Below are 72,089 nucleotides of genomic sequence, written 5' to 3'. Positions count from 1 at the left end.
GGAAAAAGGAATGTAGGGTTACAGAACCTTTATACACTTCAAAGAATTCACGTACGCGCAACTCATACCCTATAAAAGGCTGAATTGTCAATTTTAACCCTCTTTTATTGATTAACCATGGAAGACCTTTCCAATATCAATTAGATATGGAAAAATTCTAATCTTGCAAAACAGGCAAAGCTAAAAAGAAAAGAAAACAAAATTAAAACCATTTTTTTTCAAAAAGCCTGAGATGTGCAAAATCTTGTATCTTTTAATCAGGCACATGAGACAAGATGCACTAACCAATACAATTTAAGTTGTGCTGGGATGAAAAATAATATGTCCATCACATCTTTTTTGATCGGAATTCGTATAACCTTGTTTCTCATAGTTTTTAGACCATAAATTTCTTTCCAATGGTCTTATATTATCCTTGGAAATTAACTTCTTTGACGAAGATAAAATCTTACACACCTCTGCGGTCTTTTGAACAAGTTTAAGCTTGTTTGCTAATTGATTTGCTTTTCGTTGAAGTTTGTTGACATGTCTCGATTTGTGTTTTTATTTGTAACACTTTGATAGTTCATGACCCTTGAGTGAAAAATATGAGCATGTCAACCTGGAATAAGATTCACGTATCCAAGATGTGCAAGATGCTAGAAATACAGTAGAACCTGAAAAATTAGACAAAGAGTTTCCAACAGAAAGGTCAATTTTTTATTCTAGACTGGTTGAGTTCTCTTATGAAAGAATATCAAGATTGATGTATGCATTGCTACAATTATCAAAATAAATATTTTCACATAGAAGTGCAACACTTGATTTTCGTCTTCATTAGAATCATGGTTTTCAGACATTTCATCAAGAGTTGCAGCAAGACCTTTGTTACCAGTGTATTTCTTTCGATTTGGACACTCATTTGCAAAATGACCAGAACTTTTACACTTGAAGCATTGAGGCATATCCTCATCATCATCCTCATCACTATCCCTGTTCTTAGGAGGAACACGATTATGGGGCTTAACTTATGACATGGATTTATCTCTGGAGAACCGTTTACTTCTCTTCAAAATAAGATCCCTAAACTGTCTAGTGATCAACGAGACTAACTTGTCAAAATCTTTATTTAATGAATCATCCTCAGAAAGATCATCTTCAGAGATGCAAACACTTTTACTTTTATCAAGTAATTTAGTGTTCTTTTTTGCTTTGAAAGCAACATCCTTCCCAGATTTGGATGTATGCTCATGATCAAAGATCTTTAGCTTCCCAACCAGAGTATTTCTGGGAAGCGTTGCGAGATTATTTCCTTCAACGATGGCATGCTTCTTAGAATCGTATATAGATGGCAGGGTTCTGAGAATCTTCATCACAATGTCCTTTTCAGGAATAGTCTTACCCAATGCAAAAGATGCATTAACAATTTTAGAAACTTTGTGATTAAACTCATCAAATGAATCTTCATCAGCCATACGAAGGTTTTCCAAATCAGAATTTAGGTTTTGAAGCCTAACTTATTTTTCATAGGTATTCTCTTCAAGTACGGTTTCTAAGATATCCCAGGCTTCTTTAGACTTTGTGCGCGTAGTCACATGATGCTGAAGATCTGGGGTAATGGCATGTATGATAGCATTTAAGCCGTCAGAATTTTGCTTTGCAGCAAGGATTTATTTTGGACTATATCTACCAATATCCTTAGGTATAAATATATCACCTTCTGTATTAACCGGAGGATCATAACCATTAACAACACATACCCATGTTTGAAAATCACGATCTTGAAGAAAAACACGCATAACGATTTTCCACCATAAGTAGTTTGAGCCATCCAAGACTGGTGGTACGTTTATGGAGATAAAATTTCTGTCCATAAAGTCAGATCGCTACAAACACAGACTTATAAGGTCTTTAAACGTGTTAGCCTGCTCTGATACCAATTGAAAAAGTGGGGGTCTAACAACCTCACCCAATAATTCGCTTAGCAATTTGTATGGACTAACTCCAATATACTTTTAAGAGAATCAACTAGACAGTCAGACTCAATCTTAATAAAAAGTATATCAAGGAGTTATATCTCAATTTCTCAATTCAATACTTACTCAAGCAAATAGAAATCTGCGAGTCTAATTGAATACAAGAGAAATTAACTTGAAAGGTACCAAAGACCAATGTTCAAGTATCAATCATTTTCAATCAACAACCAAAGGTTGGATTTACCAATTGATCGATTCAACACACAACCTGTGATATTTCAATTATATAACAAAATATAATGGGGAAAAGAGATAACACAGACACCGGAAGTTTTGATAACGAGGAAACCGTAAATGCAGAAAAACCCTGGAACCTAGTCCACATTGAAAACACACTGTATTAAGCCGATACAGACACTAGCCTACTACAAACTAACTTCGGCCTGGACTGTAGTTGAACCCTAATCAATCTCACACTGATCCAAGGTACAATTGCGCTCCTTATGTTTCTGATCCCAACAGGATACTACGCACTTGATTCCCTTAGCTGATCTCACCCATAACTAAGAGTTGCTACGACCAAAAGTCGAAGACTTTAATAAACAAATATGTATCACACAGAAAAGTCTACAGGAATAGATAAATCTGTCTCCCACAGAAATACCTACGAGTTTTGTTCCATCTTTTGATAAATCAAGGTGAACAGGAACCAATTGACATACTAGACTTATATTCCCGAAGAAAAGCCTAGAAATAACAATCACCTCACAATAATCTTAATCGACTAGGGAAACAAGATATTACGGAATCACAAACGATGAGACAAAGATGTTTGTGACTACTTTTCTATCTTGCTCATCGGAAAAATTAATCTCGAGCCAATTTTACAATTATACTCAATACGATAGAAACAACAAGATCAGATCATGAAAAAGCGGGGGTCTAACAACACCACCCAATATTTCGCTTAGCAATCTGTATGGACTAAATCCGAAATACATTCTAGAGAATCAACTAGAGAGTCAGGCTCAATCTAGGTAAAAGTATCTCAAGGAGTTAATATCTCTCTCTTGTATTGATTTACTCAAGCTAATAGAAATCAACGAGTCTTTAATCAACCACAAAGAATAACTTGGATGGTACCAAAGACCAATATCCAAGGATCAATCAATGACAATCAACAACCAAAGGTTGGATTACTCTAATTGATGATCTAACGCACAACCTGTATTATTTCAATTATAAAGATAAAACAATATAATGCGGAAATTGAAATAACACAGACATCAGAAATTTTTCTACCGCAAATGCAGAAAAACCTCGGGACCTAGTCCAGATTGAACACACATTGTATTAAGATGCTACAGACACTAGACTACTCCAAGCTAACTTCAGACCGGACTGTAGTTGAACCCCAATCAGTCTCCCACTGATCCAAGGTACAGTTGTACTCCCTACGCCTCTGATCCCAGCAGGATACTGCGCACTTGATTCCTTAGCTGATCTCACCCACAACTAAGAGTTGCTACGACCCAAAATCGTAGGCTTTGATAATAAACAAATTTGTCTCCCACAGACAAGTCTATCAAAGGATCAATCTGTCTCCCACAGATAAACCCTAAAGGTTTTGTTCCGTATTTTGATAATAATCAAAGTGAACAGGAACCAATTGATAATCCGGTATTATATTCCCGAAGAACATCCTAGAGTTATCAATCACCTCACAACAAACTTAATCGTATGGTAGCGAAACAAGATGTTGCGGAATCACAAACAATGAGATGAAGATGTTTGTAATTACTTTTTATATCTTTCCTATCCGAGATATCAATCTCAATCCAATCAATCTGATTGTACTCGTACGATAGAAGATGCAAGATAAAATCACACAACTACGATAAAAGTAGTATCGGTATGGCTTCACAATCCCAATGAAGTCTTTAAGTCGTTAACCTGGTTTTAGAAGAAGAAAACCAAAGGTTAAAGGAGAATCGACTCTAGTATGCAAACTAGTATCACACGTGAGGTGTGGGGATTAGTTTTGCACAATACTAGATGTCTCCTTTATATAGTCTTTCAAATCAGGGTTTGCAATCAATGTTAGCTTAGTAACAAAGCATTTAATGTTCACCGTTAGATGAAAACCTGATTTATATTCAAGCAAATATTTCTCAACCGTTAGATCGAAAACTTAGCTTGTTATACACACTTGACAATGCACGCTTCTAGGTTTGTTAACCGTACCCAAACGTATGCACTTGTTGGTTCAACAACAATTAACCAAATGGTTATCCATATGAGCATTTTTCTTCTTTACCATAACTAGTTCAAATGACTTCAAATGAACTAGTTAGAGAGTTGTTCAACTGCAAGGAAATCTCATGTACTACACAAGACACAATTGAAGCAAAGATGATTTGATTCACTTGAATCGGTTCATGAACTTTTATAGCCACGGTTTGCAAACTGCATTCCTTAGTCTTTTTAAGTTTAAGTTCAGAAATTATCTTCAGATATATAACCTTCTCAAGTTCGCAGACTAGGTTCGCGGACTTAAGTTATCGGGCAGAGTTTACAAACTCCAGAAAAAATTCTCGGGTTTGAGAACTTTCCCGGTTCGCGGATTGGGTTCGTGTATTGAGTTCGCGGACTTAGCTTCACGCAAGTAGTTTGTCAACTCCAGCAAAAATTCTCGGGTTTGAGAACTTCGGCAGTTCGCGGACTTGGCTCACGCCATTCTTCCGGTTCTCTTGATCAACAAAGTTCGCAAACTTTGGTTCAAGGAATAGGCGTTATACATAAATGTGTTTCCACAACAATGCTTATGTCCACCATTGGTTATGTAATCTAAACTCTCATTTCAATCATTGAAACATTCTTAGAGGACGTTATATAGTTGTTACACCATTTCTCTTCAAAGCAATTTTCAAAGTGATTGAAACATATCATGACTTTAGTCACATGGTAAAGATAAACTTGATCGAAGCGAAAATCTTACCAACACATATTTCGAGATATGGATATGCAAGGTATACTCGGCTAGAAATACCAAATGTGTATAATCCAAGTCTATATATATAGCATACGACTTCTTGTCTCAAAAAGTAGGAGATAGAGTAGATATACTTTTGAGTGACAGATAAGTTCAAGTCTTCACATACCTTTTTGTCGAGAAGTTCCACCTGTTCCTTGAGTAGTTCTTCTTCTTGTATGATGAATCGCCACGAAGTCCTTGAGCTCAACTACACTTTCTATCCTAGTCTGAGACTTAGCTATAATAGACTATAATTCAAGACTTATAGTTTTGATCACTAACATTAACAAACATGCTTGAGATAGCAACGCATGAGAGTTCGACCGAGCAATTCTCTAACAGATCACGCAACTACAGAGAAAATAGTTGGGTCTGGATTCACAATCCCAATGAATTCTTCAAGTCGTTAACCTACAGGGTCTCAATAGAAACCTAAGGTTAAAGAAGAATCGACTCTATCTTATACAACTAGTATCATACATGAGGTGTGGGGATTAGGTTTCCCAGTTGCTACAGTTCTCCTTTATATAATCTTCAAATCAGGGTTTGCAATCAATGCTACCTTGGTAACAAAGCATTCAATATTCACCGTTAGATGAAAACCTGATTAGATTCAAGATAATATCTTTCAACCGTTAGATTGAATCTTAGCTTGTTATACACAAATGAAATGCACGTTCATTTAGGTTTGTGTAACTGTACCTAAACGTGTACACCTAGTTGGTTCAACAGTAGTTAACCAAATGGTTATCCATATGAGCACTTTCATATCAACCATATTTATCTTCACCACAACTAGTTCAAATGACTCAAAAGAAATAGTTATAGAGTTGTTCAATTGCTTAGATCTTATAGAAGTATACAAGACACAATCAAAGCAAAATCGGTTTTGATTCACTCGAATCGATTCATGAACATTATATCCACGGTTTTCAAATTGTATTCCTTATTATATAAATGTTTTAGTTTATGAACAAACCAATTTTAAAAAGTAACACACTTAAGTATGCGTACGGGTATGCGTACTTAAGTAACCCGATTTGAGTTTGTTTTGGTTTTCAAACTCAGCAGAAATTCATGGATGTGAACTTTCCGCTAGTATGCGTATGAGTACACATAATTTGATAACCGGATTGAGTTGGTTTTGAATTCCAAACTCAGCAGAAATTCACGGTCGTGAACTTCCGCCAGTATGCGTACGAGAACGCATACTTACCCAATCTCCATCAACCATTTAGTACACACACAAGTATGCATACATTTGGTTCCCGGTTTTGGACTTATAATGTGCGAATACACTATATGCTTATATCCAAAGGTGGTTACATATTCTAAACTCTCATTTTAATCATTGAAACATTCTTAGAGGATGTTATACAGAGGTTATTCACATTCCATTTTCCATCAAAGCGATTTTCAAGAGATTGAAACAATCAACATGACTTTCGTCACTTGTAAATATGAACTTGGCCAAAGCGAAAGCTTACCAACACATATTTCGAGAAATAGATAAGCGAGATAAACTCAGCTCGAAATAGCAAATGCGTATAATCGAAGTCTATATAGCAATACGACTTTTGTCTCAAGATAGGAGATAAAGAAGATAGACTTTTGAGTGATAGATAAGTTCAAGTCTCCACATACCTTTTAGTCGATGAAGTTCCACCAGTTCTTTGAGTAGTTCTTCGTCTTTGCATGATGAACGCCGTGGAGTCTAGATCTCAACTATACTTTCTATCCTAGTCCGAGATTTGGAGTAGAATAAAAATCAAGACTTATATTAGTTTTGGCAACTAAACTTGAGAAACAAGCTTGAAATAGCAACGCTTGCGAGTTCGACCGAGCAGTGCTCTAACATGAACTATCGCCTGAATCATGGTGATTATTATCGTCATGTGAGACAAACATGTTCAAACTATTCCGTGAAGTGTCACAAGTTATCTCGCCTGAAAGAATCTGAGAATTAATGTCATATGAGACAAAAATATCCGACCCATTCTGAGTACCTTTTGTATCATCTGACACTCTCTGTCTATCAACGTCTGATGAGACAAAACAATCACCCGACACATTCTTTGCACTCCCTGACACATTTCTGGTATTCTCTGCCACCGTCTGTCTATCACCTGTTACAGTCCTTGAATTCCCTGGCACATTCGTATTAACTTGTTGTGTACTCCCTAACACATTTTCAGTAGCATCAGGTGATGATTCTTTGTTGACTATGGTTCTCCCCTGCCTTCCATATTCGTAGTGGTCGTATCAGACGATAAAAATTCTGACTGTACTGCAGGGGTCGCTAGTCTTTCATTCAGTTCAGTTGGGCAGTCTTTATTACTGTTAACCAATGAAACAGCTGTGTAAGTAAAAAAAAAATTCAAAGAAAACAACATCCCAAGATACAAAAAATTGCTTTCTTTCCGAATCAAACAACCTCCAACCCTTTTTTCTATAAGGATAACCAACGAATATACAACCGTGACTTCGTGGATTAAACTTGTTACGATCACGAGGAACAATACTTGCATAGCACAAACATCCAAATACCCGAATAAGATTATAAATATGAGGCTTCCTATGTAACAATTCATATGGAGTTCTCCCATTGAGTAGGGGAGTAAGCGTGCGATTAATAATATAAGCAACACTTAAGATATATTCACCCCAAAACCGAAGAGGTAAATTGGCTTGAAATCGTAAAGTACGCACCACATTCAATATATTACGATGTTTGTGTTCAATTCGCCCATTTTATTGCGGTGTATCCACACATGAAGTTTGAAATTCTATACCCTGTTTAACAAAGAAAGGAAATAATGGAATAAATTCTACCATTATGAATGTGCACCTTCTTAACATGTCTATCAAATTGCGTCTTAGCCATAACACAAAAAATTCTGTAAATTTTGCACCACCTCAGTTTTATGTGCCATAAAATAAACCCAAACACAACGAGAATAATCGTCGACAATGGTAAGAAAATAATGTGCACCACAAGAAGATGGAGTACGATAAGGACCCCACACATCACAATGAACTAAATCGAAGAAGTCATCAGCTTTATTTTCACTAACAGAAAAACTAGTCCGATTTTGTTTATCTTTAAAGAAAATATCACATGGTTCATTCAGAAATTTCTAACAATTAACTTTATTCGTACCCGAAAGTAAGGAAACAACCTTATTAGACGCATGACCTAAACGTTTATGCCACAAACAATAATCTTCCCCAACAGATACTCAATTTTCCGTAATGAGCGTTCCACTTTGGAAGATATAGACCACGTCTCATTCCTCACCCACACCAATCACCGTCCTTGTAGTGTGATCCTATATCACACATAACTTATCAGTCAAAATGACAACACATCTCAAATATTTAATTAAACATGCTAAATAAATCAAATTGCAATGGAGATTAGGAACGAATAAAACACATAATAATTTCATAATGTTTCCAAACACCACAGTGCCTTCGCATGGAGCATGAGAGTATGTGCCGCTCGGAAGCTTTACGGAAGAAAAACTTATTTCATGAGTTTTAACTTCCTGTCATATGTCGTGAAGCCCCTGTATCAAGTATCCACTTACCAGAAATCTTCTCCTCCGAATCTCGAAGTTTTAAGCATTTGCACAATGGTTTCCCATTGGGTATCAGTAACAGTATTAGCAAGACCAAGTCGATCTTGTGACGATAGATATCCACCACCAGAATTAGTGGTTGTGATCGCTAAATTAGATACAACAGTCATGGTATTAATCTTCAACGCGAATTTCTGATCCTGGCTCAGATGCCATGAGACGACAATGTAGAAAAATCTGAAGATTTTCTTATTATGAAAAGCTTAGTTATATTAACCGGTTAGAATGAGACTAAATAGGTAGACAAACCCAAAAATATTTACACAAAATAATATCTTTCTTGACTAACATATTTCCTAATCTATATTATAAGGAAGAAGGTTGTCTGTCTATGGGTCAGTTAAGACCTTTCATTTCGGTCATCCTACGACAGCAATTGATTGTTGGTGATTGACTCAAAGTCAGGTGGCCATTGATTGTTGGCATTCAACTGTTTCATTGTTATTTTTGTACGATAGAGATTATGCCACGGACCGGACTAAAATAACCCTCGCCTGACCATTAAGCCGTAATACCGTGGGATAGCAACTTCTTAGCCGTTATATCTCGAGGTAATGCCATCTCTCACGAGAGTACAGCGGTAAAAACAGAATAATTTGTTCTTATAACCATTAGTTGCTACAATAATCGGGATTGTTAATATTATCATCATGATCTACTACACCAATAACCTTGTGAGATAAAATTGAAAGGAAATTAAAGCTTATTTAACGCTTACCGTTTTCTTTCTCTGCTTTCTTCCTCTCTTTTTTTTTTCTATTTCTTTTTTTGTTTTTTGAAAGAGCTTTCTTCCTCCCTTGGGTCTTCGAATCATAATTTTTACATGGGATAGGACATATATCTATTTTATGGAGATTAATTTTACAAGAAGGTAAATCTAGGAGATTACAGTAAAATAACAAGAAAAATGAAAAGAAAAGCAACATCACTAACTCACTACCACGGTTCCTGTCACTTTTGTTGTTAGTGTCGTTGGTATGAAAAAGAGAGATGAAAGATCAATAGAAATTTTGTTACCGTACCTTTAATCCTAAACAAAATCACGGAAAATGGGTCATTTGTTCAAATATTTTTAAATCACGGTTCAAATGGACGAGTAAAAATAGTTTGGGTGAAATGACCAAAAAAAAAAATAGTAAGGATGAAACTGGTTTCATCCTAACTTAAATTTAAAAAATAGCAAGGATGAAACTGGATACATCCTGTGTAAATTAAAAATAAGAAAAAATATTTGAAAATGGGCACGATGAAACTGGTTACATCCTGCCTATTTTTACATTTTTGTCCATTTAAACAGTATCAAAATCTAACTGTCCATTTCACCCAGAAATTGTTGATTTTGGTCTTTTTAATCAATTTTGTGACAAAATTAACCCAAAGGATTTTTATTAATTAAATATTCAAATTAGGGTCTTACTTAATGGAGCCACAAATATTATGACCCGGCTAGATAAACCTTTAAGCAGTCATGGCCCCAGCTATTGCGACCCGACCACTTGAACACTTGGGTCGTAGCAATGGCGGAGCTAGGTTTTACGATCGGGAGACTATTTTTTTTTTTTAATAAATTTGGGAAATCTTAAATTTTGCCATGAATGATTTATAAGATAAACATGTTTCACATTAAACCTTGCGTGAGCGCTAAACCTCAATTGCGTGAGCTTATTCGTTGCGTTGATTTCCTAAACGATAAAGTATATATAAGCAAATTGTATCACACCAGTTCTTTCCATTCGTGGGTACAATGTGGTTGGGTTGGCTGAAACTTTGGGCTTTCCTGTATTACCCACTCTCGAGAATGTATAGCTGAGAACATTTTTTCACGTAGTCGGAATGGCATGAGCACCATAAAGATTTGGGTTATTGTGTTGCACCCTATGTTGGGGCGTTCGAAAAGGAAAGAAAAGAAAAGAAGAGGAAACATCAACATCAGAGTGCTGGAAACCGAGTGAAGGCACACTGTATAGGAGTAACGCCCCACCCACCATCGTGGTTATTAAATGTGGTGGAGTCGCATCTGCATTTTTACAGCAACATAAGTTATGCAAAAAGAACAGGTGACCGAATGGTGGGTGATCGAAGAGAAGAGGTCATGTAATGTACATACTTTTCTTTGACAACATAAAGTCGTTGTTGGATTATGTGATTGTTTTTTTATAGGTCTTATTGGATCAGTGGGTAGTTGTTAAAATTCATGGTTTATACGCCGATTTCGTAGTGCATGTCCCATCGTTGAATCACTATATCGTCAGTATCGGGGTGGTCTAAAATATGTACATTATCAGATGTATGTTCTAGCCTATATGCCACCTTCTCCCGTAACACTCGAGGTTGGGGGATCCTTTATTGATCCACCACTGAATTACACTAATTATGTGTTCTCTGTGCTTGCTTAGAACCCCTATTAATTTTGGATGTTCGATTAGCTGTCTCTTGCATTTTAGGCCATTGCTAAGAAGTTGGCTGAGCTAACAGGGAAGGGAGTTATTACAGTCGTTGGAGGTGCTGGCTCGATGGCAGCTATGGGGAAAGTCGGCCAGGCAAAGAAGACGTGCCATGTGCCCACCATAGGAGCTGCCAGTAAGGAGCCTCTAGAAGGCAAAATTACTCTACGGAACTCTTGCTATAGATTATGTGCCTGCTTCGTTAATGGCAAATTTCACTAACGTATCTGACCATAGCATTCAACATTTTGAAGCCTTAGAGCATCCACAGTGGGCGAGTATAACTAAATTTATGGGATGAGATCGTAACACAGTGGGACGGAGTAAAGATCAAATTTGGATCAAAGATCAAATTCCAGACCAAATATGGTCGCGACCAAATCCCAAATTCTAATATAGTCGGGCGTAAATTTAAATTACGCTTGATGCTGGGCGTAAATTTAAAGTACGCTTGTTAACGGGCGTAAACCAAATTTATGTATGTTGGTGGGGCGGAATTTAAATTTACGTTTGTTGCGGGCGGAACAAAAATTTACGCCTGATGGGACGGACAGAAGAATTCCGCGCGTTGCCAGGCGGACACCAAATTTCCGCCTGTCTGGGGCGGACACCAAAATTCCGCCTCTCTGGGGCGGACACCAAAATTCCGCCCCTCTCAAACGGACTTTTTTTTTACGCCTGAGCAAAATTATGAAACATGAAATGAAATTTTCGAACGTTAGAATGATAAATTTTTCGAACGTTGGCGTTGGAGATTGCGTAGCAGATTTTTGACCGTTGGTAAGATATTTATATCTTTCGAACGTTTGAAATTGAATGTTAATAACGAGTTTATTTTATACCTATATATACCAGATGAATTCCTTTCACATTTTCATATCATTCGTTTGTATTCGGCAAGAAAAAAATAGTATCAGGAAGAAAAAATAGTTTTCCATATTTCAAATCATTTTGAAAATTTTCATCGAATCGTTTTTAATGTCAACACCACGAATAGCAAGAGGTCCAAATTTTACGACAATCGAAGATGTCACGATGTGTAAAATTCATTTATCAATATCTCAAGATCCCGGCGTTGGAGCCGATCAATCAGAGATTGCGTTGTGGACTCGTATCAAGGATGATATTGAAGCTCATTTACCGGATAAACCAGAGCGGTCTTGGAGTTCCTGGCAAAAACGATATCAGGGAATAAGTAAAGAAGTGGCGTTGTTTTCGGCAAAACAGGCGGAAGTGGAAGGTGAATATCATACGGGATGGGGTCCGGAAATGACCGTGAGTATTCTCTCTGTTTTGAAACAATTATTTTCTAATATTGAGATGCCCATGAACCTAATTGTTTTTAAAAACATTAACAGCTCGAAGAAGTAAACAAACGGTTTAAGGAATGCAATCATGGAAGAAAATTTAGGCACGAAGAGTGCTACCCAATTGTCATAGAAAATATAAAATATAATCGTCGATCGACTTTTGTTTTTGATACGACGCACGATTTGGATAGTAGCGTGAATACCGAGGAAGATGGCACTCAAGTCGAGTCCGGTAACGACACAGATAAAGGAGACATAGAGAATACATACCTTCGTCAGATGGGAAAAAAAGCAGCTAAACGACTGAAGAAAACCGGGCGAGAGAAATCCAACAGCCAAGAGGAATTGATGGGAATAATTATTACACAGCAAGAAAATTTCAATTCTCATTATCGGGAACAATCAAGATTCAAGATGGAACAAAAAAAGGCCGAGTTTGCACAAAAACAAGTTGAGCATGCGGCTAAAATAGCCAAGGAGGTCGCAGACGATGAATTTCGCATCATGATGATGGATCTTTCCAAATTGGATCATGTACAAAAGGAGTACTTCGAACTTCGAAAGGATTTAATAGTACGGGACAAAAGGAGCCAATTATAATCGTCAAAACGGGATAGTTCGAACCTTAAGTATTAAGTCTAATAATAAGTGATAATAGTTTTAGTAGTTTATTTACGTTTTAATATGTATTAATTTTGTCATTAGTCGTATTATTATGTAATATTTGGGATTTAATTTTATCTTCATTTAATTTAATCAACTTTAACTTATTTTGTAACATCTTACTTTAATTTACCAAGTGATGAGTATATGAAATAGAGTTAATACATTTCAATAAAATTATTCGTTAAAATAAAATCACATAATTTTTTCATATGGGAAACAACATTTAATTCCAATATGTTGTCCTCGTCTCCAACCTTTTAATTCCCATATTCTGCCCATATATGTTTGATTAAGTCATCGCGCAAGCGAATATGCCTATCTTTGCTGCGCATATGACGTCGGCGTTGCTCAGCTCTAATTTGGGAAAACTCCTCACTGTTGCCTCTTAATATATTAACCGGTGTCGGGTTGCTACGATGATCATAAACATGTGGCCATTCACCGGGTAGACGCTCATCCTCGACTATCATATTATGTAAGATAATACACGTTTTCATGATATAGGCAAGCACATCTGGATTCCACATTCTAGCAGGTTGTTTGATGATTCCAAACTGTTGTTGAAGTACACCAAATCCCCGCTCTACGTCTTTTCTTGCACCCTCTTGCATCGCTGAAAATATCTCTTTTTTCCTACCTAGCGGATGTTTAAACGCCATAATAATAGTAGCAATTTCTGGATATATTCCATCACCTAGATAATACGGCATGTCATAAGAATGACCGTTTACCACATAGTTCACCGGTGGTGCTTTTCCCGTGACCAGACTTCGAAAAACATATGAACGGTTCATCACATTAATATCGTTGTTAGAGCCTGGCATACCAAAAAATGCATGCCAAAACCATAGATCATACGACACCACCGCCTCCAACACGATACTTTCGCTCCCTTTATACGCGGTGTAAGCCCCTGATTCGGCAGATGGACATTTATCCCATTTCCAATGCATGCAATCTAGGCTACCTATCATCCCTGGAAATCCTCTATCTTTGTTTTGGTTGAGCAACAACTCAACATCACCAGCCGTAGGTTCACGCAAATATTCTTTCCCATACACATTGACAATCGACTTGCAGAACCTCCGAGTTGCTTCCAACACCGTGGTTTCGCCTATGCGTAAGTACTCGTCTATTGCATCTGCCGCACATCCATAAGCTAACATTCGCACCGCTGCAGTTACTTTTTGATGAGGGTTTAATCCTAAAACTCCACACGCATCGGGCCTTTGCACAAAATATCTGTCTTCGGCTGTAACACCTTCCACTATTCTGTTAAACAATTGTCGACGCATCCTGAATCTTCTGCGAAAAACATTAGGTGGTTGGTTTGGATACGGAGAAAAATAGTCGTTCCACAGAAGTTCAGCACCAGTCTCACGATCTCTTGGTATTTTGATACGAGTTTGAGGCCATTTAGAATTGGTAACAAGGACTCCCATACTAACGGCCATGTTATTTTGCATAATTGCTATTGAATCATCATCCGAGGAATAAAAACTACTATTAGAAGAAGAAGAAGAAGATGAAACAGAAGAACAATAGTGAGCGGTATTCTCATATGCTTCCATATTCTATCCGAATAGAATAAGTGTGTGATTGTAAAAAGAGGTGTGTTGGTATTTATAGAGTGAGTGAGTGACGGAGATCACATGCTTCCATTTTCCATCAGGATTAATAAATAAAATAACATAAAGTATTTGACAAATTTTGTAGTGAGGTGTTTGTCGTATTGAAATGACTAGTCGGTGAAATTTGATAAAGTATTCAAATAACTACTCGCTGAAATTTGATAGAAATTTGATAAAGTATTGAACTGACTACTCGCTGAAATTTGATTGCCTATTGAAATGACTACTCGCTGAAATTTGATTGCCTACTGAAATGACTACTCGCTGAAATTTGATAAAGGATTCAAATAACCACTCGCTGAAATTTGATAGAAATTTGATTGAGTATTGAAATGACTACTCGCTGACTACACATAACAAAGATAAATAACATAATAAATGTCTAGTATGACTACACATAACAAAGATAAATAACATAATAAATTCAAAGCTAAACCATATAAATAGTCATCACAGGCTAAACATTTCCCGTATCCGGAGGCGCCGATCGCGGTGGGATAAAAGCCGTTCTCGGAATGGGCCTGACCGAGGACGTTGAAGATGATCCTTGACTCATAGAACTCCACACTTGTGGTGGCAATGTGGGGGAAAAGGCGCCGAATCCAATGGAAGGTTGGATGGTGTGTGGCGTTCGGAAAAGAGACAGTTGATACTCCAATTCCGTGATCTTATTATTCTGGTTTCCTATAAGTTCATCTTTCGCTAATAGACACTCCATCCTATCTTTCGTTTCTCGTAATGTAAAATCTCGAAATTGTTTAGTAAAATCAGCATATTCTTGGAATAATGCATAACTATCGCCCTGTCATGAAAAAATGAGATAGATGAGATTTTTTTTTTTTTTGGAATTAGCAATATAAAGTTGAACGAACACTTACGGGCGATAATTGTTGTTGCGGTGGAATAAGAACATGTTCATCTGGTTTTCCAAGTTCGGTAGAATAGAAGTCACCGCTGTACCCAAATGTTTGGACCTCCCAATCAGGATGTGTCACATATTTTCTGAAATTAGTAACCTTTTTCCAATACTCTAAATATACTTCATACTGCACAACTTGCACCACCTCGGTTGCATCAACAAAACCGTCCGCTAGCAGGAGTTTTGCTTGGTCATCACCCAAATGCCCAATAATTACATGTAGTTTCATGGGAACAGCAAACGAGGGATGGTTTTGCCTCCAACATCTTTCTCCTAAATAAACATTATGCTGTATAACCAAAAAGGGAATATAATTGTAGTGAGTACGTTATTAATTAGATAAATAACGAAAAATAAAAAACTATGTTATTGACGATTAATATTAATGATATAATATAAAAAATCATGTCTAACTCACAACGCCATTCCAAGAAAATATCCATCTCGAGTCCGACAGCTTCCTAGCAGACTTTCCCATCTCAGAACTGAGGACGTCGGTGTATGATTCCCATGGGTGCCATGTCACTTGGTCAATCGTCAGCTGATTCAGTAAAATCCTACAACGAATAATATCATTCTGACACCTCCTTCCATTCCATCTGGAAATTACAGGCCATTTCTGTTCATTACCGGTCATTGAGATGTCTGGTCGACATATGCCTAGGTATTCATACCCCCAAAACTAGTCCATAAAATTAATGAATCAAATTAATATATCCAAGGAAATAAACTTAAATGAAAATATACTTTACGTTGAAAATTAAAATAAAATCGATTACCAAAATACCTCTAATATTTGGAAGGGCCCGCTTAGTGCCTTCTGTTGTTTCCTACAAGCTTGTCGGAGACCTGCATACAATCTCGAAAAGGCACTACCGCCCCAGTCAAGGTCTTGTATTTTATCAATTTCTTCGAAAGCAGCTAACCATCCAGCATCAATATAGTTCTTTGCATTAGGAAAGAAAAATTGACCCAAAACATACATAAAAAAGGCAATTGCTATTCTATGGGCGAGGAGAGAATCTTCATTAGCCGCCACCAACTTATCTTCTTTGAAGTATGAGCTTAAATATGTAATTGTAATTGAGTTTGATATCCACGACGCGCCTCTTGTTCCCTGTGTGATATCCGGAAAAATCTTCTCACGGACATAGTCAAATTGGTATAGGCTCGAATCATACGGAACTACATAACCATCACCGATACTCAGTCCAGTTAACATGACCCAATCTAATGGCGTGAACCCCATCTCACCAAATGGAAAATGGAACGTGTTGGTTGTATCCCAAAACCTCTCAACAATATAATCAACAACGGCATGTTGGGTAACGCTACACTCTATGTTCAACAATTTTTCCCACCCCGCTTTTTCAATCAAATATTTAACTCTAGGACAATGTATTGAAATAAATTTATAATAATGAATTACCGATGCCAGACATCCACGATGTTTAAACTTAAATGTTGGTGCGTCTGAAAATGTAATGTCTTCAGTAGCGTGCGGCTTATCATCTTCCACTATAGGAAACCTCCCTAACCCGGGGACGTCGACCTCCTCAATTTGACCGGTAGAGATTAAGTTGTAATCAGCTTCGGTAGATTTTTGTCTCTTGTTGGTCTTTTGGCGACCACTAAACCTCGATATAAACTTGTTCATTCTACGCACAAACATGTTAAATACAATTTCATAATTAAAAGACCAATCCACGAACCATAATAGACATAAATTTAACCGAACAAAATTTCAACATCATAAAATTCCATAAACATAAATTTAACCAAAAAAATAATTATCCAATTAACTATATTTATAACTATTTATAATTAACAAAAAATTCAATTAAAATACGAAACTAAATTAACAAAAAGATAAATTAAATTAAATCACGTAACTAAATTAACAAAAAATAATTATCCAATTAACTATATTATAACTATTTATAATTAAAAAAAAATAAATTAAATTACGAAATTAAATTAACAAAAAAATATATTAAATTAAATCACGTAACTAAATTAACAAAAAATAATTATCCATTATTAATATTTATAAAAAATAAAACAAAAAATTAAATTAAATTACGAAACAGTAACAAAAGTAATAACATTAACATTAACATACTATTGGATTAAGATGTGATTAACCCAATTTTAATAAGATTTGATTAACCCAATATGAATATCCAATTAGTAATAAAGTCTGATTCAATTTTCAACGTAAAAACCCTAAATAAATTCGAACAAAAAATACAATACATGATATTATTATTACACAAATTGAATAAAGAAAGTAGAAAATACATACCTTATAATGGAGTTTTTAGGGTTTTTGTGGAGTTTTTAGGGTATTTGTACGGTTGGTAGATGGGAATGGAGAAGAAGAATATGAACTGAAGAGGAGCGGTGAAGCAAAGAAGAATATGAACTGTGTAAGAATATGAACTGTGGAAGAATATGAAGTGAGAAGAAGAAGGCTCGTGTAGAAGAGATGGGTTGTGGTTGGGAAGGAGAGGCGGTATTGGTGGAAGGGGCGGTTCATTAAGATTACGCCCGATTTGATCAGACGGACAGGAAGAGTACGCCATAACCCTGAACCCTAATGAAAACAGTGGGACGGAAATTTTGGTTACGCCCGTCTCAGGCGTAATAATATTTTACGCCTGACAAATTCATCACGCGGACAGAAGATGTCCGTCCGTTCAATTCATCACGCGGACACCAGATGTTCGCCCGTCTGATCTCACACGTGCTGTGTGACCGTGTTTAACTCGGGCGGAATTTAGTTTTACGTTTCTTCGAGCGGTCATTTGGAATCCGTCTGATCAACGGGCGGAATTTAAGATTCCGCCCCTTACCAAACGTAATTTATATTTACGCTCGATAACAAACGTGATTTATATTTACGCCCGTTTGAAACGTAATTTATAATTCCGCGCAGAAATGAAACGTAACTAAGAAATCCGCCCGTCTTCATGCGTAAAATTGTTTTACGCGCGACCAAATTTGGTCTTCTCCCCATAACGTCACAATACAGATTAAACTCATATTTAGTCTTTTTTTTTGGTCTTTGATCTTTGAGTTTAGTCGTACCATTGCAGTCGCTCTTAACAACAATAACATAAAGTGTATCGTCATTCTGTCAAGGTGTCTTAAATAAAGGCATGGGGCTTAGGGAATAACTCAGATCGTGTTGTATAATATCTACCGAGATAATATTATATATTGACTTCAGATTTGTTTACTTTTATCTTTGTGAATGTTCTAGGCTTTGATGATATGCTTATTTACTTCGATTTATTTTAACGAAAAGTCTTTACAGACCGAGAGGAAAAACTACACCAAAAAACCGCCACACACAAACTACCTTCCTGCATGTCTCCCGAGGGGTTGGAGTTACAGGGATCCACAGATTAAAAAAAAAAACTGTGAGAGGCGGTTTTTATCTGGTTTTATTTCTCGGTCTATAGAAAAGCATTGTTATTTTAATATATTTTTACTCTTTAGACTTCGGTCTTCATTTTCCTTATATATCTTTGTTATGTCCTAAATTGGATGATCGTACAAACCCGATGAAGGAGTGATGTGTCATTTACGTGTACGTGCACCTTTGCATTCGGCTGACCTGCTGTGAGGTGGTGATTTCATGTATATGGAGGAAGCACAAGAGACAGGTACATTACCATTGATTGCCCTTCTTACATTGGTACATTATACTATTAATTTACAAATTAATAGTAAAGGTTGAGTCCCTGCTGTAGGCCGGGTGATACCTAGTCATATATAAAATATATACAAAGGTATATGTATATCCTAATACCCGGATTTGGATAATACATAAAACACATTCCCAATCCACCTGAAAGTAATTCGCAATAGAATTAAACTAAAACCCTAATTTTCAATTAAACAAATTCAATAAACTCATAAGAAAAACCCCATAAGAAAAATCAAAAGTTGGATCAGTCGATCGTGACAGTTCTTCTTCATCGTCATTATAATCCCAATTTGATCCACCACTACCAAAACTCCATCCTCTTCGGCACAACCACCACCACTGTCGTATTTTACAAATTTAATTTATTCAGAAACTCAAGAACACCCAAAATTGCAGAGACGAAAAACTGTTGCTATAATGGTAGTTGTTGCTTTATTATTTAGTTTATTCCTCTCATTTGTTCTTGAAAAACTAGAACTAATGAGAACAAATATTAACCAAAGAAAGGGTTGTGTCGGCAGTGAATTGATTAGATTAGGAAGATGATCGCTGGACATGGGGAACGAAATAAAAAGGATGAAGATAAAGTTAGGGTTATATTTGTCAATCCAGGTATTTTTGCAGTAATAATTTTAGAAAATGAAAAATAATATGGTCAAACGTTGACATTGACGGTCAACTATAGGTTTAGGTACCGGCCCTTAATTTTTAAAATGTTGGATATCATAGCAATGTGTTGGACATTTGCTGGATACCAAACATTAAATAACCCTATTTATTATTAAATGCAAGGATATGTAGGATTTTCCACCAAAACAACATTCCATCTTTACCCTAGCTCTTACGTAAAAATATATTCATGTACAAAAACAACAGTCCATATGATGACACATTTGACTTTTAATGTATGACAAACACTTTAACAACTGAATAGTAGTATTGATAATCAATACATTAATTAAGATAGTATAAAAACATTTTCGAGTTTTGTCTTTTTTTTGTTTAACTATTTTTTGTATATACTAAATCATGGATACTTCTGGCAAATATCTAAAATGATATTTTACATTCAAAAAAATTATATTGCAAATATTCAAATGCAAGAAATAAAATCATGTTATAAATTTCACACGTACCAACTAGGTTTTTAGGAATATAATATAGTTTTTTAACAATTTAAAAAAGACGAAGTCCGTAAAGAATTTTAATGTGTGAAGAATTTTAAAAGTATCAAAGTCTCCCACACGCAACAGTCATCTAGTTAATTATATTATTCTTTAAGTGCAAAAAATAAAGAAAAAATCGAAAAATATACCAGTACAAAGAAAAAACAAAGAAAAAACACTTTCACATATATAGAAACCTTTTGAGATGTAAAATTAGGTGTAATAACAAGAAACAAAGTAAAATATCTTGTATCTACACTGATAAATCGGCATCGAATTTTGATTTCGTTGAATTTCGATTTTCAAAAAAGAGATGATGGTAGATGGAGTTTGGTCACTATAGCTGGTTGAAGATTGCCTCAAGGTTCGGGTGATGATGAAAAACGCATTACTAGTAGATTAATGTCGCTAACATTAATGTCTATTTTATATTATTTTTCGAACAATTCAAAAATCAATGACGAGCAATGTACGTTCAGGTACTAAACTCGAATCTGGATAAATGTTGGCATCAAGAGTAACTTTTGGACAAAATCTAAGTAACAACGGACAAAACATCCAATTTTCCTTCAATAATTTCAACATTGAATTGATAAAAGAAAGTAAATGGTATCGATACTCATCTTTGTTCGTGGAAGGAGGATGAAAAAGAAAAGAAAATTGAGTTATAAGCCTATTCTTATTTTTTACGTCGAATTTATCAATTATGACATGAATAGTGGCTCAAGCCTAAAATTGTAATATTGGTATGGATGTATGTAAATGTTTTACCCCCACTGTACAGTGGTTATTCACTGTCTAGCACTATTTGTGGTGGGACCCACAACAAGAAACGTATGTTATTAGCTTCCTTCATCTAAATGGTGGGTAATTATTATTCTGGTTAATTAAAATAATATAATTATTCCTTTCTTCTTTTTCTCCTCGAGTACTACTAATATCTCGTACTTATAGTTATGTTTATTCGTTTACAAATATACAATTTCCTTGTTTATTATCCTTTACAAGAAAAAAACCTCAAGTCCCTCCTGGGGTCATGTTCCTCATTAAAAACAAGTTTTAGATCTCAGTTAAAATAACTGATTCATCAAAATCTTGATGGATTGATCTCTTATTTTCTAAAACTCTGTAATAACATTCCGTTTTTTCTAACCATTAAAATCAAATCAGATAAACACAAAGCTATGATTTTTTGTTTCCGCTAGATTGCTCCTTGTTTATTCCCATCATACTATATCAAAAACAAACTCAACAAAGTACTTTTGATAACAATAAAGGACCAAGTTCAGTTATTTTTGTTCAATTTTGAGAAAGAGATCTTGATTTCAAAGAGTTGATTATTGATGTTTTGGTCTTTTCCAATTTGATAATTTTTGTTGTGATATGCTTTTTTTCCCATTAATTATAACATCAAACTTATAGTAGGATTTAGAACTCCTCAACTACCACGATCGTAGCAATGTCACAACCTCTAGAAAAACCACGGTTTTGGTGACAGAATCATGGGTCATGCTTATGGTGGTCCGAATAATAACGAACATACATTCCACAAAAATATGTTTAGAGTTAGACTCACAAAACCTTGTCCATTTCATCACTATCCGGATCGAGACACCATAGTACTTGCGAGATATATCAACGAAATCAGAAACCTAATGTGATCCATTCGGCATCATAAAATCCATCATGTTTGTAGACAGACCAATCAGGGGCAAACAGAAGTCAACATGGACCTTTTGAAACTATATTTTAAGAATACATAAGTCCCTGCTTTTTAAGATTTTTTTTTTTTTTTGTAAGTTAAGTGCATTCCAAAAGACTAACTTAGGGAGTTAGTAACCCTTACATCAATATGAGTAGAGCCATCAAACGTTAGGCTATTTGAATCAACCCTAACATTTGATTTATCTACTTATAAAGCACATTTGATACATGAAGGAGGTGCATTCCTCCAGTTGAGGATATTCCTAAAAAACTTGGCTTCATTTGCCAGTACATCAACTATATTGTTTGTTGTTCTTGGAACAAAATAAAAGCCCAATTTGTTTTGACACATATTGAATTTTCTTTTAACTTCATCCATAATAGTTTGATTCTGATAGTCTATTTGAGATTCTTTCCCATTCAGATAGTCGAAGAGGTTCTTGCAGACACTTTCCACTGTAAAGTTTGGAAATCCTTTTTCAACTGCCCAGTTTGCTCCCTGTAATAATCCTAAGGCTTTCGCTTCTTCAGAGGTAGAAGTTGTGAATGGTCTGCTCTGCCATGCTCAAAGTCTCCTGCATCATTCCTAAGAATTAAAGAAAAACCTGCAGGCAAATCCAAAGAAATCCAAGCAACATCTATATTGAGTTTTAACTGTGATCTTCTAGGCAGAGACCCCTGATGAACCTCATTTTTTTCAATAGGTAGTTGTCTTGATGGGATATTGTTCTTATACCAGAAATCTAAGAATCTTTGTATTTCTAAGCCTAGTTGAGCACTGGTTTGTTGTTTATGTTCAAAGGCTCTGTTACATCTTTCCTTCCAAATAAACCATGCTTTTGTCAATATCATTTCTATGGGTACAATTGGATATTTTTTCCCTATCCATGCCTTACAAATATCCAAGAAAGTTATTGAACATCTAAGTTGAGGACCACAGGAGATGGCTCTGCATCCCAGAAAGACTTGGCGTAAAGACAAGAAATTAATAAGTGTTATATGGATTCTGCTACATTACATCCAATGAGCAATTAGGATGAATGTCTTCCATAAATTTAGACAGTTTCAGATTTGTTGAGAGGGCACCATGTAAACACATCCAAGCAAAGATTTTAATTCTTTGAGACACATTAAGGTTCCATAAACTGTTCCAAAAGGAATCTAGCTGTTCTAAGTTATAGTGATTTACAGTTCTTTCAGTAAGTTTGTTATACATGGATTTCACAGTAAAAGCACCAGACTTTGTAAGAAGCCATCTAAGAGTGTCAGATTTGTCTCTAGCTATTCTAGAATTGATGATCTTCCTAGCAATATATTCAGGGAACAATTCAAAAATTAAGGTTGAATTCCACTTCTTAGTGATTAGGTCAATCAGATCCTTCACAATTGTTAAGTGAGAGTTAGTAGATATTCTAAAGCTACTAAGGTTGTTTTCCATTTTAGGTATCTATCTATCATCCCAAATGTTAGTACTATTTCCATCTCTTATTTCCCAAATGTTGTTTTGTTCAACTAGATGTATACCCTTACTTATACATTTCCAAATCCAAGAACTAGTTGTTGGGGTTTTAGCTTTGAACACGGAGGTGTTTCTGAAATATCTAGGCTTTAATTGAGACACCCATAAGGCTTTTTGGCTCAGTTAGTAATCTCCATGCTAGTTTAGTTATCATTGCTAAGTTAAATTTATGAGCATTTCTGAAACCTAGTCCTCCTTTACTTTTTGGTTTGCAAAGGCAAGAATAAGATTTAGGGTAATAACCCTTATAATCAGTTTCCTTGCCCCACCAAAAATCTCTTTGTATAACATCTATTTATTTGTGATTTTCTTTGGTAAGATGAAACGGCTCATTTGATGGCTGGCCATACTTGCCAAAGTTGACTTGTTGAGAACTAATTTACTAGTTTGGGCAAGGATTTTGCCCATCCATCCTTGGATTTTGTGTCCCATTTTTTCTACCAGACCTTCAAAGAGTTTTATTTTGGCTTTACTAATGAAGAGAGGAGTTCCTTGGTAAGAGTCCTGAGGATTAATTTTCTTAATTTTCAATAACTTGCTAATCATTCTCTGATGTTTTGGTTGGACTTTTTTACTAAAGAAAACACCTGATTTCTCAAAGTTTATTAACTGTCCCGAGGCTTTGCCAAAAGATTCAATTACAGTTAGAATGTTGTGACACACTCTAAAATCAGCTCTAATGAATAGGAGGCAGTCATCAGCAAAAAAGAAGTGTGAAATGGGGCTATTCTTAGGAGTAATTTTGACACCATTAATTAGCTTTTCTTCTTCACTAGTTAATAGCAGTCTGGAAAAAATCTACATGCAAATGATAAATAAATAAGGGGAAAGAGGATCCCCTTACCTAAGCCCCCTAGATGGTTTGAACTTTGAAGTACTCCCCTGGACTACCATTGAGCAAGACTGCAATGGAAGAAGTTGATATACATTGATGTATAAGATTGCAAAAGTTGTAGTCCAAATCGAAGGCTTTTAGGGCATTGATCAAGAACTCCCAGTCTACTCTATCAAAAGCCTTTGACATATCACTCTTGATTCCCATTTCAGCATGTTTCACTTTCTTTTTCTTAAAGGAGTGAATTATCTCTTGGGCAATATAGTATGCTTGTAAAAAAAAATTAATTTAAATCAATATAGTTTACTTTAAAAAATTACTGATTTGATTAAAAAAAAATTTCTGCTAGTGGTAACAGTGATATTCATCAGACTTTATATGAATTTACTAAGAATGGGAATATCTAAATTAGTTTGAAGAAAATGCTTAATACAGTGAATTCTAATTTTCTTATATAAAACTGTTCAGAAGTAAAGTAATGGCCAGATGGAATTGGAAAGTTGTAAGTGGTGCTTCCAAACAAACAGCTTTCACTAACAGCTAGATAGTATGATTATTAACAAAAATAGTGGTAGACCACTATGTAGCAGCACTACCTATATAGCAAAGAAAAACAAACAAGCTAAAGGAAAATTACAGTTTTGGGCCCCAACAATTTGAGGCTCTAGGTGATAGCCTAGCTGGCCTAGTCTATAAGACGGCTCTGTCGAGGCCGAATCTGGCGGGAGATAAAGTGTCAAGTCCTGCAAGAACTGATTCACCTTTACAGCCTGACTGAACAAATGTCATTATGTGCTCATACTTTCTTTAGCTTCATTCATCAACAACCATAGCTTAACCTTCCCTGCTCTATGCTACCAATGGGGGATTAAATCTGCAACCTTGAAGAGTTTGCTCAAAGATGTGGCCCACTCTGAGCAATTTTCCCTAATCAATAGAGAAAAATATTAGTATTAGCTGCACTAATGTCGTATCATTATCATTGTGATAATTCACTGGAAGTGTTGCTAATGCAACGGAAGGTTTTTGCAGTACAGGTAGCCGTGACATTCACTCTTTCTGACCAATGGGGAACTGTGTTGACTTTAAGTCGGAACCATCTTAGGGAGATACACATGTTCAACAACTGGAGCATTAAAATCAATACAAGGATGTAGACATGGACTAGACTAATCTGACTAGTTAGTTTCTAAACAGCTAACGATTCAACAGTTCTGCTAGAAGAAGCCTAAATGCTTTAATACGGTAGTATGTTTGGGTATATAGTAGTGAAACCGCATTTTATATGAGAATTAAATAAAACATAAGCTAAACAAAAACATCCACCACCATTAAAAGGAAGCTTTGTTAAATACCTCATCAAACTGTCCACCAATCATTTGAAGTCCAATAGGGAGGCCAGCAGGTCCTCCTTCGACGAATCCACATGGCAAAACCAGCGCAGGTAGCCCAGCCAGGTTAACATTGACCTATGTTAAGAACAACACGACTTAGGGAACCAACAGGATAAAGATTGAAACTGACAACAAGTCACATGGTGAGTTTTGAAGTTCAACCACATCAATCATGATCACTGGGTTAGAGAACAACCAAAAGAGTTCACCAAATGCATTTCCGGGGAACAGAACAGTTTTATATACTTACAGTCATGATGTCACCTGCATACATTGCCAATGGATCATTCTTCTTTTCACCTGTAAATATCAACGGTGATGATCAGAGTAAGCGGAAGAAGAAAAAAACAGAAAGAAAAAAGAAGAAAAAAAACACATAAGCTGAAATGTGACATACCCATCTTATAAGCAGCTGATGGTGCTGCAGGTGAAATTAGGATATCATTCTCCCTCAACGCGTCCTTGAAGCTTTTCTGAACCAAAGTCCTTACCTAAAACACTATACAATCATAAGCTTTTCTATTACTGTAAGGGCAGATAACAAACAAAAGACAAGGAAATTCAGACCTATCAACTTTTTTTTTCAAAATTTGTGGAATGATAGAGCATACCAGAACTGAAGGTAATATCACTATCTAAATAAGAATTTCAAGACAGAATAACATCTTAGTTGACTACTATAATGTCATGGAAATATATGTGAACATATCGAAAGTTATACCTGTTGTGCCCTTTTGTAATAAGCATCATAATAACCAGCGGAGAGAGCATATGTTCCCATCAAAATCCTCATTTTGACCTGTGAAGACAACCATTAACCTCTATAAGCCCTACTTTCGAACTTTCAGTACCTAACGTAAACCAGCCAAAACATCGGCAGCATGTCATCTGAGTTGAAGTACCTAACCATAAATAAATAACTCAGTCATAGCCAGTGAGAAGCAACAAATGAATTTACCTCAGGACCAAACCCATTACATCTAGAATCACTATGAAGAGAATTAAGCTCTTCTGCTGCAGCTTGGTTTCCATACCTGAAATGTAAGCAGGCAAAAATTTAAGAGAACTCCGATCAGGGTAGCATTTTTCCTAAAATAATCAGGATGTGATCTGAATCACCTTACACCATCATAACGGGATAAGTTTGAAGATGATTCAGATGAAGCTAGAATGTAATAAGCTGGTAATCCAAGAGAAAAGGAGGGTAAAGAAACCTGCATTCATAAATAGTCAGACATGTAAGATGCATAAAATATAATTGGGACATGTGATGAAAAGGTCAATTTCTGGATTCCCATAACAAGAAAAAGCAGTTAATGGAAAAATACCTCAGATACTGTACATCCTAATTCTTCCAGATGCGAGGCAGCAGCTTTAATGGTGGACACTACTGGCTTATCAACACCATCTCCCAGAGTTTCACCGATTATTCCAACCCTCAGTCCCTTTAAAGGCTTGGATTCCAACAATTCAGTGGAGATGAACTGAGATGCAAAGCTGGGGACCTCCTGCAATGTGACGTAACACATCATTAGCAATGCCAGACCACTGAAAATGCATTTTATAGTTCAAACACCACTGCTCAGAATATAACAATATTCATTGCAAACTGACATTTAAAATTGGAACATTTATGTAAGTAAGAAACTCTAGTAAGTTCCAATATCAAGCAGCATGCTAAATAACAGCTTTAAATCTTTGAATGAGGAAATGTGACATGCATTAAAACTGGCCCAAACAAATTAAAGTTCTACCTAAGAAGCATTCTAGCTTATTTATACTAAAGTGGAGTGGCTCCCTCATCTGAGAACCGTCATTATTTTGCTATCAAACAATTGAAAAACACCCAAGAAGAAGTCTCACACGTTTGCTACTAGTGGCATCAAATATATCATGACCAGAAATTGCTTCTAAAAGAATCGCAGTATCTGCAACCGATGAACCAAAGCATCCAATAACATCCAATGATGACGCATACGCCATAAGCCCAAATCTTGATACACGACCATATGTTGGTTTCATTCCCACAACACCACAGAAAGACGCTGGCTGTCTAACGCTTCCACCAGTATCACTACCCAAAGCAGCTACACACTGCCTTGCAGAAACAGCAGCAGCTGAACCTCCCGATGACCCTCCAGGTACCCTACTTACATCCCATGGATTTGCTGTCACCTACATAACAAAATCAATCACAAAATATTTCAGTCCCCAAACTGAAGCACACATTCCAGATATAAAAATGAAGTGGAGTATCCAAATTCAAACCTGATACCCTGAAGCTTCAGTAGTACTACCCATACCAAACTCATCCATATTGGTTTTCCCAACAAGAATAGCACCAGATTCTTTCAACTTCTTCACAGCTGTTGCATCATAAGCAGGTCTATAATCTTGTAATATTCTTGACCCACCAGTTGATGGCATATCAACTGTACATATATTATCTTTAACACCTATCAAAACCCCAGCTAGAACACCTAATTCTTCATTTCTTTCAATTTTCAAATCAATTTCTTCAGCTTCTTTCATTACATTTTCTGAAACGTGTAAGAAACTCTTAATTGTTGGTTCAGTAACCCTCAATCTATTCAAATACTCTTCTGCTATTTCTACTGCCTTTCTTTCACGAGATAACAAGGATTTCCTAATTGTTAGAATTTCTGATGTTGGTGGTGAAGTTGAAGTTAGGGTTTTTTCAGTAAGTACCCGAGAAGAAGAAGATGCTGAATTCAGTAGTACAGTTGATCGATGAAAATGCCGAGCTTTTGGCGGGAAATTGAACTGATATCGACATTGGAATAGAAACTGAATTCTAGGGTTTTGAATTGCTGATATCATCTTCTCTCTCAGGGTTTTGAACCCTGAACCCTGTTCTTCCACAATCTTGTTGTAGTCTTCTCTTGATAATACTGCAGGTAGGGGTGTAATATGGGCGGTGTATTTCGGGTCGGTTAAACTATTAACCGGAGATCTTGAGACCGACCCATATTCGGATTTAATGGATGGTTAAGATTAAAACCCCCTTCGATTTCTCACTTTCTCCAATTTGTATAAAAATCAGTACTTTTTTCCTGTAATTAGAACTGAGTGAGGGTTTAAAGATTTTCTGTGAATTAGCTCAACAATGGCGACTGAACTTGAAGAACTTTTGGGTTTCCTATCATCTCCCTTACCACAAGTGAAGAAGGCAGCTGTTGATATTGTTAGAGACTTAACTGGTTCACAAGATGGTGTGCAACGTATAATACAATACTCCAACATTGCAGCACCCTCACTTGCTCGTCTCTTAGGAGAAAATAAGGTGATAATATAATAATTATACACTGATTTTTTGTTATTGCATGGGTGTGTTCAAATTATATTGATTAATTAGTTATGAAACTTTCAGGAGGTTTCGGTGCCTGCAGCTGAAGCTCTTGTAAATCTTTCAGAAAATCCAAAAATATCTGAAAAGATGGATGAGATTGGAATGGTTAACATAGTGATGGACTTGTTGTATAAGAAAGATTGTGTAATTAAGCGTTTGCTGGTTATGATTCTCGTTAATCTCACACAGCTCGATGCCGGAATTACTTCGTTACTACAGGTATCAAATTACTACTGCTTGGGCTTATGTTCTATGTGTTACGAACTATGAAGTTTACATTTGTTTTTTTTTTTCTTATTTTTTTTTATTTCGTGTTTTAGATTGGAGAGGAGAAGGTGGAAGGGTTGTATGTTATGAAGCTTGTTAGATCGTTTTGTACAGCTTCAGATGAAAAAGGTATATAAAATGTTCTTCATTTATGTTTGTCTAAATAGGTGAGTTTGCGCTTTATCCAGTACCACCACTACTTGTGAAAATTATTGTTGTTATACTCAAACATTAGCATGCAGTTTATGTTGCATAAGATTGAAGTGAGTGCATGTTTAGGTAGTTTAGGACATGCTACCTCTAGCTTTACTAAAACTGGATTTCCTTGTATGGACTTCACTGAAAAACTTTTTAAGTGCGCAGGTCCTGACTATTTTGACTAGTCATGCTGTTTTGATTACTTTGCAACCATTTTGCTGTCAACCTTTATAATATTTGGTGTTGTTACCCATTCATAGCGTTATATTTTATTTGTTGCTGTTGCATGTGTATCAGATGACCCCTTTGAGCACGTAGGCTCCATACTAGTGAACATTTCAAAAATGCAAGCAGGACGGAAAATCCTGATGAATCCTAAGCGAGGTCTTCTGAAACAAATCATTCGGCAATTTGATTCACCTAGTCTCTTGAGAAAGAAAGGGGTATGGTCAGGAAATTATATTTCTTCCTTAGAAGATAGTTGGTTCTTTGAAGTTTACAGAATCTTGTAATTAAGTCCTGTTTGTAACCAGTGCAGTGATTTTGATTGGATGATCTTAGGTTTCTGGAACCATTAAGAATTGTTGTTTTGAAGCTGAAGATCAGCTACAGGATTTGATTTTGATGTCAGAATTTATTTGGCCAGCTCTTCTACTGCCTGTTGCTGGAAAGAAGGTAAAGTTTTCTCAATGGTACATCTTTTTACATTTGTTTTGAGGGGATGCTCCTTTTGAAATTTCATATTTATCGCCCATCATCATGCTAGTATTACAATTTCTTCTCTTGATCTGTCACTTTTTGTTCAGGTTTATAGCAAAGAGGATTTATCTAAAATGCCGCTTGAGCTTTCAAGCGCACTCTCAATTGAGCGAGAACAAATTGATGATCCAGAAATTCGCATCCAAGCACTGGAATCTATTTATTTGATTGCTTTACAGGTCAGATTGGTGTTTTGTTGTTGCTGCTCATCCATGCGCATAATGATATAATAACATGGTTCTGAATTCTGGCAGTGTCAGGATGTAGCTATCAGATATATCCATCTCACCCACCTAGGGGAATATATATACCTAAATTCGTAGAATTTGGTGTTTCATTTGCTGTTTTTGCATTTTAGTGGATTCTACTGCTTGGCTCATGTATCTTTATTTAAGTATTTGTACAGGAAGCAGGTCGAAGATCTTTGTGGTCTGTTAATGGTCCACGAATACTGGAAGTTGGATACGAATACGAGGAGGACCCTAAAGTAATGGGCGCTTTCGAGCAAATAGGATCCTTGGTACTGTAGACTTGATGATTTTGTTTTTCTACTATCTAGTCTCTACAAGAATTTATTTTTTCCTAATAAGCTCTAAAGTTGACTGATCGATCGACCGTCATATCTAATGATGTTTGGTTTAAACTTGATCCAAGACAAAGTAGTCAGACACCTAAAAATCTAGTCCAAGTACTAACCAAGTAAGGAGAGATTCAGCTATGCCCTTCTTGCTTCTAATTAAGTCTGTATCTGAAAAAAATCTGACATATGGGAACATAATTTAGTAGTTAAATGTTTCTTGAATAGTTGGAAATTGGAAGCCTCATGAATTCATTTTGCGGAGATAATGCACTTTACATGTTATCCACAAATTTCAACATGATCGCTTTTATTTCTTCACTATTTGTGCCAATTGTAGATACATAATTTTTCATATCTTTTTATGTCAGCTGGTTGAAGGAAATGATGTTGAGGAATCATCTGCACCAAACACTGAAGCTGCTACGTGATTCCAAAGCATCTCGGAGATGAATGTAAGGCTCGTTGTTCTATTTCTGGAACTCCATTTAAGGATTATGATTATCAGTTCAGTTCGAGGGGTGCTGTGTGCGAGCTTAAGTTTGGCATTTTTTCCTTTTTGTTGAATTATCTTGCTTGAAAGATGCAATAACAATATGAGAAGTGGGAACACTTGATTAGTTATTAGTCTTATAGGGTAGTTTGTGTCAAACTTATACTGCACTCAGAAGGAAAGAATTTCTGGTTTTAGAAGTGCATCTTTGCCTGTGGCTTCTTATCAAACAGTTTTACAGTTTTGCTCAAGCTCTTTGTTACTCATCCACAATGATCTGGTAAGAACCAAATCGGATGAAGTAAGTCAACTTTTAGTTCAGTTAGTTAACTACATGGAACAAGATATATTTATGCACATAGGCACAATATATCTCGTCATATTTCATAAATTTAATGCAGTATCTTAATTTATAAAACAGAGATTTACTAACACCAAAATGGAGACTGAAATAAAAACTGAAGATGAAACGTAATAGCAGACTTAATAATTATTACAGAAACACATAGAGATGATTACATTGCAAGTAGAATGCTCATAAAGGTTTAGGGGTCCTCTTTCTGTAGTTCTGTTACAATGTAAGAGGAGATAAATGGTTCTACTTTTTCTTTTCTCCTTCTTTGGTTTTTCTTTTCTGTAGTTGTCTCTCCTTAGACATGTCTCACTATGCTAATCAGGTAAAGCATAGTGAGTAATTCGAATAACATCCTCCGAGCTAGATTGCTGTGCGTTTTTCACCCGCAGTGCAGTGTAGTCCTTGTAGTAGAACCCTTTGTATTTTGGCTTCTCATCAATTTTCTTTGTAAATTGATGTAAAGGTTCAACCCATTTATCTCCTTCTATATTATAGAAGTATACAACTGAGTGACGACTTCGTCGTGGTGCTATTGGTCTCACCACCCTGTGTATTGCACTCTTGTACTTATTGTTGCTCAACACCTTCAAACAACAAGGGCATATGCACATTATTCAATATTATACTACATGTGTAACCATAATAAAAAGAGGTTTATTTCTATTTATACCTGAAGCATGTCGCCTATGTTGACGATGATGCAACCCTCGGATGGAATTACTGGAATCCATGTATCATCCTTGAGAACTTCAAGCCCCCCTACTTTGTCTTGAAACACAAAAGTAAAATAATTTGGATCCTGGTGGCTGTATAATCCATTATTCTCAATATCAGTGGCAGGTTGGTAGCTTCTATGCATCATGGCGTCATGGGTTCGGTCAGGGTTGTACTCGTGGAGGAAATTAGGTGGGAGATTTAAACATTCATTCAAAATTCTTTCCACAACCAACCCAGTTTCTTTTAGATGGGAAAAGATGTCTTCTGATACTTCCCTGATAATGATATTGTAAATAAACGTCAGCTGCACATATTATTGTACCTACCATGATGTGCTTAATAGAATCGATTAAGTTGGAACAAACCTGAATCCTGCCGGAGTATCAGGATATATACCGTCAAACCCAAATCTGGGATAGAATAACAAGTATTCATTTTGACCCGTGTGGGGACTGGCTTGGCGGTTGTATCCGACTGGAAGAGGTGCAAGACTACACTTGAGTTTCTCCTCGTCAGGGTAGTTGAAAAATGTTTTAGAGAGATCCAGTGTCTTACTCATCAAACTAACAGGAATACCATGGTTAAGAATTTGAAAAAAGCCAAATTCAGAACAAGCCTCATTTATAACTTCTTTGACTTTCTTCGATCATCGTCTGAATCTACTTCATCACGGTTTAAGAAAGGAAAAAGGTCAACTGTAGGAATTCTATCCATTCGGAAATAATGAGAGATGGTGTATGATTATAAGTGATCATGATCTTGGTATTAATAACAAAATTATACTCTACTTATATGCAACTCGGACATTATTATAAGTGATCGCCAGACGTGAGCATTCGTTAATTAAAATTAGGGTTAAAGGACAAAATGTCCCAAAATCGACTCCCTAGGTTTGAAAATGTCCCGGATGTTAGGCAAGAAATCAAAATGCCTCATTCCGTTAGTTTTCCCTATTTTAGTCAAAATGGGGCATTTTCACTTCCTTTGACTAGTCAACTGTTAGGTGAATTTTCTTTTTTGCCCTTTCATAAACGAAGCGTGTACCACGGCTGACACGTGTGCCCCAAAATTATTGACACGTGTGCATCTAAGTTTCCGACACGTGTAACCGACACCTGTACCACACGTGTGGTTCGTACGTGCGCTTCAATTCTTATCTTCATGTCTATCGTGTTTCAGCCACACAAACCAGAGATAGAGAGACAGGCGAGATCTGTAATCACCCATGAGAGATTGAGAGACAGGAATAAGAAGAGAAGTTCTTGCTCGATTAGACGGATTAGATGCAAGGCAAGGTGTTCGCGGACAGGTGAAGAACGGGTAAAAGTTAACCTTACTTTTGTTTTGTGTTTTGATTACGGTTTCAGATCGTACAAATGATGGGTTTCACCATTGTTCTAATCCGTGTCAGAGAGAGATTGAGAGACAGGGAGACGATGAACTTCAGGAAGACGATGAGAGATTGAGAGACAGGAAGACGATTTAGGTAACTTCCTTAATTTTTTTTGGGTTTTAAAATTTAGGGTTTGGGTTCTGTAGGATGGGTTTCACGATTTACGATTTTTTTTGGGGTTTTACGATTTAGGGTTTTTGTAGTACAAAAAAATTAGGGTTTGACGAATTTGGGGATTATAATTTGGGGGTTTTCCATTTTTAGGGGATAATTGAATTTTTGGTATGATTACTGTAAAAGCATGAGTTGTAATTTGTTTCAGGGAACAAATATAAAGCTATTATTGCAGAGCTTTATTACTGTAAAAGCATGAGATATTTGAGCTAAATTGATAAGTATGGAGGATTGTTAGGGTTAAATGACAAAATGCTTATTGTGATGGTGTTATTGCAGAGCTATTATTACTGTAAAAGCATGAGCTATTTGAGCTAAATTGATAAGTATGGAGGATTGTTAGGGTTAAATGACAAAATGCTTATTGTAATGTCCATTGTGCTTATTGTGATGGTGCTTACGATCAAGCTTTAGCTGGTTTTCCTAAGTTGGAAATTCAAGTTCATAATTCATGGTTGTTCTTTCCATTCCATAGATATTATATTTACTTCCATGAGAAAATCTTGGGCAGGTTAACCGGTGATCCAACTTTTGCAGAGAAGAGTTGAGTTGATGGTGAACTGTGTTAAATGTAGATGAAGTTGTAAGTTATGATGATTGTGTATTTGATTGTATTGAAGATAAAAAATGAACTAGAATGGAAATGAATCGCAGGTTGGGTGATGTTTTTGTAGTCAAGGTGGTGCTGAAGTGCATAGAAATATGCTAATGCTGATTGTTATGCTAATGTTGTTTCATCTTTTTGACATGTTGTTTGTTTCATCTTTTTGACATGCTAATTTGTTATACTAAAAAATGAACTTGATTGTTATGCTAATGTTGTGGTGCTGAAGTGCATAGAAATATGTTGATGAAATGCAACTGCATTATGAAGTGGATATAGGTAAGAAATTGAATAATGCCACGGGTGTCATACCTCCTGTTAAAATGATTAAGTCTTAGGTATATACTGGGGCATTGAAAAATCTTATCTTTTCTGGACTAATATTTGTTATGAACAACGAGTATCATGTGTTCTACAACTAGCTATATATATACTTCAAAGGACTTTATTTGTATGCATTGCAGTTCTCACTTTCAAAGCCTAGTTTCTGTTTCGAAAAGGAAATCTGCTCTCTTCACCTGGTGTCATTTGATACTGCTGCTTTCAGTTAAAGAATCACACTTAATACGCACTTAATAGCATTGTCTGAACTCTATGAAATGATCCCAGAGAGACTGTAAATAGCATATTTGATGTGTTACATTGTTGGATAAAAACCAAAAAATAAAAAACCAGTCTTGTGTTTTTGGCGTTTGCAGTTTGCCTCTCCTGCAGTTCAATTTGCCAAAATTTTGTCGGTCAACTAATGTACCCAGAGTCAAAGTTTTTGTGGGTCAGTGGTGATCCTGGATAGCATCCATGGAAAAAGTTAGGAAGAATGATTAAATGACTTGAACATATATCTCTTTTTTGCTCTAAAGGAAATTCTGAAGGCATTTTTGTAGGGACTTGTAAATTTTATACAACTGCATTGCCATTTGTAATGGACCTGTAAATTTAAGATAATGTATTAGATAATGTATATGCCATTTGTATATTAGATAATGTATTAGATAATGGTTTGCAATTAGATATGGACTTGTAAATTTTTTAATTGATTTGTTTCATTCTTGTTTACTGTTTCAGAATGGGGAGTGAGGATAGGAATTTCTGGTTAACAGATATCGGTGGCCGGTTTAAAGACTTGTTTTTTCTTAAAGGGATGGAACATTTGAGACTTGTTACAAAAAAACACCACAACTGGTCATAGCTGCTACCTCATTGAACCCAAGGAGCATAGGTCATTTTAGCTAGTCCAAAGATGACCATTATTACAACGGTCGGAATCTCACAACGGTCGGAAAATCTAGCCGTTGATTAGCTAGGATGTTCCACGTGTCGCGATCCTAGCTAATAGGACACCGTGGTCATTTAAAAAAAAATCGGTAAATGTAAAATCCAAAATCTCTCGCCGTCCATTTTTGTAATCGACACGTGTCGCAATCTCAGTAAATGATGAAAATACGACCCTAGATTTTCATCTTGGTGGACAGAAGGGTATAAATGTCAATCGATTTTCACGTGCGGGCCACATGCTTACGCATTTGACCATTTAACGCTCTGAAACGGAAAACATAACAGAATGGGACATTTTAATACGATTTTGGGGCATTTTGATTTCTTGGCTAACGTCCGGGACATTTTCAAACCTAGGGGTCGATTTTGGGACATTTTGTCTTTTAACCCTTAAAATTAGTAGTTTAGTATAGTATATACGACTTTTTCTTAGTGTATTACAGGTTGTTCAAAGTCAACTTCATGAGATATTATATACTTACTCTGCATCTGTCATTCCAAGATATAGCAGTTTCCTTAGATCCATCTAGTATTGAGGATCCATCTAGTAGAACTTTATGGGAAGTGGAATTCCTTAGAGCCCCTAAGTAATTGCCATATACGGCAAGACAACTCAGATCAATCTATATATGTTTCCCGATTCTGGGTACTCATTTCATGTGACATAGAGTGGACTGATGTTTTTGTGGAAACCCACCAATGTCTCAATCATAGATGATACATTCTATAAAACTTTGTGCACAAGTATAGACTGTCAACTTTTACAATCCTATGTATTGCGTTCTAGGTCTTTAACTTGTATTGTGTTCCTTGGGGTCTTTTTTTTAAACAAACTAGGATACTAAATTAGCTCGTTTATGGTCTGCGACTGTCTCTCGAAGGAAAGAAATAAGTGGGAATGTCATAAACATCCTCCATTTTTGTTGATCTTGTCCAAATACCCCCGAAGGGTAAAAAATAATATTTTTGAAGTCAATTTGAGAAAATTGTTTCCACTTTTTTCGAAGCAACTTGTATAAAGTTGCTGCTAATTGTTTCCATTTTTCAGAAGGAAAGAGTATTTTTAAAAATTGAATAAGAATATAATTTAGGAGGCGAATTTTGAGGAGTATTTAAATAATGTTCCCATAAGTGAGGTTTTAACCAAAAAGCTGAATCTGTTCATGCGAGGGCTACCTACAATATTAATCTTGATTTTGTGTTTCACTTTAAAACTAGCAATAGAAATCCAATTTTAAGACTTATTCATTCATTCTAGCTAATACTAAGCCAAATTTGTGAATTCACTCAAACATAAAGATACGTACGCATTAGACATTGGAAAAAAATACACAGAGAGATTTACGGTTGGGTAAAGACTTCCCAAAACCCAACCGTAAATAAAGTTGATTTTTTATTTCTTTGTTACGGTGTGCTTTATGAGCAGGCGAACCCAATCGTAAGTGAACCTTCACATGCATTTTTCTTTCTTTAGTTTATTCTAACTTGAAAATTCATTCTAATATAATGAAATATAACCCAAACTTAAAACTTGTTCATAACAAACCATAAAAAAATACCATTAATTCGTCCTATATTACATAAGTTAGAATTATCATATTGATAGTCTTCTACACCAAAGGAAACTTGTTCATAACAAACCACACAAACAACCAAAGGAAACTAAATAATCTTCTACAGTTATCATGTTGATAGAGTTTAAGGAGAATGTCTACTCATTACGAGTACGGCCACGACCTCTTTTGTTACCACCTCGAGTATGAGGACCGTCACGACCACCATGACCACGACCCCGACCACGAGCATGCATATCCTCTTCTGTGGATTCAGAACTATTAGGTTATGGCTGACGTTGACTAGTACCCACATCTCTCGACGAATGTCTGCTCCTCTTCGTGACCCTCTCTAAGTCCTCAAATGAATCATCCTTGTTTGGATCTGGCAAGTCTTTGATTTGTTATTGTAAAACCTTTACTTGTGCACTTGTGAGGGCCTCACCTTTTTTGACGCGTGGAGTCAATGTTTGTGCCAAGGCGAGGCATTTCTTTTTCTATTTTACATATCAAAATAAAACATTTTTGTACAAACAAATATAGCGTCATGAAACATATTAGTAGAAATGCAAAATGGCGTCATGAAAAATAACAACTTTACTTACCGTATTGAAATATAGCGCCTTCCAATCCATATCAAATACACTTTTCTTCTCGGCTTCACGATTCTTTTTTTTTGAGCCCTTTGGATATATATCACCGCTTCCGGATCATTATTGATCACATGAGGATGACCAAAATGGTAATGCCATTCCAAATAACCTTCTTCGGCTTCCTTTGTTCCTAGAGCAGGAATGAGCTCCTTCATATGGATTTGGTATTTTTTATTATTGCGGTCGTGCCAAACATCAATACTTGGCACTGAGCTGTAGTTGAGCATGACTTTGACACTTTTTACGGAGGAAGCATTAGCACACAATATGAACGATTCTTTAGTGACTTTTTCTTGCACATAACCATATTGGCGGAGAACTCGACGTGGATTGGCCATTAAGTACCCATGAGGATGAAACACAGGCCCGTTGTAGGATTCCAAACTTGAAAAAACACGATGATCAATATTTTCTCCAAACTTATCTTTCTTTAGATCTATGTAAGGATCAAATTCACATATTCAACAGTGAAAGCATCCATTTTCAACTTTAAACCAGTTATCTTCTCTTATTTGTGCTTTACTTGGGTATCAGTGAATACAAACTTTTTTTCCTGTAGGACCAGTTTCATCATCTGACCAAGATGTAGAAGGTCTCATGCTCGGAAAGTGGTCATATACCCATGCTAACAAATTATATATAAATATAAAAAATATATACATTAAACAAAAAAAAGAAAACATATATATAACAAAACCGAAACTATATAAATTACCTGAAAAAGACCAACATTCCCAGCAAGTTCAGTGGCTCCAGCCCTCGAAGCTTTTCGAAAACTATCAAGTAAATAAGCGAGGGTGGCAGTGCCCCAAGCATACTTTTTGGTCTCCTGGAGATCTTTTAACAATTATAGATAGTGAGCATTTACTCGATTCCCCGAGTTATCAGGAAAGAATATGGTACCAAGAGAATACAATAGGTACGCGGTGGCTGTACGACGAGCTCTTGTTTCATCTATCACCTCCTTACGTTTTACTTCAGCATCAAGTGTTCCTACAAACATATCTTTCAGATTTTTCAACAATATCTTTTTGACAGGTATAGATGCACCTTCTCTTGGTTCATTTGGTTTATCTCCACCAACCCACTTAAATTGTTTCTCTGTCTCAGCTGGCTCCCATCCAAGTGTGTCTTTGACAAGGGCATAAAGATCTGTCCAACTCATATTGTTGTCAACACCTTCAGAAACAGATTTTCCTTCAATGTCTAAGTCCAAGATTTGCTTCACATCATCCGGCGTTATTTTCATCTCGCCGAATGGAAGATGAAAAATATTGGTTTCTAGCCAATATCGCTCTCTAAAGGCACTTGCAACAATAGAATCAAACTCATGCTGATGGTATAGAATTCCACTACCTAAACATGTATCCAATACAAGATAACGAACCGCTTTACATTCTTCACCTAACGGCCAATGAGCATCCTTTTGATGTTTCATTTTCTTTACTGCAATTTCATGATCCTACAAAGAATGTATAAACAACAAATTTTTCAAATTTCTAAATTATGCTAAATAATTAATATATCAAGTTGAACAAAATCATGCAAAATAAGTGAAATTTTGAAATTATTACCCTGCTTTCGCAAACCTTAGCAGCCATGAATGTGGATAACTAAATAAGACCCTGGATTGATCGGGCGCCTCACCCCCAAGGTCTACCATTCTTCTTCTTAGGAAACAACATGTCTTTGCCTTTAGGAATATGCTTGCTTTTTGGTGAAGGTTTCTTCCTCTGTTTCTTTTCCTTCACTTGAGGTCTAGGTGTAGCTTCAGGTGAAGCAACAACAACTTTTTTCCCTTTGCCTTCAACAACAAATCCTTCTTCATCATCAGATTCTTGTTCATTTAGTGTATCCCTAATCACAAGTGTACCTTCTGATATCACCGGTAGTTCAAATTGCTCCCCTTCAATTTCTAGGTCTTGGAAAACATTATCTTCCTCTTGAGGTGCTTTAGGACATCTTGAGCTACTTCCTTCAATCATATCCTTCTTCTTCTTAGAATCCTTGTGGATACCTCTATAATCTACCCCACAATGAATTTCATGTCGAGGTGTAGGAGTATCTTTTGGAGTTAAATCATTTCCTCTCTTCTTTCTAGCCTTTACTATATCAGGATTCCTACAAATTACAAGAAATAGAACTTATAGAATTGGTTTGAAATTTTTTTTAGAGGTTTCAGGATAATTTACAGCTAGGTTAGCCTACAAGAAAACAAAACGTAAAAATCTTACGGTTCGCCAAGAAAATCGAACCCAGACATATAATCTTACGGTGGGAAATACACTGCACATTCCTAGACGTAATCAAATATGAAACTTTCTAAAAAGTTACAGGAAGAATTACGTCTAGGTTAGCCTATAAGATAAACCTGGATGTAGATCTCTACGGTTGGAAAAATTAGTCAATCAAACTGGTCGTAGAATCAACTTCTACGGTTGGAACTAATCCAAACCTGGACGTAAAATCAACTTCTATGATTGGAACTAATCCAAACCTGGAAGTAAAACTACATGCAAATCAAATTCTACAATTGGAATTAATCCAAACCTGGCCGTAATTTCTTCATAAACTAAAGTTACGTCTAGAAAAGCAGTACTGAACCTAGACGTAACACTAGCATAAACGTTACTGAAACCCTAACTTTACTTCAATTTCATTCAATCTAACCTATTTTAAGCACAAAAACGAGTAAACAAAGATGGGTTTGTTCGATTATTACCTAACATACACCATGGGTTGTTGTTGAGGAGTTTGAAATTCTGATTCTTCAGTTGCTTGAATCGGTTGTTGAGGATGAAGATTTTGGTTAGGTGGTTGATTGAGATGATGATTCCCATCACTGGAATCAGTTTGCTTCTTCCTCATCTTTAGTAGAGATTTCAATCCGACGATGTTGAGTTTTCGAATCGCCAATTAATCGAAAATGATGAAGTGAATTGAAGTTGAACTGTGGAGGAGAGGAACAGAAGAAAGATGAGAAGAGGAGCAGTTTTTTTTTTGTTGAATTAAAATGGAAAAGGTTGGGTTTTTAAGTTTTTATTTTAGTTAAAGGGTAATCTAGACATTTGTATATGCGTTAGGATATCTCGTAACCACTTTTTTGGACACTAAGAATCCAAGTGAAGCCCCTCTATTAGACTATGACGCCCCAATAATAGTCTTCTTATACAAATTTTTGGAAGCAACTCTCTCAAGTTGACTTCCAAAAAATCATTTTTCACCCCTTGAGGGTATTTGTGCAAGTTCAACAAAAATGAAGCTTTAGTTTTCAGTTGGTGGAAGTTCTAGTTTTCTGCCATCCAGATTTGGCTCTTTCTTTTGGCAGCTGGGTCATCAAAATGGATGCCCTATTCAATCGGGATACGCCTTGATTGAAGAAGTACTTGTCTTGCCCTATTATTACTTTGCTCGACTTTTTGTGACTGTGCTGTAAGCTTTGGTAGTCCTATTCTTGCCGTGTGAAAAGACCGGTTGAATCTTTGCTACTTTGTATACATAGTACCTACAGTGCCCATTTTAGGTGTCTAGGTGCAAATCTAAAATTGTGGAGACCAAGTAATTACAAGCAGATAAAACCTAATCATTCTGTTATTGTTTTACAAACAGATCCTTAAAGGAAAATGATGGAGGCTCAATGGAGCCATTATTTAAGACGGCAAGGGTACAAAGGTGTGGAGATGGGTTCATTCTTGCTAGAGAGATAGGCTACAAGAAGGTTCACAAGGCCTTGGTTTCTATGGTTACCAGCATGCCACTTCTCTATGAATTAAGCAAAACAAACACAGGTACAAACTCCATGAAATGCAAGCATGTGGTCCTGAGCTGATATCGGAGGAGGGTAGCATGCAAAATCTAATAGGCTTTAACTGAATTCAAACCAACGATTAAAATATTCCATGACCTTTTTTTGATAGGCAATAAATTGGATCACAAATGTCGCCAGAACCACTTACACACAAACTTTGTCTGCCCATCATGAAAATATCTTTGATTGCGCTAATTGGGTATGTCATAGTGAGTAATATCAATAAAATCTTCAGGTCTGGAAGGTGGATGTGTTTTATTTCTCAACCTGAGTGCTTGATAATCTTTGTAACAGAATCCTCTATACTTCGGCTCCTCTCCGATATCTATTGTAAATTGAGGCAATGGTTCAACCCATTTATCTCCTTGTAAGTTATAAAAGAATGCAAAAGAGTGTCGACGCCTTGATCCCATCTGGCTCACCACCCTGTGTGTTGCACTCTTGTACTTGTTGTTGGTCAGTACCTTCAATATAAACAACAAAACAAAATCGTTAGTACTAATATTAGTTCATTGTAATTCTTATTATCCTGACGAAAATCGGTATACTGTAACGGATACCTGAATCACATCGCCTATATTAACAATGATACTGCTTTTATCTGGAATAACTGGAATCCATTTTCCTTCCTTGAGAACTTCAAGACCTCCAACATCATCTTGTAAAACAAAAGTGATACAATTTGAATCTTGGTGCTCGCTTAAACCACTGCTTTCAGTTTCTGTTGCAGGTTGGTAGGCTAAATTCACCATGAAATCCCAGTTTCGGTCGAGGTTATATTCATGCAGGAAATTTTGAGGGAGGTTTAAGCAGTCGTTCAAAACTGCCTCTATAACTGAGCCTGTTTTCGTCAGGTGGGAGAAAATTTCCTGCAATACTTCCCTGCAGAGTAATTTCTCAAACATCACTTGCACATAATAGAATAACTCAATAACATAATCATGTAATTGTGAACAAACCTGAATTCTGGCGGATTGTCAGGGTATATATTCTTAAAACTGGAATTCGGGGTGAACATCAACAAGCGCTCGTACTGACCAACAAGGGGATTAGCACGGCTGTAACCAGCTGGAAGAGGTGCACTGGGTTCAGGACTAAACTTGAGCTTCTCATCATCAGGGCAATCGAAAAACTTTTTGGAGAGATCAAGTGCTCGGCTCATCAGACCAACCGGAACACCATGGTTGATAATTTGGAAGAATCCATACTCGGAACAAGCTTGATTTATGACCTCTTTGATTTTCTTCTTCTTAGCATCTAACTGGTCATCATTTTGATCTTGATCTACTTCATTGATGCTGATGAATGGAAGGAGATCAATTGTAGGAATTCTATCAGTTTGAGACATTGATCGATATATACAGTCAGACAATCTCCTGAAAGGATTCTAATTTTTCTTATTTGAAGAATCTAACAGTATAAATAGCAAATATGTATGTAAGTGTGATTGTGATAATGATCCAAATCTAAGTAATAACTAGTACAAAATATTATCAATGACCGTTTTTAAGGATTTCGATATGTGTAAGGGAATTTATTATTGCTGTGGAGGAGCAGATAACTAGGTATCAGCACGTGCACTAGAATAATATATATATATCTATTATTATTAGTACTTTATTACTGTACAACGGACGGCAGCCGGCTGGATTTTCATAAATTCATTACTGAACATTGGACGGCAGCAGGCTAGATTTTCATGGGTCTATATTATAAGAGACAACGGTGTTTACCTACATCGACGACTATCTACAGTTGGGACACATAAAAAACGGTCCAGATCGGTCAATTAATATTTGTTTTTGGATCTACATTTTAGACACATAAGGGATGATTGAGATGGAGCGACAATATCTGAATGAAGATCCACATTTTAACCTCATATAGGACGGTCAAGATGGAACCACTGCCATTGTTTCCAAATATTATCACTTATTCTAATTTATTACCCGTTACGACTCTACTCATCAATGCCAAAGGCGTTTAATTTTTTTTCTTATGAAATAATCTTAGCAATTAATGGGAGAAAGATATACCAACCATCAACTCTTATTTTTACAATCTTGCCATTCTCCCACTTTCTTTCTCATATCGCACTTCACTTTTTCTTAGTTCTAACGTGGAATACTTTCCTTTTGCGCAAGCATCTCATTTAGTGTTTTTTTGTCATTGCATACATATATATCTATAGTTGCTTCCAAATATATATATATATTATAAGGGACAATGGTGTTTTTCCATATGGACGGTTATCTATATTTGGGACACATAAAGGACGGTCAAGATTTAAGTTTTTTAATATACATTTTTATCATATAAAGAAGGGTTGGGATTGAGCCCCAGATTTAAGATTTTCAATCTACATTTTTAGCATATAAAGATTGATCTAGATTGTGCCACATCTTTAATAAGTTTTTGAATTTAGATTGCACCCTCTTAATGTCATTTATCTGGGAGTTAGTTTTCCCATTTAATGTGAATCCAATTTTTTTTATTCTAAATTAAATTCCCTTTTAACTTAATCCCTTTCATAATCAAAATCTACATTTTTAGCATATAAAGAATGGTGGTGCCTCATGCCTAATTTTTTTGGTCATATATGCAATTCGATTTCTTTTTGTTTCTATTGTATTTTGTGATCTAGATTTTGTTTCTTCGTTTGCAGTACAAAGATATTCAAATATGATTGTTCTTTATTCATTTTTACTCTTATATTAGGTTTCCTAATACCCATATCATTTAATCTTTTATTTTTTTACGTTTTCAAATTTAAATTTGACTTCTTCGGCCAAAATCAAGAAGATTTTCATGGAGTGAAAATAATTAACGAAGAAAGCCCCATTTCCATTATTATTTCCCTTAGAATTTTTAATTGTATTGCTACTTCTGCTGGAGAGTTTCTGCCTCTTATTTGGACTATGTCATGTGCATGTTGGTATCAAATGGATTGGGGATTCCTGATTAATATTCTTTTTCTTTATATTATATGAACTTTGAAATTACATCTCTTCATAGGGTGCAGGCATATCTTAAATGTTTAAAGTTTTTTTTTTTTTTTGGGAAATGTCAGACAAAAATACTTTTCCGAGAACAACCATTTTGATTTTTGGTATACTGTTATGGCGCGGATCGTTAGAAGCCTTCGCGTTAGATTTATAGAGCATTATTGTCTAGGAATCTGACAATAAGAAAAAGTTTTACTAACACGAAATCTGAAGAGAAACCGTTTTTAAGATCCATACTTTCCCACCCTAGCTCTTAAGACTCCAAGAGGATGTGATTGGTTTTGAATTATATTGGATGAAACAAATTGCATTAGAACATGAAGAACCATTGATTGATCAGCTTATGCCTACTGATATCCGTATGAGGATTTGATTGGCACATCCTTCATGTAGGATTTTAAAATAGAATGATCACAGAGCACCCTCTCATGTGTTACTTCACAATCTTTGATTGAAATCTGATGGTATCAATCAGATTTTCACGTATTGCTTGCAAAATTTATGATTAATGAAAGTTTATTGAAAATTTCCATACACCAAGAACATAAAAGAAGACCAAAAAATATCCTGGAAATACATTACCTCTTTCCTAGCTAGGTTGACCGCCGACGGGATAGGAATTTAAAAAGGCTACCATAATTGGAACACGTTTTAGGTTTAATAGTCGTTCACTACCAATAGAAACTAACATACTGCACTAATTGTATTTGAAGGTTACACTGATAAACCCAAATGGAAAAACTAATAGAATTATTCAAGCAATGACAAAGGGAGCCTAAAATCGAATGACGGGAAAAGATTAGCAACTGCGGGATTTCTTTACTGGGAGACACAAATGTAGTTGAGTTTTCTGGGTTAACGTATACGAATTGGCGCTTGAACCGAATTAATAATAATATTGTTGGAGATTCACTTTGATTTTAAGTAGGAATACTAAAAAAATTACAGTAAATCGAAGTAATATAACTGCATTCACAGACATCATCGAATGATTGAAATGAGTAGAAAAACGGTAAGTGATAATTTGGCGGTATAGCAATAGGACCATCACATTCTACAACTTTAGAAACATAAAAACATTGGTGAAAAAAGGTTTCATTGCTGATAGATCGACCATCAGGTCCATCACACTAACAACTAATGCTACAAAGTAATATACATGATACAAATTCATAGTCTTGCGAAATCGTCACAATAACGATGTCTTATTCCACATTGAACTCCTAAGGAGTATGATCTACAATAATATAACTAATCGAACAAGTAAAGCAAACATTCCGAACCAAAGCCCGTGTTGTTACCGCACGAGTCATATCCTAGTATCTTTATATGAAACAGGTGACCTTCTGGATTTTCTTGACGCAGATATTTCAGTGACATCCTTAAATTTAATTTTAAAAGTTATAGGATTCTTAGAATGCATGGTAATGGAAATGGAATTACTTAAGAAATAAAATGAACGTGTCAAATTAACACTTTTTAAAAGAATGCACAAAAATAGATTCAGATCTTTTAAAAGCTTCTATAATGGAATCTGAGTGAAGAAAAATATCAAATAGATTCAGATCTTTTAAAAGCTTCTATAATGGAATGTGAGTGAAGAAAAATATCTAAATTCATAATATAGGATGCATATTCGTTTTCTCAAAAATGTTTTTCCACTCCTATCCTCCAATGACAAGATGACATGACACAGTTTTGGGAAGAAGTCCTATGTATGAACCTTTAGTTTCAAAATTTTATTTGGAGTATTCTTCCAAACACCTACCGGCTCAAGATCAAAATTATATACTCCCGATGTGTAGGAGTTTATTCGCTAATTTAATAACTAATTATAATTATCAAGATGATGTCACTAAGGTGCCACGTATAAAACAACCACGTTCATTGGAAAAGCTTTAAGATCAGGCTCGCACTAAATATGAAGACGTGATCAAACTTATAAGGAAAGAGATTAATAGCATGTTCGGATACCATTTAAAAAAAAAAATTCTTACTTCCGGAAGCAAAAAACTCATAAATAACTATGTCCTTCTTGATATGAACTCCTCAAACCCTAACTCTCTGAGCGGCAATTTCACCTCTGTTACTGTTAATGATGGAGGAGATCAACCAGAGATCGAGGAGACCCGTATTAATGATGGTGACATGAACATGAAATATGTATAGAATGGAGTAAGAGGATCAAACAATCTGGTGTTCCATCCCCCTGCTACAGATCAAACAACAAGTGCAGCAAATCATGTTTTTACGATCCCTTCTACTCTCTCTAAGAATTACCCTATTATCAATTCTGCAATTTCTTATTTGATACCTGATTTTTCGATTGATTTATGTGCAATTTTAAATTTTAGGGTTTTTCATAATCTTAAAGCAATTCCAAGAATTTCTATTCATATCTTTAGGATTCAATCCTCTGAGCCTCCTAGTCATCCTTACTGGATTAGATTGTCTTATAATCATCACCTGAATAATTGTTGTAATACAGTTGTTGATGGTGGTTTTTAGCTTAGAGTTAAAATCGTAAAACCTTGCATCTGATATGACGTCACTCCCACCACTAGCACATTTATTGAATCATTCAACCCGTCACGTAAAATTACCAGGGTACCTTTTTTATATATATATGCCATGTTCCACGGCAAGAGCCATCGTTACTGAATGGCATCATCTCTGCACATGCCGGCCGCACATGCTAGCCAAACCTGCCAATCACGTGTGTCGCATATTTTAAACTAGGGTTTCGACACGCTAAACCCAAATTGCCACTTTTCCGCGCCAAAGGCATGCCAACCATGCCAGCCGCACCATTGTTCCAAAGGCATTCCATGCCAGCCACATCTCCGCGCCAAGCCATGCCAACCATGCCAAAGGCATGCCAGCCACATCTCCCCGCCAAGGCATGCCAACCATGCCAGCCGCACCACTGTGCCAAAGGCATTCCATGCCAGCCACATCTCCCCGCCAAGGCATGCCAACCATGTCAACCGCACCACTGTGCCAAAGGCATTCCATGCCAGCCACATCTTCGCGCCAAGGCACGCCAACCATGCCAGCCGCACCACTGTGCCAAAGGCATTCCATGTCAGCCACATATCCGAGCCAAGGCATGCCAACCATGCCAGCCACATCTCCGCGCCAAGGCACGCCAACCATGCCAGCCGCACCACTGTGCCAAAGGCATTTCATGCATCCACATCTCCGCGCCATGGCACGCCAACCATGCCAGCCGCACCACTGTGCCAAAGGCATTCCATGCCAGCCATATCTCCGCTCCAAGGCAAGCCAACCATGCCAGTCGCACCACTGTGCCAAAGGCATTCCATGCCAGCCACATCTCCGTGCCAAAGGCATTCCATGCCAGCCACATCTCCGTGCCAAGGCATGCCAACCATGCCAGCCGCACCACTGTGCCAAAGGAATTCTACGTCGCTGGCTGCCAAAACGAAGGATTGCAACAATCAATGACCACCCTTCCTTCTGAGACACAAATCTCAGCCATACAAGTTCGCCACCAAATGCGTGGCAACTTCTGGCCCAATGCCAAGCCCTAATTTTGGCCGCGCCTAAACTATGCCAAAACCAAGATTTTGGCCGCGCCTAAACCATGCCAAAATCCTAGCTTGGCCGCGCCTAAAACCTGCCAAAGCCATGCCGACCATGCCTCTATGCCGCTGGCTGCCAAAACGAAGGGTTGCAACAATCAACGGCCACCCTTCCTTCTGAGATGCAAATCTCAGCCGTACAACTTCGCCTCCAAACGCGTGGAAACTTCTGGCCCAATGCCAAACCCTGATTTGGCCACGCCAAATCCATGCCGGCCATGCCACCATGCCGCTGGCTGCCAACATCCCTCCTGAATTCTTCCTGAGTTTTACTTTCGGGCTGTTTTCACCTCCCGAACGAGCTCAAAACTTAAATATTCCTGCGTAGGGAGATAGAAAATTCTTTTCTGTGCACAATGGAGGGACGGACCATCAAAATCCGAGATCTTACGAGAATTCTACAACGATTCTAGTAAAGGGCGCTAACTAGGGTTTCAGCATACCAAACCCTAATTTAGACAAAGCCGTACGCTGCCAGCGGCTCCCTTACAAGCCTCACACTGCAAGCGATTCCCTTCCAATTCGCAAGCGACTCTCTTCCATGCCGCTGGCTGCCAAACGGAAGGTAGCCACGATCAACGGCTGTCCTTCCCCCTGAGATGCAGATCTCAGCCGTACAAACTTGCTACCAAACGACTTGTGGAAATCTCTTGGCTATGGTGCCGACTCTTGGCCATGATTCCAAAGCCCTAATTTTGGCCGCGCCTAAACTATGTCAAAACCCTAATTTTGGCCGCGCCTAAAACTATGCCAAAATCCTAGCTTGGCCGCGCATAAACCATGGCAAAGCCATGCATCCATGTCGCTGGCTGCCAAACGGAAGGTTGCAACAATCAACGACTGTCTTTCCTCCTGAGATACAGATTTCGGCCGTACAAACTTGCCACCAAACGACATGTAGCAATCTCTTGGCCACGGTGCCAAAGCCCTAATTTGGCCACGCCAAAGACATGCCAGCCATGCCTCCATGCCGCTGGCTTCCAAACGGAAGGTTGCAAAAATCAACGGCTATCCTTCCTCCTGAGATGCATATCTTAGCCGTACAAACTTGCCACCAAACGACTTGTGGAAATCTCTTGGTTACGGTGCCAACTCTTGGCCACGGTGCCAAATCCCTAATTTGGCCACACCAAAGCCATGCCGGACATGCCTCCATGCCGCTGGATGCCAAACGGAAGGTTGCAACAAGCAACGACTATCCTTCCTCCTGAGATGCAGATCTTAGTCGTACAAACTTTCCACCAAACGACTTGTGGCAATCTCTTGGCTACGGTGCCAAATCCCTAATTTGGCCACACCAAAGCCATGCCGGACATGCCTCCATGCCACTGGATTCCAAACGGAAGGTTACAACAATCAACGACTATCCTTCCTCCTGAGATGCAGATCTTAGCCGTACAAACTTGCCACCAAACGACTTGTGGCAATCTCTTGGCTACGGTGCCAACTCTTGGCCACAGTGTCAAAGCCCTAATTTGGACACGCAAAATCCATGCCGTCCATGCCTCCATGCCGCTGGATGCCAACGGAAGGTTGCAACAATCAACGGCTATCTTTCCTCCTGAGATGCAGATCTTAGCCGTACAAACTTGCCACCAAACGACTTGTGGCAACCTTTGGCTACGCTGCCAACTCTTTAGCCATGCACATACTTAGCTATGCCAATTCTTTGGTCACGACACCAAACCCTAATTAGACACGCCAAGAGCATGCGCAAACCATGCCAGCACCGTGGCCACGCCACTGGCTACCAACGGAAGGTAACCACAATCAACAACTAACCTTCCTCTCAAGATACGAAATCTCGGCGGTGAAAAGTCACCACCGAACCGACAAGCCTCTCAATCTTAACTTTCCAAACAATATCAACATGCTACACGTTTTCCACGAAAGTACTCGAGACATCAAAATATGTCACAAACTGGGGGATGCTCATCAGGGGATTGGTCTGGAGGTTTACAGCGTGCGGCGTACACTACACCTGTTACAAGAAAGTGTCATAAGAGTAAGGCGGTTAGTAAATACAAGAAGTAATGGTGAAGCATTTCCTTCATTATGGAAACATCAATTCCAGGCGTTACCCATTACTGCTTTCTTCCATTTACTCAACCGTTTCCACTTCTTACGAGACCAGGGTACGTTTTGTTGCGACTGTGTAAATAGGTCTCACCTATTTCCGCCAGAAAACAAGTTTTGGTACAGAAAATACAACACTCCGAAATCACTTGTTAGCTTTCCCATCTGTTATCTTTCCACTTTATGATACAAGTCATCAAACAACTACTCTTCCCGAATCAACTATTCTGGTCTCAACACTCTCTTTGCTTCCCTCCCTAGAACAACCCTTCTCCTTCACTTTGTGACTGAAGCAAGTCCGGAACGACCATTTTTTGGTTTAGTCCGGATTTGTACAGATTGATCTCTCGAATCAAAGTACTCCCTTACAGTACATTGTTTTGGGTTTAGACTCGTTTCTCACCCACACACTCGAAATTACCAAAATCAGCAGAAACTGTTTTTACCCTCAAAAAATTGGCGGCCACAGTGGGAGATTAATCTCTCGGTTACAATATCAATTTCCAATTCCCGATTTCAATCTTCAACCCAGATTCTAAGATGGTGAAAGCAAATGATCCGCTCGGGGATCAATGGCTCGGTCACCAAACAGCTCAGTTACCAGTTATCACACGACAAGGGGTGACTGGGGACTTCGAAGATGGTGAAAGCAAACGATCCTCTCGGGGATCAATGGCTCAGTCACCAAACGGCTCAGTTACCAGTTATCACACGACAAAGAGTGACTAGGGACTTCTCGCGGTCAGGACGGCGTCGCCCATAAAACTCTGGCGGACATGTCTATGGATAGGGTTTGCACCAACAACAGAAGAGCAAACAGAAAGAAGAAACACAGAGATACGTACCTGGAATATGTCCGCCTGCTTTACTGCTACCACTTTACCGCTAGAACCAAGACATAGAAACGAAGCCAATAATACGAGCGCTAACAACTTGCGTCCTTCCAGCACCGGTAACATCTTTCCAGCGCCAGCAGCTTGCACCCTTCCATCGCAACTTCTCCGCCCACATCCGATTGCACCAACAACTCTGCTTCCCAAGCCGAGCCAACAACATTGACGGCTCACCAAGCCAAGATGGCGCACGCCGAGCCAATGCTAGCAGCTCCAAAACCAACACCGGCGGCTCCATGTCAAGCCGGAACCAACAGCTCACGTCCTAGCCAGCAGCGCTATGGGCCATTCCTTAGCCGGCCGGGGCAGCACCATCCCCCTTTCCCTAGCCATCCAGAGCACCGTCTCACGGAACAAGTTGCAGTGCCACCGCTACCGATCAGTAGCCAAAGTTACAGCGCCGACGCCAACACTCAATGGCCAAACCAAATTTATGCAAAGCCGCGAATTCAAGGATCACAAATTCTTCATGCCTCCTAACAAAGTGATATTAATACGCCACCTGTCAACACCAGCGACGCAGAAAATGTCCCTTCAGGCGTAACACCTCCGATCACCAGATCCAAAGCCGCTTCCGCCACCCCCAATGTTTCTTCAAGTGTGACAGCTCCAACCGTCACCAGAGCCACTGCTACTCCACCATCAGGACGATAGATTGGGGGATCCAGAAGAAGCGATCTCCTTTTACCGCTGTTGATTTGATGGAAATATGAAAGGATCTCGTAAGGCTCAGACATACATGGATACAACTGAGAAAGAGATACCTATTTTCCTCAAGACACTAACGGAGCGGCCACCGCAAGAGTCACGTCAACTCCAGATGGAGCTGACCAGGAATACTCTTAACATAGGCGCAGGCACTTCAGCAGGACGCGCGTTTATAGATGAAGAGGCTCGCGTTTCTCTCGAACGCCAGTAAACGAGAATCAACAATCTAATTTCATCACACGTGAAGATCAGTAACTTCTTCTCCAAAATCAAGGCAAAGAAAATCAGCAACCCCCCTCCCCCTCCCCCGAGTTCACGAAGACTCTCTTCCTGTCAGGAGATGCATGATTTCTGGGGACTTCGCCCACAAAATCGTGCAGTCTATGATGAAACATTTATGGGAGAATCTATATTTCCCCAAGGCGCAGCGTCAATACATATTTGCATCCCTCAACCGCACTGCATCAGGGAAGCAACTGTTTCCAGCCAAGAAGCCGTTCCCAAACCCCAAGCTCTCCTGGAAAGCGCGATTGATAGATGAAACTAGGGAATCCTAACCATTGTTCGCTTGAAGGGTGTCCAGTTTGACAGCACACTGATTGACGCAACTAATCCGTTTCAACGTCTTCCAGCAGCGGCTCCATTTCAACATTCACTCCAATAGCCGCTCCACTTCAGCGTTCTCTCCATAAGCTGCTCCACGATCTGAAGACAAAGCTTTAGCGTTTTGCTCCATAAGTTTCAACGTCCTCTCCAAGAACCGAAGCCGCTTCAATGCCTCCTTCCTACCAAAGACCGTGTCGTAGCCGCCTTGGGGAAATATAGCAACATGCTACACAAAACACTCGAGACATCAAAACATGTCACAAACTGGGGTATGCTCATTAGTGTATTAGTCTGGAGGTTTACAGCATGCGGCGTACACTACGCCCGTCACAAGAAAGTGTCATAAGAGTGAGGCGGTTAGTAAATACATGAAGTAATGGTGAAACGTTTCCTTCATTATGGAAACATCAATTCCAAGCGTTACCCATTACCGCTTTCTTCCATTTACTCAACCGTTTCCATTTCTTGCGAGACCAGGGTACGTTTTGTTGCGACTTGTATAAATAGGTCTCACCTATTTCCACTAGAAAACAAGTTTTGGTCAGGAGAATACAACACTCAGAAATCACTTGTTAGCTTTCCCATCTGTTAGCTTTCTAGTTTCTGATACAAGTCGTCAAACAACTACTCTTCCTGAATCAACTATTCTGGTCTCAACACTCTCTTCGCTTCCCTCCCTAGACCAACCCTTCTCCTTCACTTTGTGACCGAAGCAAGTCTGGAACGACCATTTCTTGGTTTAGGACGGATTTGTACAGATTGATCTCTCGAATCAAAGTACTCCCTTGCAGTACATTGTTTAGGTTTTAGACTCGTTTCTCACCTACACACTCGAAATTACCAAAATCAGCAGAAATCATTTTCATCCTCAAACAACAGTCAATCAATTTCATTTGGTTTGTGTGGTCATTAGTCAGTTCAATCATAGTTGCTTGTATTGTTCTCAACATAATAGCTCTGGTAGTAAATTAAAGTTTAGTCTTGCTAATTATCTTTTCTCCAAAATGAGAATCATGTCGTGGAATTATCAGGGCTTCGACAACCCTTCTACCAGAATTTCACTATGGAATTTGATCAGAGGTCAAAACCCTGACATGATTTTTCTATGTGAAACTAAAAATGAATATGCTAAGATGAATCAATATCTTAGGAGATTCAATTATCCCAACTCTTGGGTTTTTCCCTCTATTGGTAGAGTTGGTGGAATTTCTTTAATCTGGAAAACTGGTTTTCATTGTGAAATTGTTCATTCTACTGATAAGATGATAAATGTCATGCTCTCTGATAACCCAAGTAAGGTGCTAGAGCTAACCTACCTTGGGTTATTATAAGCGACCTAAATATAACCATGCATGACTATGAAAGATCTACATTTACTACTCCAATTGTTGTTGAATTTCCTGAAATTCAAACAATCTTGGATAATGCTGATCTCTCAGACCTAGGTTATATATGTAACAAATTTACCTGGAATAATAAACAATCTTGGGATAACTGCATTTATGCTAGATTAGATAGGGCTTTGGCTAATGGTCACTGGCTGCATCATTATGGTAGTGCACCAGTACATCATATTGATATTATAGGCAATGACCACATACCCATTATCTTGGAGACTAACTCTATGTTCCACCAAAGTAGTAAACCCTACATATATTTCAAATGTTGGAGTAGTGATCCATCTGTAAGAGAAGTGATAAAAAATGCTTTCTCTATAGATGTCAGAAGCTCTTCTCCTTTTCAGTTCACTAATAGATTGAGAAATGTGAAATATCAACTGAAATTATGGAATATCAACCACTTTGGAAATATTGATCATAAAGTTAAAGCTCTAAACAATCATCTCCATGATCTTAATAATCTTCCACATTCCCCAAATAATGTGGAACTGATTAAACAAGTAGAGTTTGATCTAGAACATTGGAAAAAAGTTCAAGAAGACTTTTATGCCCAAAAAGTTCAAGAAGACTTTTAGAGTTGTGTTTGATAACCTCTAGGCCACGACTAATACTTCTCCAAACCGAAAAGCATTCTACCTTTCTAACAGCATGGATATGATGACAATTTTTGAAATACTTACATTTCAAGATAATAACACAAAGTTTATCAGGGTTATGAATAATGTTCCATGAAGTTTTGGTCAAAAGGGAAAGATTAACATGCTTAAGGATTACGAAAACCTAGACCCCCTTGGTATTTATGAGCACAGATTCTTGGCCAGCCCCTAAGATAGACACCCCCTGCTTTAGACTTACCCCACCAGAAGTCTCTTTGGGAAGACTCCATATTGTTAATTATTTTATCAGGAATTTTGAAAGTGTTCATGTGGTAAATAGGGGATTCTTTAACACATTTTGAACCATCACTGACCTACCTGCTTGATTGAAGTGTTTGCCTTTCCATTTGGATACTCTTTTATCAAAATGTTCATTTAAATGGTTAAAGGAATCCGACCTAGCTCTAAAAATGAATAAGGGAATACCAAGTATTTTTCACTAAGAGCTATCTTCTTAACTTTTAACTCATTTATGAGAGAAACAACTTGGTCAGGATGAAAATTGCTACTGAAAAAACATCCTGATTTCTGAAGATTAATCACTTGACCAGAGGCCATACTAAAGTCATTAATTAAACTCAATAAGTTTATAGCTTCATAATGAGAGGCTTTAGCAAAGATTAGAAGGTCATTTGCAAAAAGAAGATGACTTATACTAGGGACATCCTTAGTGACTTTTAAACCATGTTTTAGATTGCAATTTTCAGCATGCATAATGTATCTAGAGAAGGATTCCATGACAATGATAAACATATATGGAGACAAGGGATATCCTTGCATCCACAAAAGGCGCCTTCAATATCATTCCACACCAAAACAATACCAGAAAGATTAGAATTCTTGTCAAAAGCAGCATCACTGAAAATAATATGACAGTCACGTGGAAAAGAGCCAATGATAATAGTGTTTTTTTTATCTTCAACAGGTTCAGGCCTATATGTTACCAGGTGTTAGAGCATAGCTCGGTTGAACCCACCAAGCGTTGGTATGTCAAGTTTGGTTGTCATATTTTAGTGAATCAAAACTCATGTTAAGAGTCGCTTGATTATGTACTAGAGTCAACTTCGTATAGGTTAGCTTGAAAGTATTAGGATATGAGACATTAAAAGTATTATGAAGACTTGAATATGTGAAGAAGCAAGGAGCTACAACAACAACAACAATCATCCTTCCACTTGAGGTTAGTGATATTCGACTTTAACTGTTTCATTCCCTAACGAATCTTTCAAGTCGTGCATATTGAAAACAAAACTGCGAAGCATATTTGAACTCTAGATAGACATAATATTAAGGAATACAATACGAGGATTATTGCTTAACCATTAAACTTTGTAGATAGGACATCGCCATAACCATTTGAATGCTATTGTGATTATGTATGGGTATGAGGTGAGGATTTCATCCTAGGGAACAATGTTTACATGTGTTCTAAGGAAGTAAGTTCATAAACTTGTTTGTGAATCGAAAAGGAAATTGTCAGGTGTTATTGGTTTTGTTATTCATTGATTATCTTATGAACAACCAATATGTGTGATTGAGTATAACCTCTCACAACTTGTTTGTGTTCTTGGTAGAACTATTCACAGAGGCCTGACTTATGTATTGGTATGACTTTTATTAGTGAAACCGATCTTAAGTAATCACCTGAGATGGTATGATCAGGTTTGTGATTTTATGTATGACCAAAAACTGGGAAAAGGGGAACCGATCCTAGTAAGAGGTGCAGTACATCACAAAGGGGAACCGATCCTTGTATGAGGTGCAGCAAGGTTTATAGCAGAAAGGGGAACCGATCCTATGGACATGTGCAACACATTCAAGTTAGATACCATATATATGTAGGGAACCGATCCTAGTACATATTCAACCAAATTTTGGAAATCTAGTGTGACTATTCACAATACTCACATGGAGGTAGAACCGAAACTTGTTTTCGTAGAACCGTCAAACCCGTGATTTGTGATTGAATGTTATTTGATCAATTGCATACTTCTTAAAAGTCAGATGAACCAATTCTAAACTTGTTTGGAAGTGTGGAAAATCGGTTTCAAGGTTGTAAGTATGAAAGAGAACTTACAAAGTTAGGATGCCGACATACTTTGAACACGTGCTATGAATTTTTATATTTAATTGTTCAAAGTTATTCCTTAATAGCTAAGGGAAGAGAATCCCAGGATCGAAACATAAATAAGTTAAGAATATTTTAATTAAGGTTATTAATTTCATTTTGTAGGGAAATAAAAATTAGTAATGTGCATTTACTAATTAGAGATTTTCCGAGAGATTTCGATCATTATTTTTGGACAGAGCATTTCCAGGAATTATGGAAACCGAATTTGTGCTTTAATGAATATCTTGAGAATATTTTCGGTTTTGGAAATTCCTTGGTGTCCAAACTTCCTAGTATATAAATACTGAAGTTTGCATTTCTAGCAAACTAATCCTTCGTAACAGCAAACTACCTCTTGTTGTGCTGCTACAGGTGAAGCCGCCTATTCGGAGAGGAGAGTAACCTAATTAGGCGAAATCTCTTACGGCCGCTTGGTTTAAAGTCTTCTTTGGGATTGAGAAGCTCTAGTCAGTATCATTGGTGGGAAACTAGATAATTGCGGTTTATCTTTTGTTTTCATTGATTTGATTGACTAACGGTGGTTGAAATTTGATTGCACCTAGTTTGTTTATGCTTGAGAATCTTCTCTTCTGATATAAGATTCACTCTAACTAGTTCAGAGTTCCGAAAGGGATCTTTAGACTGTTGTTAGTTCTAAATACGATCTTGCGATAATCCATTGTTAACAGACTCCGTTATGTGCGTGATTGATCACAAGAGATTCAAGTGATTGTATGCAGGTGTTTATTGAAGATCTAAAAAGATTTGAAGACGAATGAGATATTGAAGATTTCTGATTTGTGAGTTCATAATCTTTGGTGTGCACAATAATTGTTTCGGTAAAAAGAGGATCCAATTAATAATCGATTTTATCCTTATGATAGAATTGGATTGATTAATTGAGTAGATCGGCATCAACAAAATTCTTTGGATTAAGAGTGTTGATCGCAAAATCTTAACGATTACTTTGGTAATTGAACATAAGATAGATCTAAGGACCTGAAGAAGGAGTTTATGTTAAGATAAACAGAAGAGCCTTTGTCCGACTCATATCACTTGGTTGAAGAGAGTTGATACCAAACAGATTTGTTGTTCCTTTACTGTTTGGAATACGAACCAAAGGAATTGATCCAAGTACGTGACTTATTTATAAGTTGGAGGCGTGGGAACTAGGTGAACTATAGGTTTAGTTGTTTGGTCTCAACTATACGAAGTTGGTGTAATTTTGTGTAGCGGCTTAATCCTGAGAGTATTCAATTCTGGACTAGGTCCCAGGGTTTTTCTGCATTTGCGGTTTTCCTCGTTAACAAAATCTTGCTGTGTCATTTACTTTTATTTTCCGCATTATAATTGTTTTATTATAATTAAAGTAAATCACACAAACGTTAATTCCTATTTACTTGATAAGTGAATCTTATTGTGTTTGGTTAAGTCCGAACCTTTTTATCAAGTAAACATACTTCGTTGTTGTATTGTCTAGATGTCATATCCGTATACGGTCATACGAAGTGTGAACCGATTAGTTGTATTGTCTCGACTCAGTCTATAGACAATCACTTTCGGAAAAAGGACTTATAGGTAGGAAAAGTTTTAGATTGAAGTATATTTGGATACCCTCGTCTTTTCAATTGATATCTGAGCAGGAAAACACGAAAATATCTAACAATCTTTTTTTGGTGCGATCCAACCTATAAGAATGAACTCGAGTTCACATGAATCGACTTCAATTAACGTACCGCCAAGATTTGACGGAACAAACTATATATGGTGGAAATCTGTTGTGAGATCTTTTCTTCAATCACGAGACTTTAATACATGGCTATTAGTCGTCGATGGTTATATTCGTCCAAAGATAGAAAATTCGTAAACTGAGTTTAAACGCTTAGTAGATTTTTCGAACAAGGAAAAGGCGCTTGCAAAGCAGAATTCAGATGGTTTGAATGCTATAATACATGTTGTAAGCCGTGATCTGCAACATCATGTATCAACATGTCAGACTTCGAAAGAATCTTGGGATAATCTTCAGATCGTATTCGAAGGAAATTCATCAGAGAAAGAAGCTAGACTTCAAACTCTCACTTCCGATTGGGAAAACCTTCGAATGGATGACAACGACACTTTTGAAGAGTTTCATGTTAAGCTCTCTGAGATAATAAATACCTCTTTCTCTTTAGGAAAGACTATTTCTGAAAAGGACATAGTATACAAGATTCTCAGATCGTTTCCATCTAGATACGATTCTAAGAAGCATGCAATCATAGAAGCAAACGATCTTTCAACTCTCTCATGAAGCACACTCGTTGGTAAGTTAAAGATCTTAGATCATGAATCATAGTCTATTCAAGGTAAAGGAATTGCTTTTAAAGCTGCAATAATTCCAAAAGCTCCAATGGAAAGGAATAGGCAGACGGATGATTCAGTTGAACAGATTGCTGAAAATTCTGAAGATGATATTGAAAAATCATTATCATTGATTACTAGAAAGTTTTGATATCTCTTAAAGAAAAGAAATAAAAGATTCATTAAGGATACTCATCGATTTTCTCGTCCACATGATCGAGTTCCTGTCAAAAAGGATCATGAAGAAGATGATGATTATCAGCCACGATGCTTCAAGTATAGAGGGTTTGGTCATATTGCTAAAGACTGTCCCAATATTAAGAAATACACTGGAAGCAAGGGTCTAGCTGTCACTCTAGATGAGTCCTCTGATTCATATGATTCTGAAGAAGAGGAAACAACTAATATTACGTTAGTTGTTAATCTTATTCCTTCCTCCTCCATTAGTGATTTAACCATTTTAAGAATGGACATGCATTTCGATGTTATTAAATCACCTAATGGCAAAGGGAAAAATAAGTCAAGATGCAAAAACTGTCTCAAAAACATAATTGCTAAGAGTTGTGTATGCAATTCCAATCAATCCAAAGATACTTCGTTAGTTCGAGGTAACAAAAGGAGATATTTTTATACTACACTAGATCAAGAACACTATAGTTGTTCAAAATTCCATAATGAGAGAAAATCTCATACTAATGCCACCTGATCGGTATTAGAATTCTTTCCTCACCATGTGTGCCAAATCTTTGAGTGAGAAAAAAGAAAAATCAAGGCACTTTTATGTAGATTATGGAAATAATATCTAGTATTTGAAGATATTTGATATATTCGTATTTTTAGGAATATTATATTTTCGATAGTATGAAAATTATAAAAAGATCTTTTCTCCTACTTTGGTCATTCCTTGTCCGAACTATGGGTTTGGATCAAATGGTTTCTCTGGATAAGATGCAAGATCAAAAATATCATTTGAAGAATAAGCCTAGATCGTCTCTTGACATTAAAGTAAAATCAAAAAAGGAGATTGGCTTAGCAAGAAGGAAAGAGAGAATACTCTGAAGAAAGATCAGTGTATTGAAGCATTGACACACTTTTGTGTTCAATCAAAGATAGAATTACATGTTCTTGCATAATCCTTCACGAAAATTTCTCATCTGCAAGAGGTTCTGGTCAAGCAACATGGTTTTCTACTTGAAGAAATTCAAAAGATGAAGAGTAGTAATACGCCTTCATTTAGCATTGACATGAAGGACTGAGTTGCAGTAAAATAGACATAAATTTTTGATTTTTTTCAATGATTTTATTGGTCTATTATGAATTAAATTATTTGTTTTATAATTTTCTTGTGAAAGATTTCGGTTTACATAGCCTGTGCTTGAATGTTGTTATATTGTTGCTATGTATGTTTATGGGATGTTTGATTTCGGTTTTACTACCTTAATATTCGATCTCATATATTGTGTACCCTTGTGGTTTGGGTGACTTTTTGATTTAGGAGGATTAAGTTCTAGCCTATGTTGGTAGGCTTTATCAAATAATCATGAGGGGTTCTGGTAGAAACAATACGTGAAAAAGTCACAATATGTTGAATCGTTTAGCATAAAAGCATATGTGTTTCGACGGTTTTCAACTTTTGCTTGCAATTGTTAAAACCAATTTTCAACATTTCTCTGGTAAAGGTTGGTTGTTGTTATTCTTTTGTTTTTGCATAAGGATGACAACATGATGATATTTCGATATCAATTCTCCCTGGACGAAGATGCGAACTTATTGGAGAAGTGGATGAGAAATTTGAGGTAACAATCTTGTTAGTTAATTGTTTTCCTGTTTAAGAAAAGCATGAATTTATTTCATATATGTTTATTGTTTTTGCTTAACCAAATTTCGGTACAATTGATGTTTATTCCATTACGCGTGTATGGATATGTGTGTGTGATTCAATTGGTTTCGGTTAAGAAAAACTATTGTTATATTTCTTTATTGTATGCTATCAATTGTTTAGGCTTACAAAATTTCGGTGCAATTGGGGTGTTATAATGTCTATGTTGTTTGAATTGCTTCCGGTTGAGGTGAATAATTATGCAAGTTGTTTTATTTGGTTTTATGAATTATTTATGGCTTAACGAAATAAAAGGTTTACGGGATGAGTTGTTTAGTCCAATTCGATTCCGTATAAGAGAAACTAAATTAATTCTGATCTTAGTTAGGCTTATCGAAGTGAGGTTTCGGTTATTCAAGTCTAATCGAATGTATTAATAAGAAATGCTAATTAACTAACCTAGTACTTGTCTTGTTTAAAATTGAAAGGTTTAAGTTTATGGATAATTAGAATTGTTTAAAAATATATTTATCTTTATTTTGGTCTTATCGTTAAGCGATTGTTTTTACACAATCGGTTTAGCGAAGGAACTAAGGTACTTAGTTGATTTTTGGTTTGCTAAACTAAAGTGGAAAAATTGTTTTGGACAATTGTTTCCTTGATAACATATCAAAATAAAACTACTTGTAGTTTCGGTTTTGATATTGGTTATCAGAACATGGTGTGTGGAACCCTCGTGCCTAACTCTACAGGTTGCAAGTCTATTTTGAGATTTGTAAGATTCTTTTCGGGCTGTCCTTTATTTTTTCGTTTCTTTGTCATTTTGTGACAAAAGGGGGATAAATATATGGAGTAAACAAGTGATAATGGCATTGATTTTATATTGATTGGTATCGCTAAGGAAAAGAACATTGGTTCTCGAACGTTTATCTACACGAAAGAGTGAAAGCACAGACTAAGGGGGAGTAACATATCATATTAGTGGTATAACAAAGACGTGCGGATTGAATATCTACCTATCTTCCTTAGGGGAGTATTATCTTTGTTATTACAATGTCAACAACGATATTTTTGAGGAATGAATGTATGCAGTTTACTGTGCTGTTGAATTCGGGAATCAAGCGTATGTGTAATGAATTCTTGTAATTTGTTTATCCATATGATGTAAGAGTTTTGTCACTAAAATTGACAAAGGGGGAGATTGTTAGAGCATAGCTCGGTTGAACCCACCAAGCGTTGGTATGTCAAGTTTGGTTGTCATATTTTAGTGAATCAAAACTCATGTTAAGAGTCGCTTGATTATGTACTAGAGTCAACTTCGTATAGGTTAGCTTGAAAGTATTAGGATTTGAGACTTTACAAGTATCGCGAAGACTTGAAGATGTGAAGAATCAAGGAGCTACAAAGACAACAATCATCCTTCCACTTGAGGTTAGTGATATTTGACTTCAACTGTTTCATTCCCTAACGTATCTTTCAAGTCGTGCATATTGAAAACAAAACTGCGAATCATATTTAAACTCTAGATATACATAGTATTAAGGAATATAATACGAGGTTTATTTCTTAACCATTAAACTTTGTAGATAATACATCGCCATAATCATTTGAATGCTATTGTGATTATGTATGGGTATGAGGTGAGGATTTCATCCTAGGGAACAATGTTTACATTTGTTCTAAGGAAGTAAGTTCATAAACTTGTTTGTGAATCGAAAAGGAAATTGTCAGGTGTTATTGGTTTTGTTATTCATTGATTATCTTATGAACAACCAATATGTGTGATTGAGTATAACCTCTCACAACTTGTTTGTGTTCTTGGTAGAACTATTCACAAAGGCCTGACTTATGTATTGGTATGACTTTTATTAGTAAAACCGATCTTAAGTAATCACTTGAGATGGTATGATCGGGTTTGTGATTTTATGTCTGACCAAAAACTGGAAAAGGGGAACCGATCCTAGTAAGAGGTGTAGTACATCACAAAGGGGAACCGATCCTGGTATGAGGTGCAGCAAGGTTTATAGAGAAAGGGGAACCGATCCTATGGACATGTGCAACACGTTTTTAGGAAAAGGAGAACCTATCCCATGGACATGTGCAACACATTCAAGTTAGATACCATATATATGTGGGGAACCGATCGTAGTACCTAGTCAACCGAATTTTGGAAAGCTAGTGTGACTATGCACAATACTCACATGAAGGTAGAACCGAAACGTGTTTTGGTAGAACCGTTAAACCCGTGATTTTTGATTGAATGCTATTTGATCAATCGCATAGTTCTTGAAAGTCAGACGAACTAATTCTAAACTTCTTTGGAAGTGTGGCAAATCGGTTTCAAGTTTGTAAGTATGAAAGAGAACTTACAAAGTTAGGATGTCGACATACTTTGAACACGTGCTGTGAATTTTTATTATTTAATTATTCAAAGTTATTCCTTAATAGCTAAGGGAAGAGAATCCCAGGATCGAAACGTAAATAAGTTAAGAATCTTTTAATTAAGGTTATTAATTTCATTTTGTAGGGAAATAAGAATTAGTAATGTGCATTTACTAATTAGAGATTTTCCGAGAGATTTCAATCATTATTTTTGGACAAAGCATTTCCAGGAATTATGGAAACCGAATTCGTGCTTTAATGAATATCTTGAGAATATTTTCGGTTTTAGAAATTCCTTGGTGTCCAAACTTCCTAGTCTATAAATACTGAAGTTTGCATTTCTAGCAAACTAATCCTTTGTAACAGCAAACTATATCTTGTTGTGCTACTACTGGTGAAGCCGCCTATTCGGAGAGGAGAGTAACCTAATTAGGCGAAATCTCTTACGGGGACTCGGTTTAAAGTCTTCTTTGGTATTGAGAAGCCCTGGTTAGTACCGTTGGTGGGAAACTAGATAATTGTGGTTTATGAACCCATTCATGAATGTTAATATTTAAAGCGCAATCTTGTTTAATAACATCTGCATATTGGGTGAGAGACCAAACATTCTTTGAAAAAGCACAATGTAGAATAATGTGTTCAGGGGATTCAGTTATTCCAGAATTACACATACTACAAGAGGTATCATGCCCATTAGAGTATCTAGCAAGTACAGATTTAGCAGGGAGGATATTTTCATAGCACTTCCAGGCAAAAATATGTACTTTAGGGAGAATAGAAAGTTTCTACAAAGTTTTATAGACTGGATTGCTAACTCTGGGGATTATTGATATAAGCATATTGACCAGAAATCAGTTTATAAGCCGACTTAACAGTAAATTGTCCATTCTTTGTGTGTGGCCAAATAAGTCTATCATCACCTAAAAATGGGATCCTAATTCTAAGGATTTTACTTGCATTCTGAGTTGTAAAGAAAGCATTGACTAGATCATTGTTCCAAGATTTGTTTTCCTTATCAATAAAAGCAGAAACAGATACATTAGGGTTAGGATTCACAACAAACTTAGGTTCCACAACATTAGGAATCCAATTATCATCAAAAGCAGATATACATTTTACCATTTTTAAATGCTGTAGAAGCGGAGATCCTTGCATTCTTTGAAGCAATGAAGTGGGCAAAAGCTAAAAGTTTGGATAAAGTTTGTTTTGTCAGTGATGCCAAGTCCATCATTGACTCTATCAATTCCAATAATAACCAATTGTATTGGTATAATAATTCAGTCTTAGAAGACTGTAAAACAATTTCATATAGTTTTAATTTTTGAAGTTTGAATTATTGCGTAGGAATCATTTAGAGCTGGCTGATAAAGCAGCTAAATTTAGCAGAAGGTCTAGAACCTCGGGTGAATGGATGGGTCATATCCGTGTATTCCTTAATCCTGTTATGTAACTCTTTTTTATCTATATAAGTACTTTTTTCTAGCAAAAAAAAACTCTTGATACACAATTTTCGAATGACTTTTAGAAACAAAAAATTTAATTTTTTGTAAAGCAAAATGTTTTCGCTTCTGGACAAACAAAAGTGCTTCTATTTCTGGTAACCAAATACCCTATAATAAATGAAGTAGAAATATTTTTCTAGCAATTTATACAGTCACGTTATTCCACTGATTAAATAAGTGGTAATTAGATAAGTACCCCTTTCGGAAAAGTGACTCTGAATTTCATTTTTTTAACCGTCTAGTTTGTGTCCTACCGTATAAGTTAAAATAAGGTCATTTTTAAGTAATTTTGAAAACCCCTTATTAACTTATTTTTGTTAATAGCTAATTTGCCTCTAATAACTATTTTTTAGTTAAAATAATGATTTTTGTTTAAAGAGTTGCTTCAACCTTGGTGAAGACTTTCGATACCTATCTGCCTCTAACAACAAGCCTATTTTATATGTTTAAATCTACCTTTGGAAATCTGTTTAAAGTAAACAAAGTCTAGAAAAACCTCACGGATCCGGAACACTTACACTCTGTTAGTAGAGAAGCCTTGATCACTAACGCCACCTCTCAATAATAATTTTAACAAATCAAAGAAGAGTTTAGATATCTATCTTGAGGAATCATGTCTGAGGTTAAGAGAATTTGTGATTTATATCTATTTTGTTCCTGATCTAAGCTCTGTGAACTTCAATAACTAGTAGAGTAAGGTCTAGATACACGAACGATTAGGTAAAAAGATAGTCTGACCGGGGTTCACGAATCGCTAAGTGAAGTCTTCGAAGTCGTAACCCATAATACAGTTCTATAAAGAACCTAGGTTATAGAGGATGGCTAGATCTAGCTTTACAACTAGTACACAAGAGTGATAGGTATTAAAAATCTTGTTGCAAGAGTCTCTCTATTTTTAGATTCTCAAGGTTACGCTTATAATTGAATTCAAGCTAAGGTTAGCTTGAGATTCAAGCAAAACTTTCTCAGTTCAGATGAAGTTCTTGCTAAGAATTCATGTATGCATGTGAAAAGGCCTCCTTGAAGAATATGCACTATGGTCCGGTTCTGGAACCGTGCATAATGATAGTGCATAGTGGAAAATATGCCGTTAAACTTACAAGCACTTAACGGTGTTCAATAACATTCAGGACCAAACAGTAATCCACAAGCCCAAAGTAGTTTTGTGAATATAATTGTCTTAGGAGTGTTTATGAGATTTGTAGCAAAAGCGAACATAGTCATGTATGTGGTTTGTGACTTTCTGTTAGAATTGAACTGTATAACGGTTTCCAAACCTCTGGATGTTCGCAAATTCAAGTCATAGGGGTTTGCAAATCTATGCAAGTTCACGAACAGATGGTAGGAGTTTGCATACCTACCTCATTCCCGAACTGTTTCGGAATACGATCAAAAGGAGTTGAGTGTTAAAAGTATTCACAACAGGTAAATCAAATTAAGATAGTGGACTTTATCTTAGGATTCACGTGTGTTAACCAGATTGGTAATAGGCTCAGGGTTACTGAAGGAACTGAGTAACTTGGAGTTAGTTAACTTAGTCTTACCTATACGAAGTTGGTGTTATTCTTTGTATAGCGTCTTAATTATGAGAGAATTCAAAACCGGACTAGGTCTCGGATTTGCAGTTTCCTCGTTAACTAAACTGTTGTGTTTGTGTACTTTTACTGTTTCCGCTTTAAATTTATTTAATTCTAAAATCATTCTCTCTACTCGTATGTTTAAGGCCATTGAATTCGAAAAATTGGTGGTATACTTAGTACCCTCGTCTTTTCAATTAGTATCAGAGCGGGGTTCAAACGAATTGGATTAACATCCTGTATGGAAATCCTGAAAAATACGAACGAAGATACTTTTTCAGTCCCTGATTCGGAATTCCATCTCCGAAAGTAACGGATCCTCCTTTGTATTCTTCTGTTTTTAAAACCATGAGAGATCACATGTATATTTATGTCTACTGCATTCACTGTCCACAAATCATTAGAATGGGGAGGTGGATTTGAATGCAAAGACACCCATACAATTTTCAGCGCTATCCTTACTATAAAAAATATTTTCTGATGATACCTCAGAGATATCTTTGCTCAACTTATTGAGTCAATTCAAACATAATTTTTGCATTCCAAATTATCTTATTGAAAACTTTACATGACTGTTGAAAATGTACACACTGGATGCAGAACGTACAGATGATTCCAAAACTTATTTGTTTTCTGTGTAAATATCTTTCTTTCGAACTAGATTTATGAGGTCTTACATATCCGATTCCTCGTCAACTACCTGGTTTCCGACAATTAGTTATCAGGTTAGAAATCAAAGGAGAATCCAAAATCGAGAAATATTTCAAATTCGAACATTCCTTTTTAACTAGTTCCAATTCATCCAAGATATTGTTAATTACTCCAACCAAAAGCTTGTTATGTTCAACTTATTCTTCTAACATTGCTTGAAGCGTTGATTCCGTATCCAGTGCATCATGTAGATGTATATTTGAAGCTTTTAAACCGTCATGAAGATTATCAATCCTCTTTATTATACTACAATTTTGATGACAAGGACTATCAAGATCTTGAATAAGATGTGACGGAGATTTATTAAAGTCTCATCGACAAGAAGGGAACTACATAACTACCAGGTATACCTCAAATTCACGATGTTCTTTACGTAAAGGGAGTGAAATCCAATCTTATATCTATAAGTTAAATTTTTGATAGAGGTCATGAGGTTATTTTCCATATGACAGGTTGTGATATTGAAGATAAGTTTGGAAAGATTATGTTTCGTTGACGTCGTAGTAGGAATAACTGTTATCTTCTTCATATTCAATCAAATTTATACTGTAACCTGACCAAAATAAAGTCAACTCATTTATGGTATGAACAAATATAGAATGTTTGATAAGCTCAGAGGTGTTCCAAAAATTTGATTCCAAAACTTATTTGTTAAGATTTACTGTTTGGTCATATCAAATATATAATGTTTGATAAGCTTAGAAGTGTTTTAAAAATTAATGTTAAGGTTAAAGATGTCTGTTGTGCTTGTCAAAAGCATAAACAAAGAAAAGTTCCACATAAACTTTCACGGGATATAACTACTAAAGCTCATCTCGATCTTATACACATGGATTTTTTTGGTCCTATCCAATAGGCTACAATTGGAGGAAGAAGACATGCCTTAGTAATGATTGATGACTATACTCGTTTCACTCGGGTTGTTTTTCTGAAACACAAAAATGATACTCTTGAAGAGTTTACGATTATTGTGAATAAAATCCAAAATGAACAGGGTCGCAAACTTAAGAAAGTAAGAAGTGATCGTGCTATATAATTTAGAGATACAAATGTCTACGAATATTTTAACAAACTGGGAGTCTCTCATTAATTTTCTGCACTAATTATTCCTTAGACTAATGGTGTTATAGAAAGGAAGAATAGAAATATTCAGGAAGAGTACTTCGTTGGTATGTCAAGGTTGGTTGTCATATTTTAGTATTAAAACTCAAAGTCGCTTAAATAGATTACTAGAGTCGACTTCATTAGGTTAGACTAGGAAGTCTAGAAATGTTGAGACATATAGGTATTACTCCGAAGACCTGAAGATTCTGAATACGTATCGACATCTACGAAGACATTATCCTTATACTTGAGGTTGATAATACAAGACTTGACTTGTTTTCATTTCTATATACGTTACTTTCAAGTCGTTTAAATTGAAAATATAACATGCAAAGTTATGTATATGAAAATCTAGTATTAGGGACTTGATCATTTTATTGTGATCAAAGTGTCAAGGAAGAATATACAAGTTGTTTTACAACTTAGGAATATTGAATTACGAAGTATAACGTCTCTCTTTTGAACATCGTAATTGCGATATAGACATAATCTTTGTAACTTGTTACTAGATTGTGTAATGAAATTAGGATTGATTTCATGCCTAGAAAACATGTTTGAATACATGAGTTTACGGAAGTAGATTTAAGAAACTTGTTTCGTAGTTGAAAGAAATCAATAATTGGTGGTTCAGTTCCTATTGAGGATCTATAGCAGGACCAATCTGTATGTATTGGGGATCTCTAGCAGGACCGATCCCTATTGAGGATATCTAGCGGAACCGATACCTACCTATTGGGGATCTCTAGCAGAACCGATCCACATGGCAAAACTTATTTCCGAACTCACATGCACTTTAGGATTTGTGTGATTTTGGAAGTTGGATTTGCAAAATAGGAAAGTTCAAGATGTCGACATTGTGAGTAATTTGAACATGTGTACACGTTTATATTTTATTCTTCAAATATATTCCTGGATACTCAAGGTGAGATCCCAAACCGAAAGGTTTGAGAATATTTTTGTTAAGATAATATTGTTAGAGCATTGCTCGGTCAAACTCGCATGCGTTGCTATCTGAAGCATGTTTGTCAATGTTAGTGATCAAGACTAAAAGTCTTGATTTCTATCCTATTTGTAGATGTCTCGTACTAGGACATAGATAGTGTAGTTGAGCTTAAATCTCTCGACATTCATCTCTTGAAGACGAAAAACTACTAAGGGGAGCTTGTGGAACTTCTTCGACAAAGGTATGTGGACACTTGAACTTAACTATCACTTGGAAAGTTTATTTCTACTATCTCCTATATTGATACATGATTCGTGTTACGATATAGTTTTCTCTATACACATTTGAGATTTCGAGCTGAATATATCTCGCTTACATATTTCTCGAAATATGTGTTGGTAAGCTTTCGCTTCGACCAAGTTCATCTTATATCATGTGAAAATTGCCGAGTAAAATCTTACATGGTTTGTGTGATACAATCATTTGGTGTAATACTTGGAAGGTTTCAATATTGATTATTTCAATATCTTGAAAATTGCTTTGATGTTGATAGTGTGTGAAAAAGACTATTAACATTTTAGAAGAATGTTTCAGTGATTGAAATAAAGAGTTGATGATGTAACCATCTTTGGATATAAGCATATATAATGTGTTCGCACATTAGTATATAAGTCCATAAACCGGAAGCCAAGAGTATGCATATGTGTGTATACGGATTTGGTGAAGGAGACAGGTTAAGTATGCGTACCCGTACGCATACTGGCGGAAGTTCTCAAACCGAGAATTTCTGCTGAGTTTGGTTATGGCAAAACTCACAAACCAATCACCTTAAGTATGCGTACCCATACGCATACTGGTGGAAGTTTTTGAACCGAAAATTTCTGCTGAGTTTGGAAACTTCACAAACTCAAAACCGGTTGCTTAAGTGCGCATACCCGTACGCATACTTAAGCTGGTTACTTTGTCAAATCGGTCAAGTCCATGAACTTAAACATTTAAATCATAAGGAATGCAATCTTTGCAAACCGTGGCTATAATGTTCATGATTGATTCAAGTGAATTAAACCGATTTGATTTCAATTGTGTTTTCTAAACAATTGAACAACTCTTAACTAGTTTCATTTGAGTCATTTGAACGAGTTATGGTTAAGATGAATAAGGTTGATATGAGAGTAATCATATGGCTAACCTCGGTTAACTATTTGTGAAACAACATGGTGTATACGTTTAGGTACGGCTACATAAACCTAAATGAGAGTACATTTCATTCGTGTGTAACAAGCTAAGTTCGATCTAACGGTTGAAAGATATTAGCTTGGTTGAATCAGGTTTTTCATCTAACGGTGAATATTGAATGCTTTGTTACCAAGGTAACTTGGATTGCAAACCCTTATTTGAAAACTATAAAAAGGAGAACTCTAGCAACTAGGAAAACTAATCCCCACACCTCATGTGTGTTACTAGTTGCATAACTAGAGTCGATTCTTCTTTAACCTTGGGCTTCTTCTTCAGAACCTGTAGTTTAACGACTTGAAGACTTAATTGGGATTGTGAAGCCATACCCAACTATTATCTTTCTAGTTGCGTGATCTGATCTTACTGTTTCTACCGTGTTGAGTGCAATTGAAATAATTGGCTCGAGATTTTATATCTCCGATAGGCAAGATAGAAAAGTAATCACAAAAAAACTTCGTCTCATCGTTTGTGATTCCACAATAACTTGTTTCGCTAGTCGATTAAGTTTATTGTGAGGTGATTGATAATACTGAGCTGTTCTTCGGGAATATAAGTGTGGTTTATCAATTGGTTCCTGTTCACCTTGATTTATCAAAAGACGGAACAAAAAGTCTTGGGTATTTCTGTGGGAGACAGATTTATTCAATCCTATAGACTTTTCTGTATGAGACAGACTTGTCTATCAAGTCTTCGACTTTGGGTAGTAGCAACTCTTAGTTGTGGGTGAGATCATCTAAGGGAATCAAGTGCGTAGTATCCTGCTGGGATCAGAGACGTAAGGAGCGCAACTGTACCTTGAATCAGTGTGAGATTGATTAGGGTTCAACTACAGTCCAGTCCGAAGTTAATTGGTAGTAGGCTAGTGTTTGTAGCAGCTTAATACAGTGTGGTGTTCAATCTGGACTAGGTCCCAGGGTTTTTCTGCATTTTCCGTTTCCTCGTTAACAAAATTCTGGTGTCTGTGTTATTTCTTTTCCGCATTATATTTTGTTATATAATTGAAATATCACAGGTTGTGCATTAAGATCAATCAATTAGAATATACAACCTATGGTTGCTGATTTACATTGATTGACACTTGACCATTGGTCTTTGGTAATGTTTGAGTAGTTCCTTTTATATTCAATCAGGCTCGCAGATTTCTATTTGCTGATTGCGGATTGAATTAAGAGTTAGAGATATTAAACTCTTTGATATACTTTAATTTAAATTGAGTCTGACTATCTAGTTGATTCTCTAGAAAGTGTATTGGAGTAAGTCCTCTCAGATTGCCAAACGAATTGTTGG

The 72,089-nt window shown here is 36.6% G+C and overlaps 4 protein-coding genes across 4 annotated transcripts; 1 reads left to right on the top strand and 3 right to left on the bottom strand.

The window, feature by feature from the left end:
• Nucleotides 1-24,965: 24,965 nt before the first annotated feature.
• On the bottom strand, nucleotides 24,966-28,820 carry LOC113275959 (glutamyl-tRNA(Gln) amidotransferase subunit A, chloroplastic/mitochondrial-like). Its single transcript, XM_026525545.1, has 10 exons — nucleotides 28,202-28,820; nucleotides 27,797-28,108; nucleotides 27,262-27,441; nucleotides 27,053-27,147; nucleotides 26,892-26,967; nucleotides 26,655-26,732; nucleotides 26,331-26,424; nucleotides 26,184-26,233; nucleotides 25,895-26,008; nucleotides 24,966-25,466 (listed from the first exon to the last, which is right to left on the bottom strand). The coding sequence occupies exons 1-10, from the start codon at nucleotides 28,772-28,774 to the stop codon at nucleotides 25,389-25,391; spliced, it is 1,650 nt and encodes a 549-aa protein (XP_026381330.1). The 5' UTR covers nucleotides 28,775-28,820; the 3' UTR covers nucleotides 24,966-25,388.
• Nucleotides 28,821-28,993: 173 nt separating this feature from the next.
• On the top strand, nucleotides 28,994-31,829 carry LOC113275958 (protein HGH1 homolog). Its single transcript, XM_026525544.1, has 8 exons — nucleotides 28,994-29,237; nucleotides 29,325-29,522; nucleotides 29,624-29,699; nucleotides 30,066-30,211; nucleotides 30,330-30,443; nucleotides 30,575-30,706; nucleotides 30,934-31,047; nucleotides 31,476-31,829. The coding sequence occupies exons 1-8, from the start codon at nucleotides 29,061-29,063 to the stop codon at nucleotides 31,533-31,535; spliced, it is 1,017 nt and encodes a 338-aa protein (XP_026381329.1). The 5' UTR covers nucleotides 28,994-29,060; the 3' UTR covers nucleotides 31,536-31,829.
• Nucleotides 31,830-31,992: 163 nt separating this feature from the next.
• On the bottom strand, nucleotides 31,993-39,922 carry LOC113272723 (flavonol synthase/flavanone 3-hydroxylase-like). The gene is made up of 6 exons (XM_026522522.1): nucleotides 39,896-39,922; nucleotides 39,283-39,783; nucleotides 39,037-39,150; nucleotides 33,035-33,315; nucleotides 32,623-32,944; nucleotides 31,993-32,536 (listed from the first exon to the last, which is right to left on the bottom strand). Exons 1-6 carry the CDS (start codon nucleotides 39,920-39,922, stop codon nucleotides 32,267-32,269), a joined length of 1,515 nt encoding a protein of 504 aa, XP_026378307.1. The 3' UTR covers nucleotides 31,993-32,266.
• Nucleotides 39,923-41,934: 2,012 nt separating this feature from the next.
• On the bottom strand, nucleotides 41,935-43,614 carry LOC113274013 (flavonol synthase/flavanone 3-hydroxylase-like). Its single transcript, XM_026523566.1, has 3 exons — nucleotides 43,089-43,614; nucleotides 42,690-43,011; nucleotides 41,935-42,593 (listed from the first exon to the last, which is right to left on the bottom strand). Exons 1-3 carry the CDS (start codon nucleotides 43,475-43,477, stop codon nucleotides 42,321-42,323), a joined length of 984 nt encoding a protein of 327 aa, XP_026379351.1. The 5' UTR covers nucleotides 43,478-43,614; the 3' UTR covers nucleotides 41,935-42,320.
• Nucleotides 43,615-72,089: the final 28,475 nt, after the last annotated feature.

This window comes from Papaver somniferum, chromosome 4 (assembly GCF_003573695.1).
Source record: "Papaver somniferum cultivar HN1 chromosome 4, ASM357369v1, whole genome shotgun sequence".
Classification (NCBI taxonomy): Eukaryota; Viridiplantae; Streptophyta; class Magnoliopsida; order Ranunculales; family Papaveraceae; genus Papaver; species Papaver somniferum.
Note: the sequence above shows the minus strand (reverse complement) of the source record. Positions and strands in the feature narration are given on the sequence as shown.

Coding starts and splice junctions, on each gene's coding strand:
- LOC113275958 (XM_026525544.1), top strand. CDS start 29,061: ATGGCGACTGAACTTGAAGAACTTTTGGGTTTCCTATCATCTCCCTTA. Junction 29,700..30,065: donor TACAGCTTCAGATGAAAAAG/GTATATAAAATG, acceptor CATGTGTATCAG/ATGACCCCTTTGAGCACGTA. Junction 30,707..30,933: donor TTTATTTGATTGCTTTACAG/GTCAGATTGGTG, acceptor GTATTTGTACAG/GAAGCAGGTCGAAGATCTTT.
- LOC113274013 (XM_026523566.1), bottom strand. CDS start 43,477: ATGTCTCAAACTGATAGAATTCCTACAATTGATCTCCTTCCATTCATC. Junction 43,012..43,088: donor GACAATCCGCCAGAATTCAG/GTTTGTTCACAA, acceptor ATTACTCTGCAG/GGAAGTATTGCAGGAAATTT. Junction 42,594..42,689: donor ATATAGGCGATGTGATTCAG/GTATCCGTTACA, acceptor TTTATATTGAAG/GTACTGACCAACAACAAGTA.
- LOC113275959 (XM_026525545.1), bottom strand. CDS start 28,774: ATGATATCAGCAATTCAAAACCCTAGAATTCAGTTTCTATTCCAATGT. Junction 26,733..26,891: donor GTAATGGGTTTGGTCCTGAG/GTAAATTCATTT, acceptor TTGTCTTCACAG/GTCAAAATGAGGATTTTGAT. Junction 26,425..26,654: donor ATTACAAAAGGGCACAACAG/GTATAACTTTCG, acceptor ATAGTGTTTTAG/GTAAGGACTTTGGTTCAGAA.
- LOC113272723 (XM_026522522.1), bottom strand. CDS start 39,922: ATGGCTGCTAAGGTTTGCGAAAGCAGG. Junction 33,316..39,036: donor GGAATGTTGGTCTTTTTCAG/GTAATTTATATA, acceptor TTCAGACGATGA/TCGAAGAAAGTCAAAGAAGT. Junction 32,945..33,034: donor GATACTCCGGCAGGATTCAG/GTTTGTTCCAAC, acceptor TATCATTATCAG/GGAAGTATCAGAAGACATCT.